Raw genomic sequence first — 72,089 nt, forward strand, 5'->3', positions numbered from 1 at the left:
ACACTTCTATCTTTGCGCCCCAAATTGAATGTTGTGTTAGTCCTGAAAAGCCTAAATGAAAAGGATAGATAAAATTTACGTATGATGTGAAAATGCATGGTTTCATATTACAGAAAGGAAAACTCACTTGTTCTCAATAGTCTACTTCACTATAATTATATTTCATTAATGAAGAAAGTGTGAGATGCTTGTGAGATGGGAGAGGGTCTTTAGTCATAATTAGTACACTGAAACCAACTTTGTCTTAAACATGTTTGTACATACATAGTTATGTAACATGCAACTTAACTTTGTTTCTTCTATGATCATCTGTTTCAGCCTTCGGTTGTAGTTTAACTTCAACAAAACATGAAAAAAAGTGTTTCATCAAGTTGTCAAATTAAGTGGGTTTTTCCTTTATTACAGCTTAACTTCAATGTTTTCATCTGCTTTCTTTTCACTACGAAACATAAAAAGGAGTTTCTGGCCATTAAAAGTATTGTTTCTGTCACAAATGTTTTTTTTTTTTTTTCTGAGATGGACATCAACAAACATTTCCATTATTCCCGAATAGTACAAAAGAATATCATTTTTTCACTTAAAATATACAAGAATGTTTTAAATTTTCATCCGAAGCATTGTGTTAAGATACTATAAGAAAATGTTTCGTTAGTAACCAATTTTAGTGATTAAAAATTGTTAGTTACTACAATGACCAATTTAGATACCAATTTACAAAGAAAAAAAATTATTGGTTACTAAAATAGTCACTATTATGAATAAAAAATTATAATTGACCTTTAAAATTATCTATCATGATTTTCGCTACCAAATAAAATTGATCATTAAAAATTAGCTACTTAGGTTCTGACTATCAAAATGACTTAGTTTCTAACTGACATCTAATTAATTAAAGACTAATTTATTAGTGACCAATTATAATTTTTATTTATAATAATTACTATTTTAGTAACCAATAATTTTTTATTTTTTAAATTGGTATCTAAATTGGTTATTATAGTGACTAACAATTTTTTGTCACTAAAATTGGTTAATAATAAAGTATTTTCTTGTAATGAGGTAGATAAAGACCATGAGTAACATCATGAACTTAAATACAAATTAAAGGGTTATAACACAAAATAAATATTCAATTTTATTTCATATTTTTTTCAACTTATTTCTTTAATATCTATTTCATCTATTTTTTTCTCTTCAAAACCAAACATGACACTAGATCTTGATATAATATGAGACTAAAACAGTAGAATTTTCTTTAATAAATTGCATCAAATAAAGCAATTTGATTCGACCATAACTCAGTTTTGTGTATGCAATTGAATATGTATATTAACTAATATAAATTTGTTCCAATTAACTAAAACTCTCAAATTTAAGTCCTGAATATTTATTTCAATTAAATATTTGGAAAAGATAGTCGTCTTATAGTAATTTTGTCTAACCTGACTAAGATTTGTTTATGTGAATGTATTGATATCTATCTTTGTACCATCACAATAAGCATTACATATATGCCTGTATTTGATTTTTATTTTAAATTAAAATGAGTTTACGGACAAGATAAAATTAATTTAAAAAAAAGACTAATTAATTTTAATTCTTTTAGATATATTTTTCTTCTTTGGCTTTTTGTTGTATATATTTAAATCTAAATCCAAACTAAAGCTATAACAAGCCTTGGACTTAGAAAATAGAATTCTACTATGACAAAGTGAATAAGAACCTGACTAAAGGATTAGAGAACATGTTTATTATTTTACATGTAGAACTTATATTAAAATTAATAAGTTAATATGGTCCGAGTATAATATATGTACATTCCTAAATGGAAGAAGGCCCAACTACACAAAAGGTGGATATCTAATAGACTTAGGCTATGTTTTCTTAAGAAGATGAATTTGAGAAAAAGGGTGTGAAGATGAATTTGTATGAATTTGAGTTGATGAATATGTGTGTTTTTTTTAATGAACTTAGAGAATAAAGTGAGTTGATTTGGAGATGAAATTTATAAAAGATTTGATGGATATAATAAAATAAAAAAAAATTGTTTTAATAGATTAAAACGTAAGATTACTTTTTTACACTTATAGTTATTATTTATTATTATTATTATTATTATTATTATTATTTATTTCTATTAAATATTTAGATATTATTGATTATTATGGAAAAAAATTGGGCACATTAATTTTTGTTGTTGACATTAATAATAGTTGTAAAGGATATGTTTTTTTTATTTCTAACAATTATTATTATTCTTAAATGTAATTAATGGTAAGAGTTGTGTAAGAAAGAAAACTAAATTGTAGTCTATGAATCTCTCACAACAATAACTACAGTTGAAGAAAAAGCAAATGCACTAGATAAAAACACAGAGTTGTACGTGATAGGTTAAACTAACGGTAATTTTGTCAAATAATTAAATTCACCTACAAATTTCTTCATAATACGTGAGATGGGTTGAAGGACATATCTTGCATTTTCACGCTCTCCATCACCTTCAATTCACTGCAAAGGAACACAACATATTGTTATAAATCTACACATTCAGTTTTGTGTAAATAGTGAATCACTCCAAACGGACACACACTTAGTCTTTGTTCAGTTGGATAGATGAATTTGGGAAAATGTGTGAAGATGAATGGATTTGAATGGATGAATATGTGTGTTTTTTTAGTGGATTTAGAGGGTAAAGTGAATGGATTTGAAGATGAATTGTATGAAAGTTAGTGAATGATTTGAGTGATGTGATAAATTAAAAAAAAAATTGTTTTAATAGATAGATTTTGAAGATTACCAAAATACTCTTAATGCTAAAAATATTTAAAATACTTTTTAGATTAGTAAAAAAATACTATTTAATAAATTTTAATAACAAAATAAAAAAAAAGATAAATTATATTAAATTATTATTATTTTTATAATAATAATAATTTATTATTATTACTTAATATTATATATATATATATATATATATATATATATATATATATATATATATATATATATATATATATATATATATATATATATATATCATATGACTTTTAATGGTACATGCACAATAATGCAAGTTCTTCACTCTCTTTCATGAAAAATTCCACCAGCCATATATTTTTAGCAATCTCACACAAGTTGTAACTAAAAAAACAAAACTAAAAAAATGGAGAACTGCACATGAAGAATGAGCATTTTAGTAGAGTGTTATGTATCTCAAATCTCCACACTGATGCGAAGATTAAAAAGATTGAGCATCTCTCATTTCCTTGCTTTCTCTCTCCATCAAATGACGCAAAACAAACACAAAAATATTTTAAAATTTGCGCTTGCTAATCCTTGAAAGCAGTAAATCAGCGGAAGAGAACACAACCTTAATCCAAAACAACTAAAAAAAAGAAAGGGGAAGCATCGTGATTTTCTCAATCTATTCCTCTCCCTCCTACACCGAAGGACACGAAAGTAGCGATAGAATAAAAGTCATTCCAATAATAACGACAAAGTTTGCTAGAATGAAAATTCCATCGATGAAGAAAGCTCAGTCGACATCTTATGCTAGAAAGCATTTAAATTATTATAGTTATTAGAGTTGTCAATTTTTCAAACAACACTTGACTTAGCCATGATCTACATGTGTTAGGGTCAAAAAAGTCTTCAAGACAAAAAAATCACTTATTAAAAACATTCACAGGAAATAAAAATGTCCATAAAAATTCTTATGAATCCAAATCATTTTTTTAAATACGAAAAAATATTAACTTTTTAAAATATTATTGGATAAATAAGCAATAATCAATATGAAAACCAAAACTTCATCTCAAACCAACCTTCGGTCCAGACTGACCTGTTTTGACTTTTGACAGGAGATAGTCCATCTAAAATTTCAGCCTGGAGCAGCTCGTCTTCACCTTTGACCCAGATTACCAGTTTCAACCTTCGACCTGAGACTACCCGTCTCAAATCTCAACTTTCTTACTGAGACTACTCATCTCTACTTTTGACCCGTAACGATCTGTCTCCGCCTTTGGATCAAGACTTCTCATCTCGACTTTAAACCCGAAATGGTTTGTCTTGACCTTCAATCTGGAAGAACCCATCTTAATTTTTAGCCTGACCAACTAGTCCCAACCTTCAACCTAATTTGGCCCATCTCAACCTTCGGCCCAAACTACTTATTACGACTTTCAGCTTGACCAACCAATTTAGCCCTTCAGGCCAGACCTTACTATCTGGAACTTTGGTCTAAATCGCCTTGTTTCGACCTTTGGTCAAGGTCGGTCAGTCTCGACCTTCGGCCCGGAACTACCAGTCTCGATCTTCGGCTCGTCCGACCAATCCTAACTTTCAGCCTAGGTCGATCCATCTCAATCTTCGACCCATCGACCTATGATTTGTGTCGGTCTATCTCAACCTTTGTCCTGAGACTGTTTGTCTCGATTTTTGACTCGACCAACTAGTCTTGACCTACAGGTTGGGCTAACCATCATGATTTTCACCCTAGGCCAACTCGTCTTAACCTCCGGTCTAGGTTATTCAATCTAAACCTTCGACTTGGGACGACCCATATTGACCTTTGGTGTGAGCTGGTCCATCTCGACCTTCAGCCTCGGTTGGTTCATCTTGGCCTTTGATCCAAATTGAAGGTGGTTTTTTAAAGAGTTAATTAAAATTTTGTAGTGAGACCAAATCCACCTTAACATTAACCCTAACCCATCTTGAAATGAAACTTTAAAGACTACGGCTTGTTCTTGCTCTCTCATTTGGTGACCTATAAGGGAACTTGTTCAAAGATGAGTTACAACTAGTTCATGCCATAACAAACAAATAGTGATTTTTTTTTTTTATGAAAGAACAAACTATCAATAATTATTATTGACTCATATATCAAATTTGGGACCATAATAATTTATTTTTGAGAAGTCAAGGTATGATACATCTTCTCAACACCAATCCTTCCTATAAATTTCTTCTTATTTTTCACTTTTAATTTTTGCAATAAATATATATTTTAGATTGGAACATCACACTACTTCCATTAAAAAAGAAATACAACATTATATATATATATATATATATATATATATATATATATATATATATATATTCAATCGGTACAAGTACTTTAAGGCGTTAATATAACTAAAATGTAAAAATTTAAGAAGTTGTCTATCAGTAAAATATTAAATACAAAAACTAATATTATTAGTATAAATATAAAATTCCTATAAAAGAATCCTAAAAACATTTTGTTCACATTTTTTAAGGTCGAAACTTGTGTTATTTTGTTTTTTTAAAAGACATTATTTCTAATTATCCTTTTTTCCTTTTCTAATTATCCTTGATTAATGATAGGTCACGCTATACATATTACTACAAATATATTATACAAAAACACGTGGTGTTGATGGAGTAAGTGAGATTTTTGAGCCATGTTGGTTGATCCCAGACTTTTAGCTAAACCAATTATATTTAAAAGCGAGATCCAATGCTAAATTTACGAGATTTTGCAGCACATTTTTTTGGATATGAAATGGGAAAGATCCGTAAGTGTAGGGAACCAAAAGGATCAATAGATAAATTTTGACACTACTTGCTTCTTCATTGGCCTAAAAAGCAAAGAAAATACCGTTGCTTCTTCATCACTTTTATGTTCTTCAAAATCTGTTACTTTTGTGTTATTCATGACTCGTAAGCCGCAAAATAGTCTTGGTCATGGATGAACAATTATTACTTAATCTTCTTCAAAATCACTTTATTCTTTACCCATTGTTGAATTAAGGACTTTTTTTTTTTTACATGGGATCACGAAATGAAGTGCTTAATAAAAAGGAAAATGGCTCATCAGATTCCAAATGCTTTACGATTATTATTTTCCACGCTACCAACCAAACGTAAGGTTTTCAAAATAATTAACTGTCCTCAACACGCCAAACATAAGCCGGGAAACATAATAATTAGGTAATGACCCAATTCAGCATAATTGTCCATGAATACTCCAATCCTAAACTCTTAGGTTAGTCTTTAAGATACATTAATATTATTGATAAATAGGATGTTTGATTTAAAAGCATTTGATATCTACCATTCTAATTGTTAACTCATGATACACAATAAAAGAAAGCAACACCTTACTATATGTTTAAGTTGGGACATTTATGAAAAAAAAATCATTGAGACTTAGAAACTCAAAAACATTAAGAGTTTGGAAACAAAGTTGAGAAGCTAAATAAAACATCATGAATTTAATAGGAGAAGAAATATTAAATACGATTTTAATGTTGGTCTTGCTCAGTGGCACAGACAAGTTGAATATTTCTAATTATTTTAGAAGTAAGCATTAAATATTTTAGGCTTTTGCTTTTTGAAACAAGTATCACTTTCAATTTTGGCAACTGTGGAATTAAGGATACAGGTTTATTCTGGATTATGCTAACAGCACAAAAGAAAACAATTCCAAGGAATATTCATGTATTAGGAATGCAAGTAAAGTGAAGAGGAAAGAACCTTATACAAGGAACTTGCTTAAATTATATCCTTTCCCAATTTTATTTTATCATACTGTCAGCATGTAAATGTACATTTAGAACTTGCGTCACTTTTTTTTTTTTTCACTCACCACAAGTAATTTAAAACTTGACCTATTTGTTAATTATTATCTTTTCTTCCACGCTTTATTTCTTTCTCTTCAAGATAAAATCAGGGTAACAATTATTTGCTACTTAAAAGATAGGAGAAATTGAATTCAGCTTGGTACCAAAGAGTAAACAAGCACGACAACTTTAATGATAGTGTAATGTTATAGGAGGTTCTAAAACAATTAATGAGGAAGCAAATGACTAAGTTTAAAGTTTGAGAGAATGGTTAAATAATGTGTTAGGAACAAAGACGATAAAAGGAGATAAAAATAAACGACACAAAAATTTAAGGTAGTTCAGCATACAATATAGATGTCTACGTCCATGACTATACTAAAGATATTTTATTTTAGTGTGTATTTCAAGCTTTATAGAGAGTTGTTTATATAGCAAAATAGAGAACATTATCTCATAATACTAAAATAACCATGTGAGACTAAATCAAGTTCCATAAATATATTGATGAGTCTTTCGACGAAGTATTTATGAGTATTTATTCTTATATGGTGTTCTATTTTACCATTTTTATTTAATGCAAAATTTAGACTCTCAATTTCCAACCAATAAAAGTCGTTGAGGCTAAAAATAGCACGAAATAGAAACAATTAGGTAGGTAGGGAGAAGCAATTGATTTGGTTAGGTTAACTAAGTGAAAAGGAAGTTATGACAGAGATTGCATACACATTCCAGACCTTTTTGTAAGGAAGTTTGTTTTGGGCATGGCATGGCCAAATGATATTATAATTTTAACTGACTTTAATGGTATTTAATTTGAGTTGTTACTATTTGTTGATCACGCGCACTGACAGGTTAAGGTTTAAAATGTAAGGAGAGTGTGTGTGTGTGTGATTTGGCTTTACACGCCAATGTCCTATTGTGAATTGCGTGGAGGAGTATCACTTTACTTTGATAAAGATATCTTCCCAAAGTTTGTCCCTATGTGTCAAACTGTAACAACTTAGTGGTGTTCTTTAATTTGAATGCCATAAGCGCAATGTCAACTTTCGTTATACTTTACATTGGGGGGAAGGTTTCGGTTCTTCTAGTAATCGCAATATATGACTACCGACTATGTGACAAATCACTTTTCGCACGCACCACATGGGGATCTATATATAGCCTCTCAGCTGTGACCCTTTATTCCTCAACATTATAAACTAATTTTCTAATAAATTTACTAAAAAAATATTTCTAATCATCGAACCTTTTTTTATTCATAATCTTTATTTATAACAAAATAAGTTTTTGTTAGGACACTTATCGTTACTACATCACGTTAATCTCCCACAGAGATTGATCCTTATATTCGCATTATATCCTTTTTTTCTATTCTCATTTTCAACTATTCTTTTCTCTCGATCTCTTTCCTTTTCAATTTTTATCAATTTTCTATTTGTTCTTTTTCTTTATCATTTTCCATTATTCTTTAGTTCATTCATAAGGTTATGATTTTGTTTTTTCTAATGCGCATATTTCGTTGTTGCCTTTTGTTTAAGGTGTGAAATCAGAAATGAAAGTCTTTTATCTTGGCTTCTTTTTCTTACTTATATTATAGTATTGTAGTACATTATTTATTTCATCTTTCGAACTTTTTTACCAACATTGTGAAGATATTTTTTAGAAGTGAGTCACCAGTGAGTAATACTACATGTTATTTTTGTCCACTTATCCTTGAGAGACAAAGAGAAGTCTTTCTTCTTCATATTATGTTTGTCCATGTTCATGCATAGAGTATCTCTTTTATATTACTGGGATTTTTCTTCTTTCTTGTCTTAAGCTAAGTTGTTCTTGCCTTTACTGTTATGAGTTATGAAAAAGAGGTAAAGGTATGTAAAGATACATTGACATTCGAGTCGATTTAGGAATAAATGAGGTAATAAATACATAATAATAAATTGTTTATACCTTCGAATTGTAATATATCTATGTTTTTTCTATCGATCTTTCATTTGTATGGGTTTTATATGGCAATCTCAATGTTAGCTAGGTCTTGGGACTAATAGTGTAATAACTAGATTATTGGCTTAAATCTTCATCAGCAAATAATTGACAAATAGACCATAATTAAGGATTAAAAATATCTCCTCGATAATCTAGGATGTATTAGGATCGTCTATATAATAATAGGACAGGTAATACAATGAAAATATTCACTTTTCTTTTCTAAAATTTGTGACAAAAATAGTTCATGTGATTTTTTAGTAATGTCATTTGATTAATTAGCTCTTAATAAAATTGTCAAAAGAGTCCCATGTGAGTCTTAAAAGTGACTTAGACCAACTCGCTATAAATTAAATGCATTGGTCCATTTAACTTTAAAAAAACTTCAAAAAATTAGGTTTGATAGAAAAATTCTAAAAAAATTAAATGCTATTTTCCACTGATTCTTAAACTTTTAAATAGTCAAAAAAAATCAAATTCTTAAACAAAATATAAGTTTAGATTTTTTTTTTCTCCATCAACATTACAAAATACTAAAAAAATACCAAAACAAATTAACCATTTCACCATATTATTAGAATTATTTGTCCGTCAAAATTAAAAATATTAAAATCTTTATAAGATAATACTACTTCCCAAATAAGCTCGTGTTAGTTATCACTGTCACGTTATAAAGATTTTAAAAAAATAAAAAAAAAAAGAAAAATATAGAAAAATCACATCAAATTCATTATAAAATTACATTTCACACATAGACAAAAAAAATCATATTATGAAAAAAGAAACTAAGTAAAAACATGAATAGATAATAGTAAACACATGATTTCCTTTATGAAAATGATGAAGGATCGTCTCGAATTTGGGGTGAAATTCATCTAGAACGAAAATGGGTATGAACCCTAGAGCGAATGGGGAAAAAATGGAAGACGTTGATTTGGGGGTTTTCGAAACGGGAGGAATTCATGTCACTTGGAGGAGGTTCCAAGATAAGTGAGGAAGATCCGTCACTCTGAATCGGAGATTCAAAGATGAGGATCGGTGGTTCTGAGGAGAACCTCGAGATTTGAGAGAAAACTCAAATTTTCATATATATCAAATCTACCTACAAATATATCTCACAAGGGCTTATATACTATGGGCTGAAACACAAAAAGGCCCAACATAACTTAAGGTCCGAAAAAAGCCCAAACAAAAACATTACAAAAAAAAGAAATATAAAAGAGTTCCTATTCTACGATCTGAAGCTAATTTGAGATCTCTTTGAAGATCCTGGACATGATTCCATCATCTGTTTTCTAATCCCTTAACGGTCCCAAACCACGCCTCCATCATTGCCTCCGGGTTAGAGAAAATTCGACCTCGAATTTTAGCGCTTCATTACTGTTATTATCAATGTGCTAAGAGATTGTCCTCCAGGATCAAAGATAAACCTGCAGAACAGGTCAAAGAGTTTAACCACAAGTATATTATTCACTGTGAAACAAAAAGGAGAACAACCCATAATAATCAGAATTGAAAACGAGTGTCCCTGAAATCCTTCAGGATTTTCATGATAGGCCAAACACACAATTAGATGATTAAAGGCAGGTTCATGTTTGGTCCATGTTGTTGCTGCCTTTTCTATCATATTTTCCTCACCCCATTGCTTATGCCATTGTTCCTTAATGTATAAGTCTTCCCTAGGCATTAAGACAAAAAGAGATGGGTTAGTAAGTGTTCCCAATGAAAATGCAATATCATGATGTGAATGGGAACAACAATTTAACGCATTATCATCCCCTTTAAGGATCTCATCTCAACCATGCATGTCAGGGGTGTGAGGAGAGACTCCTTCTCGTGTTTTTCTCTTTGTTCGTCTTCTTCCTTTTCTCTTCGCTCTTTCTCTTCTCGCTTCTTTAGCTCTTTCTCTTGTTTGGCTTTTTCCCACATTTCCTTTAGTACTCTTTTTGCATTTTCTCTCTCCCTTTGTGCTTGTTGTCCTTGTTTGACTTCGAGCTTTTTCCTAACACTCCTTTTCACCTCTTTTAAGTATACAATGTAATCTTGGAATTCCTGAAGAGTCATGTACTTGGCGTTCCAATTAGGACATTGATAATTTTCGTGTCCATAACCTTCACACTTGGTGCACCTAATAGCACTTGTTTTGTCTGTTGGCAATGATCGTCTATCTTCATGGTTCTCCCTTCTAAGATTCCCAAGTTTGCTATTCAACCTGATAATTCTAGACACAATGAAGTTGATATCTTCTATCAAGGTCGAACATGTATGGAACATTCTAGAGTGCTCAGAATTCCTAATTCTTGCAGGGAAAGAGAGAAAACAAGAACTAACACAAAACACAGTAAGTGGTTAGCAAAAGTAATGTGGATAAAATTATCAAATGGGTCTCACCACTCCTTACGTGTTTACACTCAATTCCACTCGTGTTTCACTCTCAAAGTGTATTCACTCGCTCTCAAGTTCTTGTTCAGTTCTTCAAAGAACCTCCAATCAACCCATCAAGAATTCAACATCAAAGTGAAAGATGTAACGAATCTAAGCTCAACTCAAGAGGCCAAGAAAAGGAAAACTCCAAGACAAAACTAAGGAAATTTAAAGACAAACTAAAAAGCACCAAAATCAAGAAATGGCTAAGCCAAAGGGAGGAAAATATGTGACAAAACTAGGACTGTGACAACGAGAAAAACACTTTAAAAGACAAGAGTAATATAAACAATGTATTTAGAATTACTCGTGGAAATGTGAAACAAAGTGCTCAAGCTAAAATGTGATGATCCATTCAAACTCCCACAAACAATATTTTCAACAATTTAGCTTAAGGTACACTGTCCCACAACACAAGAAACAAAGGAAAAGCAAACTCAAAGGAATATGATAGACAAAAGACTCAAGCAAAGCAAAGGTGAACAAATAATGACTCTAAATGGTAAGAACTAAGCAAAGTAGAATGCAAGAAGGCACTAGAAATTGAACCAGAAAAAGTGACAAAGCACTACAATATGCACCGAGGAAGTTGTTGCCAAATGGATAGATGAGAGTGGTTGTTGCTCGGTATAGGCCAAAACATTTGCAGCCAAGTCCATAAGTCAAAGGGTGGGTTGTTGTGATAATTAAAGGCACCACTCCAAAAGGAGGGAAGAGCAAATTGCTACTGTCCCCACTGGACCAATTAAAACCGAGATCTGTTGCTTCCAAGCACTAGTCTAGAACTTTGCACCACCTAGGGAAAACTTCAAACAACTTAAAGATTGGAATTTTCTTCTATATTTTGGTATATCATGAGTTTTCCAATTGATCATCTACTGAAACAAATTCATTGCACCGCTTCAACACTAGTCGCATCAAAACTAATCATGAAAGTTGCAGCTCACAATTTCCTAACTCCCCTTGTTCCACAACTGATTAATGCACCGCTTGGAATAAATAGGTGTTGCTGCCAAAAAATCCTGTAGCAAAATTTTAACTGCACTGAATGGACTAAGCAAGCTATTGTCTAGCATAAATCACAAAACTTTGTTGCACACTCACGGCTGGACTTGTTGTTTCACCAATTACATCAAAAACAACCGATGGAAAGATGGTTGCAGTAAGTTCCACTCAATACGCACTCCATCAGGTTCTATGTAGGGGGCCTCTGCTAGAGATAGTTAATGGACTGCAAGGTTCACAATTGATTGGCTGCCATTTGCTTAAAACACATTCAATTGCTCCAAAACGGGTCAATCTTCCCACCACATTAAAATGCTATGCCGCTTAAGCGAGGGATGGAGACTGTTGGATTGTCTCTGCTTGCACCAAAAAGAAATTTCACACCACATGTTATTCCATATTTTATGTGATAGTTAGCACCGCTTGAGAAAAAAAATTCTTGTTGTTCCAGCTGCACCGTCGTTTGGCTATCTTAAGTGGTCCCTCCTTTAACATTACTCACCAATCTGGTATGAAGTGTAGCTGTAATAATCCAAACCGCTCCAAGAATCAAGAAATAAAAGGTTGCAACCAATAAAGCCTTGCTGACTTTGCTGCCACAAAGTGGTTCTCGTTGCTGCTATTTAGATGATGGGGCCACTCACGAGACAACAAGACCATTGCACCGCTTAGATGAACTAGTTCTAGCCGCAACACATGCTTGCAACATGTTCTCAATTGCCACATCCACCTTGAATATGCACCGCTTTGTATTGAGTGAACCAACTTCTTAATTCCATGTTCTGTAACCTTCCACAAAGTGGCATAACCACCTGGCTGCAATACTAAAAATTGGTTTCAATTCCGCTTCACACAGCATTTCTAATCTTGAAGTTTTTTTACTTGTTTGGCCAACGATTAAGGCATGTGCAGCAGAATTGTGAACTAGATAAGGATGTCAACTCTGCACCGCTTAGTCTAGGAGAGTTGTTGATCTCACTTCAAAGAGGCTGTTAATACTGCATCAATAGTGCACTGCTTGAATTTTATAGTTTTGATTGCACAAAAATTTCCTGATCACGTTTTTCCTGCACACCATTAGGCACCTCTTCAAACAAAAATTGTAGGAGTGGGACAACGTTGGAAGGGACAATTGCTGGTTCAAAGAAAGTTTGTCACAATGCCAATTGCAGCACCACGTTGTTGCCACACAAAGCATTAGGTAGATGCTGCTAGAGTGTCGATGCCATGCTGCCACAACAAGACTCTTTTTTTTTCTTAAACAAACTTTAGTCGAACAATATCACAAACACCTGGTATGCATTGGTTCAAACACGAACTAACTAGACCAAATTGATCGCAAACCAACTTTAGATGAGCTACTAACATTCCTGCTTATGGAGAGACCGAACCACTTGAATCAACCTACTATAGTGGGTTGCATTTGCAATCAAAAAATTCATCGATGAATCAACACACTAACAAGTCACAGATTAGATTCCATTAAGTTCACTTTGAAGAGCACCGATTATAAGAAAGAGAACAATACAGCACACCCCAAGACGCGCAACAAATGGAATAACGAAAATCTGAAACGACGCAAATCAACCGAGCTCTGATTACCAGATGATAAAGGATCGTCTCGAATTTGAGGTGAAATTCATCTAGAACGAAAATGGGTATGAACCCTAGAGCGAATGGGGGAAAATGGAAGACGTCGATTTGGGGGTTTTCGAAACGAGAGGAATTCACGTCACTTAGAGGAGGTTCCAAGATAAGTGAGGAAGATCCGCCACTCTGAATCGAAGATTCAAAGATAAGGATCGGTGGTTCTGAGGAGAACCTCGAGACTTGAGAGAAAACTCAAATTTTCATATAACTCAAATCTGTCTACAAATGTATCTCACAAGGGCTTATATACTATGGGCCGAAACACAAAAAGGCCCAATATAACTTAAGGTCTGAAAAAAGCCCAAACAAAAACATTACAAAAAAAAGAAATATAAAAGAGTTCCTATTCTATGATCTGAAGCTAATTTGAGATCTCTTTGAAGATCCTGGTCATGATTCCATCATCTGTTTTCTAATCCCTTGACGGTCCCAAACCATGCCTCCATCAAAAAATCATTATATACTTTAAACTCCATATACCAAGAAAAGACATTTCTCAACATATTAAAAATTTTATTATTAGTCAATCCTTTCACATTTCAAAGAAAAAAAAAACTTTAATTCTTAAACATCTTTGCTTTGGAGGATTTAATATTAACTTTTTTGGCATACACCCTATCAAGTTTCCTTGTAGTTTGAACCGACTCATCATCCTCTTTAGTATTAGAATATTCCCTCCCATCAAGCATATTAAAGAACTTAGAAGCTATTTTTAATTCTTTCGCAAAATGAGTTTTCTTAGACATCAAAGAATATGATCTGCCTCTGAATTACTGAGTTGAATCTAATTGTTGTAAACCCTAGAATATATTAACAATGAGAGTGACATTCTTCAAAGAAGGCATACTAGTCAAGGAACCAGATTCCACTAACATACCACCATCTAGATTCTTGAAGAGAAAAGATCAATTGACAACACAAATATTATCATGATTAGTCATCATTGGCTTGGGTTGTGACTCAGCAATAGGTCGTACCACAATAGGTTGCACCATAAAAGAATGAACCACAAACTCCACCACAGATTCCACTACAAATTCCACCACAGGCTCCACCATAGGCTCCATCATAAACACCTTTAGAAGCACTACCATTTGAGTTAAAGAGGCCTTAGTCCCATCCTGTGCACCAACCACCTTAGGACAATAATGTTGATGTATCTTTGCACCAATTGTTTTCTCTCCACCAGAAATAACATTGGCATCTTGTTGTAACCGCCTACAATTAGATAAATCATAACCGATCATTTTACAATTTGAACAAAATAGAGGCAATTTATCATACTTCACATTAGCAATAAACACAAATTTGAGTCTTTCCACCAAACTTTGATTAGGCAAATCAAATAAAAAATCAACATCAACCAAGACACGTTCAAAGAAACCTCAAGACTTACTCTTGGTATAATCATCTAATCATAAAGGTGTGTTAATTCCACACCTTATAGAGAAAATTTCTTTCAACTGTCAATACTCCAAAGGAAGACCATGATTGCAAACTCAACATTGAGTTTTCATAATTTTCATGGAAGCCCAAAAATAATATTTTATCGAAGAATAAACACGAATAATATTAGGAGATAAAATCCAAGTTCCAATAGTCACAACCCTTAGCATTCTTCTAAAGAAGAAGAAACAAATTCATAAAACTTTTTGTCAAAGTGAAATTGTCTTCCATCGACCCAAATGTTTCCAAGCCACATCAAAGTTCTTACAAAGGTCTAAATGTGTAAGCAAATTATTCCTTTTGTTACAAAATACGTCCATGCAAATGATTTTTACACTCCTCAAGACCAACAAGATAAACTTTCTTAGAAATCCACACAAAAATCATATCTCCTTTTATATAAGAAGAAAGTAATTAGGACACAATATTATCACACACATAATTAAGGATTTAGACAATTGTATATTTTGGTGCTCACAAATTTGAAAAAAATTAAAAAAAAATGATTTTCAGATCTAGATCCTTTAAACAATCCAACAAAATATGAAATCTTAAAGAATAAGTCATACCTATACCTCGTCGAGAGACAGTCATCCCTCAAACCAGCTATCCACACTGTCAAATCTTCAACTTTAATCCAGCAAAATAAACTACACAACTCAAAGCCGCCACTAAATAATCAAGTACTACTTCATCACTTCTTAGTATCTACTTTATCTTCCTATGTAATAGAATGAATTATAAAACAGTTAACTAACAACAAAAATTTAAAACTAATTGTTTAATTGTTTATGGTAAGGACTAAATGCTCAATTGTGTTGTGACCACTACAATATTTGAAGAAAAAATGTAACAAAAGACAAAAGCTCATAAAAAACTGGACTCTGCATAGGAACCAAATCAACTTGTAAGTTTTGATCCACTTTGAGAATTCTGGTTCTCATACTAAGATTTTATATATAATTATCTTTAATATATACTAAAATTTAAGATTTTAGTATAATAAGAACTTTTTTTTTTTCAGTAAACTCCATCACATCTCTTTATTATCATGGTTAAACTCATATACATTTTATTTCCTCAACTAGACTTATATGCATTTCATTTCCTCAACTAGACCTTTTATATATTGATACATTTTAGTTTTCTGATTTATGAAAAAAAATTATATTTGAAAAAAATATAAAATAATATTTAAAATTATAGAAATATAGATTTTTTTTAGAAAAAAATATAAAATATAAAAATTATCAAATTTTTTAATTGAAATTTTTAAAATTTAAATAGAAAAAGTATTAATATTTATTAAATACTTAGAAAAAATTTAAAAATATAGAAAACATAGAACTTTTAATTGAAATTCATTAAATTTTGAAAATAGAAAAAGTATCGAAATTTATTAAAGAAATTTTATTTTAGAAGAAATATAAAATAGAAATTTAAAGATATTGCAATTTAAGATATTTAAAATAAATTTGATTATTTTTATTATATTTAAATATGTAAATGTAAAGAAGTATTTTAAGGAATTAGTGTTTTATATTTAATTATTTAAATGTGAAGATGTTTTTTCTTTGAATTTTTTTTTAACCGGAGTTTTTTCCTAACGTACAACATTATGCAAAGTATTTTTTTTTTTCAAGGGATAACATTACTTTGTTTCTATGTCAGAATTTTTCTTTGAAGCAAAATTCTTACCTTTAATATGGTCATTCATTTTAAAAAGAAAAAAAAGAAAAAAAAACTATTCAAAATTTGATTTTCATGGAACTAAATTCTGAATTGAATTTTTAAATATTTTTTTGTTATTCAAATTATTTATAAAAAAAGGTAAAACAAATTTTACAATATTCAAACTTCTTAAAATTAAAAAAAAAAATAAGAATTACATACAAAAGCTCCAACTTCTATTTTTAATTTTTTTTTAAATAAAATTTTTTTAATAAATTTTAATAAAAATTGATATTTTGTTATATTTTTAAATTTCTATTTTTTTCTAATTAAATTTTCTTCTAAACAAAATTTCTATAATTTTAACTTTTTAATATTCATTTTAATATTTTTTAGAATTAAAAAAATACAAAAAATTGTGTCAACAATAAAAAAAAAGTCTACTTAAGAAAATAAAATGCATGAATCTAGTAGTAATAATAAATATGTGAAAGAGTCTACTAAAAAAACATCTTTTTTTTTTCTTAACCAGACTCCACATAAACCATAAGGAACCAAATCATCATGTAAGTTTTGATCCACTTTGAGAATTCTAGTTCTCATACTAAGATTTTATATATAATTACCTTTAAATTTGTTGAAAAGTGTGAGAAAATATTGAAAAGAAATGAGTTAGGAAAATTGAAAGAATCTATGGAAGTTCACAAATCAAATTTGAAAATACTTAATCAATTATGATATATCTTGAACGAACAGCAATGATCATTTTGGCAATTACTTAGTATGGTTAAGAAATGGATCTTTGGTATGTATTTTGTTTCAAGGTGCGGTATTTTTTTTTTTTTTTCTATTCAAGCAAGTGTACATTAGTGAAGAATTTCTCAAAAATATTTTTTTTGTACTTTTTATAAAATACAGTTGTTTATAAATAATATTTTAATTTGGAGAACAATTAAGTGCAGATAATCAGATTTTAAAAAGTTGAATTGCTTCGTTTGTTTACTATTGAAAAGAAATTATATATAAATTATTTAAATAGTATGGAATATTTTAGCACCACTTAAATTATAATATACGATAAGATATTCAAATCTTACTACTATCACTTTAGCTTTAGCGAATTTAATGATGAAGATTGTAGATTAAAAAAAATGACAGTGAGACATTGGTTATAATGTGCTATCAAGAAGGTTAACAACACATCATAACAAAAGAAATTATATTAGAATATTACGTTAAATTTGTAAGTTAGGCATGAATGTTAATAGGGAAATAATTACTCATTATTACATTCATTTTCTACAATTAGTACTTATGCCCACACCAATAATACCACTTGTGGAAAATAGGTATTTACTAAGGAGTTGTTTTATAAATATTTTCTTATCACGAGAAATATTACAATATGTGATTTTTTTTTCACAATTTGAACTATTTTATATTATAATTTGATCTTTATTAAGAAACATTAACATCAGGAAAAGTATTTTCTTTCCGACTAACTTTTTATTTTTAAACAGTAAATGTTAACATTTTGAAGAACGGCATTATTTTGTTTTTCTAATCTGTATATCTTCCCGGAAGATTATATGCTCAATAAATTAAATTTTAAATTTTAATTTTCGGTTCATTATAACAAATAAAAATTATGCTTTTGACAAAGATAAAATCAAATGCGGTAATTAATGAAAAAGGTAAAGTCAAATTGAAAAGACAAACTTATTATAAGACAAATTTATCATTTGATAAAAGTCCCCACTTCAATTAATTTACAAAAATGAAATCAGAAGTCAATGAACTTTCAAATTATGCATGTTGTTTAATGTCTAAAAGGTTACATAAATATTTCCAAAGAGAAACTTTGTATTACAAGTTCAAGTGTTCAATTGATGAAAACCCAATCAAAACCAAATACTTTCGTTCTACATTAATGACTGTTAAAAGCTAACCTCTGCAAAACATATATTCATTATATGCTACCTACAACTACTCGTATTAGTCCATCCTTGGAGTTAAATAATAATATATAAAAGGTTAAATATGATTTTAATTTTTCAATTTTATTGTAAAATTAAAATTTATTTTTATCTTGATATATTTTAGTCCCAAATTTTAAAAATAAATAAATATAATTTTTTAACTCAATTACGTTAAATTTTTTTTAGGTGTCAAACACGTTTTCCAACTGATATTAAAGAAAGAACGTGTTAAACAATATAAATAACTCAAATCTAATGTATATTTTCTTATATCTAAGCTAATCTATAAATCCGGATATTAAATCTATATTCACTATCTAACAACCCATGTTTTTAAATATTCTATAGCCACGACCCCTCAAACATTTTTTTTTAAATTATATGTATTTTGAAAATTTACAATTATATGTATCTTTTTAAATTAGGTATAGTATATTGAAAATTAATGAAAATTAAATTAAGTATTTTTTATTTCTTTTATAAAGTACAATATTTAATGTTAATAAATAATAGAATATAAAATCAACTATAATAAAAAAATTATTAAGATTTTTTTATTTTCTCTTCCATTGTCTTTTTTAGTTTCTCACATATTGTACTATTCTTTCATGCTTACTTGTTTTCTTTTATTATTGAAGAAAAAAAAAAAGTTAGACACACGCGCATTATTTATGCTCTCATTTTTCATATCTTCTTTTCATTCTTAAAGGAAAAAAAAAAGTAACTTCTCTTATTTCCATTAATAAGAAAATATTTATTTAATATTTAGCACTATTTTTTATCTCACGACCCTTTTGTATATTCATTTTTTTATAAATATAGAATAAAAAGTAATGCATTATATGATTTTTCATATCTAACTTTTAATTGCGACTTGATTATCATAGTTTTGTCTTAGTATTATGTCTCTCGAGTTTTGATCATGATAAATTATTTTTTAATCTAAATCTTCTTTTTTAAATACGTATATTAATGAAAAACGAAAGAATAAATTAATTTTTTTAAAGTAATAAAAGAGAAACTATTAGTGAAAATAAAAATAATACAATATGGTTTCTCATTCTATAACAATGAAATGAAAGCTTGTGAAGACTTTTGAATCAATTTATGCACATTAATAAAATGAAAGACGGATATTTTATAGATAATATGGTTATTTACATTGAAAAAAAAATTCAAAAATTTAGTTATGATTCAATTATTGATGACTTCAAAAATATGAAAAAAATGATGAACAATCCCTTATATATGTGTAATTTTTTTTATACTTCTAGTTATACTAAATTATGTATTTATTTTTATTGAATTAGTGACAATAATTAAATATATAAATTTTTACTTTCTTATTCTGACTTTCCAAAAAAATTGGTCAAGATCTGTCACTACTAATAATAATTTTAAATAATATTATAACGTCTTACTAACATCATTAATAATAATTAAACTGAATTTTATTACAGTTCTTAAACTAGGGAACATTTTATCTTAAAATATGATCAACATAACTCATAATACTCCAAAATATGAGCTAAGATCTTAATATTAAGGCTAAAACATATCACAAAACATATTCTTATACTACTCCTTTAATGATCAATTTCAACTCCAATGCTACTATTATCATCATCATCTCCTATCTCCTCTACCGTATTTAAAATATGAGCATCGCAACAAAAGAAAGAAATAAAAGACACACAAAAATTACATGGGTAAGCTAATTATCATAACATAAACTACAATTTGAAGATTCTATAATTTTCACAAAAGTTGTCAAAACAACTCCTTGAGATGTATTAAATAAAAATCAGTTAGCTAGGTCAAACCATTAAGCTAAAGAGTAAAATCTAAACTCAATCTCTCAGAAAACTGGTGTATTGAATAGACTCGTGAAGTCTCTTTCGACTCTCACCACCTAGTTTTCTTCTGTGTGAGTTGGACACTAGTAGAATTAGGATAGTCTCATGTAAAAAATCTTATTCAATACACTTTTAATCATCTTAGATTAACATTTTTTCTTGGAAATAACTAATTTGACTACATTATAACACTAATTTTCACAAACATTCATACATTAACCAACATCACTCAATATAAACATCATTTCACTTGGTGATATAAAAAGAAGAACTATATAATAATTTATAAATCATATCTAGAAATAAATTATTTCACAAAACTATCGTTCAATGCCGCTTACCCACCACCCAATGCCATATTGCAATGTCTGACGATGCTTATAGGACACTCATAGGTAATGCAACAAGAAATGAATTTATTGTACTTTAAGTGTTTTTAACTAATTTTTGATATTTCTCACCTTCTCCTAACCCTTACAAAAGTTCTACATAATTCATAATACAACATTTTTCATCAATCAAATAAATTCAATAAACTAGCCAAACTATACTTGAATTTTCTTCTATGTTCATAACCTCTTTAAACTATAACCTTCAAGAAATAAAATGGTTATAATCATAAGTACAAAGGCACCAATTTAACCAAATACAAGGTAATCACATTCACACTAACTTCAGAAAATTATCAGCATCAATCACAATTTAAGTTATCTATTCAAACAATTTCAACCACAGTTCAAAGCTTCATCGCCCATACCAAAATTTACTTTCCCACAAAATTTCTTAACTTCCTTTGTACTAAAAATAATACAACTATCAACATCAATTCACACATCTCGTAAGAAACTCTCATATCTCTTCAAACATCCAACTAAAATTTCAATCACAGTTTTCATCTTCAATCAGAATACGTTAAATTTATAAGAAGATTAGTTTTCCTTACCTTAAGGTAGATTCCTAATACTGCTATTTTTCTATACAACTTCAAAGTTAATATATATATATATATATGTATATATATGTATATGTATATATATATATATATGTACATGTATGTGTATATATATATATATATGTACATATATATACACATACATGTATATATATATATATATATACACACACCTGTGATGCTCCGACACGGTGCTTGGATGAAGCTTCCCACTCCCGAAGCGGACACAGACACGGAGGCGGCGGACACTTGCACGACGCGGTATCGGGAGCTTTTCCACGGATCAGACGCGGCCAACTCTGCAACATGTGCGAGAGGACACCTCCATCTTTTTGGACACGCAATTGTGATACAAAATTTAGAGGATTTGTCGTGTATCCGAGCGAGAGCAAAAATGCGTCTATTCACGTTTTGGCAATCTCTTTCTCAAATATTGGATTTGATTGGAATTATTGGTATTTTTGCTTACTATTTTTTAGAGAATAAAGGGAAACCTAAAAAATTTAAAATAAAAAAAAAGAAATAAAAGAATAAAAAATATCTTGAAGTCTCAAGTCTCTTCTTCGTTCTTAAGTCTCAACTATTTTTACAAACTTTCAAAATTGTTTATTTTAAGATTAATCATTAATAAAAATAATTAAAAAAATATTGGTCTTATAAACTCGATAGTAAGTCTTTTTTTTTCTGAATAGGGATGTCAACGGGGCGGGTATGGTACGGGTAGTAGCTCTTCCGTACCCTACCCGCTGGATAAATATTCGTCTCTTACCCGTACCCATATCTGTCGAGTATCTGTTATGCGGGTACCCGCCTATTTTTTTCATATCCGTGGGTATCCACGGGTACCCACGGTTATTTAGAAAAATATTTAAAAAAACAAATATTTAACCATAATTAATGTTTGGATCAACAAGCTCACTTTCTCCGATTGATTCCTGAAAAACAAATAAATAAAAAAGCACTAACAATTTATATTATAATTTATTTTTGAATGAAATATTAAAGAAATTACTAACTTCATCAATGTCCACATCTTGCAACATTGTATAAAGTTTCATGTTGTCCAATTTTAATCTAGAAGAGCCTGAAAACATAAGAAGTTTATTAAAAAAAAATTAACAATCACCTAATTAAAGTATCTAAGTAAAAGTGTTAATTTCATTACCTTCCATGTTGTTCCATAACTAGTCTTTGTGGGATAAGAATCTGACCACCATTACTGAATAAAGACTCATAATGTTTTTTACTAATATATATATATATATATATATATATATATATATATATATATATATCTTAATCTATTATCCACCAAAAGACTAAACCATAATCTAATTAATAGTTTTGTAAAAAAAATCAGTTTTTCCTCAAGATATATGCAAAAAAAAAAAAAAAAACTCTCAAAACTCGTAAATCTAAAAGTACCTAAAAACAAAACTAGGCAAAAGAAACACATATCTAATTCTAGTACAAATCCAAAATAGAATAAAATAAAAATAACACAAATAGAAAGAAAAAACATACTAACCAGAAATAAGGATGAAAAAATTGGTATACACGGACAACATGAGATTCAAGAGATTTAAAGTATGTAATATGCCAAAATCCTAGAAAAAGAACTATTAGAAGAAGATAAAATAATGAGTGGTAAGAGAAATCATAGAAAGATAAAAGAAGAAAATAGAATCCAGATTGATTATAAGAGAATAAAAATCGCTAATCATTATCTTTCATGTAAACAAAATTATAATTTACTAAAAAAATATTTTAACTCATTAATTATCACTTTTAATTATAATAAAAATTAACATACACTAATAATAATTCAATTAAATTTTCTTTTCAAACATAAATTTATAGTTAATTTAATAGAGTCATACTAGTAATAAAATATTTTTGAGGCTTTTTTTATCTTAAACATAATTTTATAATTAGTTTAATAGAAATATATTAATTAGTACTTAAAATAATTTGAGACTTTTTTTTCTTAAACATAATTTTATAATTAATTTAATATAGATATATTAGTAGTAAAATTTTTTTTTTAAGATCTTTTTATCCTTCCTAAAATAAGTATTTTATTCACTTTATCCTTGAGTTAACCATTCTATAAAGTACTAAAACTTTATATTTTGTAAACTCTTGTAGATGGACTATAAAATTACACTCCATAATTTTGATTGTGTATGTTTTTGACACCTTTATAATTAAATTTGTATAATATTCTCTAATTTAATAATACTATAAATAGATAAACTCCACTTTTAGAATTGTTACAGCTAATGTATAAAAATATTCAGAAATTAATTTTTTTAAAAATAGTTGACAAGGATGGGGAGAACCTTTTCGAAAAGGAAAAATAAAAATACGATAAAATTAGTTTACTTATAAACTAAAACCAACCCAAAAATAAGTTGAAATAGATATTAGAAAAGTTAATAAAAATTAACTTGTTTAATCTAAACTCATGTAATACGTGTAATGGTGATTTTATTGATCATTTAACTTAAATTTCAAAATTTTCTAAATTATCACATTAGCAGAATAACTTAAAAATGTTATTACATTCTAAAAGATAAAATAAAGTAAACCTGTGTATTAGAGAATGTGACAGTAAATTTGTAACCATTAAAAAAAAAGATCGAGAGAACCGTAAATTTGTGATTGCAGCATTTGAATTTGACCCGTAAGCATGGGGAGACTAGAAGGAGGAGTGAAGAGCATCGAAGTTAACACAGAAGACAATAAATAAGAAAACATATGCCTTGGCAATGGTGAAAAAGTAACATAAAAAGATGGAATGGTCTAGTCAAATATCTGCGTATTTGTCAGATATCAGAGAGATGAACGGTTCAGATTGGTTCTGTTTCCCAAAAATTGGTGAGCTTCAGTCTAGAGAAACAGCATATGAGATGAGACATGTTGAAGTTGAAGAAGAAGACCTTAGCTTCGCCCATTCATTAATATTCTTCAACCTACGTCTCATGCCACGTGTTCTTCCTTCGTTTATCTTCAATTTTTTTATTTTAAAATATATAACAATATTTGTTTTATGAAAAATCACTATATATATATATATATATATATATTTGCACCAAAATTTGTTTTACTACATTCTCGATTATAGTTATCAGCAAAACGGTTATAGAGTAGTGAATAGTAAGTAAGCAATAAATTGAATGAATTTTGTTAAAATAAATACTGAAATTTCACTATGTAAAATAATAAAATTTAAGTTTAATTTAACCATATAAAAGTAATTTAATAAGATAAGATTTACATTAGTGAGTATATTATATTTAACTTTGTCTAAGAACTTCAACTTTAATTATACAGAGGAAGCAACGAAGAAAAGAAAAATTAGGCAATAAATGGAGAAGAAAATTTGAAATTCACTGGTCCGTTTGTTATAGAAAAGAGTGTAGAGGTGTGGGCACCCACAATAAAATTTGAAAAAGAAAATCAGATTGCAATCGAAGACTATTGAAGAAAGGAAGAAAAGGCGTAACCAACTGCACATGCAGCTGCTACCTTAGCAGCGTGAAAGGACTCACAAATCGCTATCACTCTGACAAATGCCACATACCTTGATTCGCGTATGTATTCTTTGTTTGGTACAACTGCTATATATTTTTACCTCTAAAACATTATCATTGCTTTGAATTTCTGTCTCAAAACCTAATTTTTCTTTCCCATACCAAGTCATTCTTAATTATAGGTGGGGCTATGTTCACATTTTGTTTCTTCATCTATTTTTCTTTTTTAAATAATTTATAATTTTTAAAGTTTTGTGCACATTACAATTCGGATTTGGGAGGCACGTAACTGTATTCTTTAATTCGTTTTTGTTCTCTATTTTATAACCATTCCTTTAGGGTTTTTTTTCTATTTTTCATTTTTCTTATAATGAATCTTTGTAGCAACGCCGACATACTCTTACCAATGCAAGAAAGAGTATTAGGGCTAGGTTTCTTATTTTACCTCTACATTTTTGTGTGTATGAAAGTAGAAGATGATGGCGAGGGAAACAAAAATAAGAGAGATGTAGAATGACAAAAGAAAATCTAAGGGGATGATAGCGAGGAATGAGAGAAAGAGAACAAGAGTGAATGACATAATGTAATCACGCACCCTCCCAATAACGAATTTCAGTGTGCGCAAAATTGTCATCATCGACAATTAAAAGAAAATTATAAATTGCATTTCATAGATCACCTTAGTTTCTTAGAAAATGGTATTTTAGAAGTGATAGTGGTTTAAAAATAGTGAAACTCGATTATTTTAATATTAAAAAGTTTTAGTATAAATAGAATTGTTATAAATGAGTTTCATTATTTTAAAACACACAATCCTTCTAGAAACCACTTTTTTAGAGCTCTCTAATTTCTCTATAAGAGTTTTGTCTTTCTAGTCGTCTGATTGAAGAACCGAAATTGTAGGATTGATCCTCTTGGTGAGCTCTTCAATTTGGATCGATCAATTTCTCTATTCGCATAAGTTAAGTTTATGTTGTCTTTTTTGTCTTTTTTGTTTTTTATTTTTTGTTGCATATAAGTCCTCTTCTGCTTGCATGCGTCGTTTTATTTATCAGTATGAGTCTCTGGTGATCAGTGATCATAATGGTATGTCCTGATCGTTCTTGTGATGTTTCTATATGTCGATAGAGCATCTTGTGGAGTTAGAGACGTCTGGCGTTTATAAAGTTGTTTAAGCAGGATATTAGGTAAGAGAAGCTAATTTCTCTATCTTAATTCATAAACCTGTTAAGAATGCATATTGTCTGTTTAATTTGTGAGGGATTTATGTATATGAGATGTGAGATTGCTTGTGATGTTGAAAACTATGAAGATGTGTGTTTTTCTTGTTAATTGAGAATAACTGGTGGTTTAGATGTGTTTTGTATTCAATTGGTATAAATAATTAGATAAAATTGATGTTTGATAATTGAATGATCACTGCACTGGTTTTCGAGTGGTATGGGCTGGTTGAAGATGCATAAAACGGGTTAGATCAGTTTTTGTATAATTATGCAGAGTTGCACACTTGCTAGGCGAGTGGTGCTCGTTGGGCGAGTGAGCTTATCTGCAGAATTATGTAGAACATTGATCTACAAAATTATGCAGATTCGCAAACTTGATGGGTGAGTGCTACTCGCTAGGCGAGCATGGGCCGGTGGCTGGGCAAGTGCTACTCGCTGGACGAAATTCCAAGTCAAGAACTTCCAGACCTAAACCAGTGCCTAGGCGAGTGGTACTAGCTGGGCGAGCATGGGCCAGTGGCTAGGCGAGTGCTACTCGTTGGGCGAGTAAGTCAGAACCTGAAACTTGTATTTTTGAGTTAAATTGGGTGGTATTTTAATTATCATAGAAGCTTTGTAACTATTATGAATGATGAGTATATGATATGAGATTATTTATATGAGACTGAGTTGAGATTGGTTGATGCTAACCCAAGGAGGATTAGTAGTGATTGTGGTAGTGTATGCATTGAGATAAGGATTGTCTTGGCAGTTATCTTGACGCTCTAATAACCATTCAAATTCTCAAGTATAGAGGAATGATGTATGTGGTGAGAGGAGCAGGAGATCCTAGCCCAGGGGTTTTTCCTTGACCATAGGTGTTAACGGACTTACCTTGTATGTGGTAGAGTTTTCACTCTTAATTTGTCGCTCTGCAGAGCATGAGATGCCACTACAAGTGTAGAACTGACTATATCCGACCTCAATGCATGATCCGGATTAATTGAGTTGTAGTTTATAAATACATGTAAGTGAATATATGCTTGTTTGTAGTTGTCATATATATATATATATATATATATATATATATATATATATATATATATATAATATGATTTAAGAAAGTTCTTTAAAAGTTATTAGCTTATCCTTCTTTTGTGTTTCTGTCTTGTGTTGTATGTTTTCCTTTTGCGATGATCACCTATTCCGTGTGAGCAGTGGTGGTTACAATTTGAGAGGCACCTCTAGAGGTTGATGAGCCATCTTTTAGGTCGGAAGGAAGTCTTAGTGGGAAGCTGTTGTAAATGATTAACTTGTGTTTAGAGTTAGAAATGTTTGGTATTTATAATCGATATATTTATATAGTCCGATCATTTGTAAGACTGTATTAATATACTTTATACATTTGTTTATCTGTTTTGAACACTAGGGTGGAACATCCAAATTTATTAGTTTTAAACTGCTAAAATTTAGGATGTTACATCAGTTGGTGTCAAAAGTGAGTGAAAATTTGGTGTTAGAATATCATTTTCAATTTCTTTTCTGTATTCCCTTATTTTATTTTTTTCATTATAATTATTTCACTTACTTAGAAAAATAGTTTTAATATTATTAAAATTTAAAAAGTAGGTAGCATTCAAACAAATATCATCAATATGACTATGACTTACATTTTAACTTCTTTATCAAGAACATAAGATTAGAGGTGGCAAAATAGACCAATCTGACATGTTTTAGTCATGTCGTGGCTTTCCGTCAAAGTCGTGTTGTGGTGGTTGGGTTGCCTTCGCCACCATCAAGGTCTTGCAGTGGACATAGGAGAAACATAAAGGAGAAGTTTAAGATGCGAGAATGATGAAGTTTCAAAAAATGTTTTGTGAATGTTGTAGAGAGAAAAGTGTTTTTTCTTTCGCGAGAGTGTTTTCTGAGTTTTTGTTCTTGATACCTTCAGTGAACAACACTCATTAGTCATCACCACAACATGCTGAACATTCTTCTTAATTTTGTGCGGACCACAGGTTGGCATGTTTTGACCCACAGAGTGGCCTGTCAGGCTAGCGGGCTTGGCGGGTCAGATTGGTGCTGGTTGGCAGGTTGTGTTCTCTATCCCAACTCACTTTTTTTTGGTGCACCAATGGGTTGACCCTTCTTACCATCCTTACATAAGATAAACTATACAAAATAACTAGTGACATGGAAAAAAACTTATACTAACTTTGACATAAATAGAAAATAATATAACTATAATAGAAAAATAGATGAGACTACAAATTAAAAAAAAAATTAAGAATCGTACATTAAAATTGTACAAAACATGTTATTTAACTAAAAATAAATAAAATTTAGCTACATATCTCTTTATTAATAGCTTAAATCAGTAAGCTTATGTATCAAAAATACTAAAATAAACAAAGGATATTATATCTCAAATTTTAACAATTAAATTGTAAAATTTAATCAAATGTCATTAAATTAAAAAAGTTTAATATTTCTTTTGTTCCAAAAATTTCAACAATTATTAGTTAGTTTCTTTATTTATTTTTTTTACTAATGTGATCTCAAGAATTATTAAAAAAAGTTAAAGTGGTATGTTTCATTAGATTAGTGTTAACATTATTAAAAAGTGATGATTTAATCGAGTAATATTGAACTTCTCCTTTTGATAAAAATAAAAAAGTATAAAATTGAAATATTTAGGATTTAGAAATGGTTTCTTTATGCCCTAGTATGCTATTGGTAACAACAACGACAACACAATCGGTGTAGGTAAGCTTGTATTGCTCTCCTTGTCTATGTAGAGGTACCTGACACCGAACTCACCCTAACCGTTGTGGCTGAGCGCATAACATGCCTCATTGGAGACTTCAAAGCAGTGAGCTTGGAGACATTGACATTGTTGTTGTTATTAAACCTATAATCAATAGTGAATGAGCTTTCCTTTTTTCTTGTTTTGCCCTTTGTGTTCCATGTTTCCTCCTTGAACGACTTTGAGCAACAAATACTCATCTTTGAGAGCCACTAAGTTCCTCAAATATAATTATCAAACCTTTTTCCCAAACAAGAAAAACATGGAGTCTTAGGAAAAAGGAGAAATGGCTAAAAAAATAAAAAAGAGTGATGAGATGAAATGGAATTAGGGTAATTTATGAGAAGATTAACCATGTCATGTGTCCATATATATATATATATATATATATATATATATATATATATATATATATATATATATATATATATATATATATATATATATATATATATATATATATATATCACATGTCCATATCATTCTACCAAGTTATCATCATCTAGCGAAACTGACAACATTGACTCTTTTTAATAAATATTAGGATCACATTGAGTGAAAAAATGAATAGTTAATATAAATACTATATGTATTTTTTTTGTGGCAAATTAACAATTTAGTTTTGGAGAGATAAAGGAAATTTATTTCATTGTTGTGTAGGAAAAACTAGTGGATTTTCAAAATTTTGGTTGTTCATGCCCATAAGATTGTTATATTCATGAGTAATACAGTTAGGTTAACTACATAATTTGCACAGTCATGGTCGTTGGTTTGTCATGCTTTAGATGCACAAAGTTATGGTCGTTGATTGGTTATCTATTTTATTTTCCAAGTGTTGGTGCTTCGAAACATTTACCTTTGAACTTCAAAAAATGTTCATCATTATTAGTTGATTGGTTGTCATAGTTTTAGTCAAAATTCTTGTTAGGGTTGGGGTTTTGTACAAAGGTGCCTTTCCACTTGTTGAATCAATCATACTCCTACTCATAATGGTAAGACATTAATAAAAAAATGGAGAAAAATTTGCTCATTAATTTGATGACAAGGGAAACATGTACATAATTATTAGTGAAAAACGGCAAGTGCATCGATCACACGTAGCAAGTAATAAATATCGTTCTCTCCACAGGGACTTGTGCAACACATGACAAATCTCACAGTTCACAACTCAAATAAACAATAAAGCTTACAAAACAGAAAGAAACTCATTTTGGTATTTTTATCAAACAATTGGTGAGCAACAAGAAATTTAACATAGAGTATTTACAACTGTCAAGAGTAGATTTCATTCACTTCATTCTCATGCGTTGACAAACATCTCTTTTCTATATTCAAGTCAAAATCAACTCATAAAAATAGTCAAATATTATTCCTAGTGACTTTAAGCCTATAATAACTCATAAAGTTCCAATTCCTTTAATCTTCAACAAGAAATCATGCATTAAGTTCAAGTAATCATGTTCTATCTCTAGATGCAAGCTCCATTAGGTATTCAATTTTAGTTTTAGATTCAAAAGACATTTTCCAACACCTCAAGAACCATAAATCATGCATGGATGTCCAAACCAAAGCAAGCATTAAGCATGGAAGTCAAATACTAACATTGAAATGGAAAAGTATATGTATTAATAACAAAAATTACACAAGAATTCAGTTCATTACATCGAATCTCAACAGATAGGGTTAGCTTTCCATGGTGGAGAACCTAGGGTTTACAAATAGAAGAGACAAGGAAGACATGAAAACCAAAGAGAAGATGCAAACAATTTCCCAAGATTCTTGACAATCACTCTATGCTCCAATTGTGCCTCCCATTCGCGTCTCCATCTCCCAATAGCAACCCATCTTCCTCTCCAACCCCAAAAGGGGGAAAACAACCATGAATGGAGGAGAAGACCCAAGGAGGAATGGGAGAGCTTCCCAACACCCCTAGCATCCTCCAAGAGGCTCTCCAAACACTAAAAAATGTTTCTCTATCGTGAAAAAAAAAAAGGAATGTCCAAAACCTCGTGAGAAGAAAGATTAAATACTCATTTTTTGACTTGTCAGCGACGCCACTGCTCAACCTTGTCTCAACGCCAATTGAATGGTGCTCAACCTCACTTTTACATTGCTCAGCCTTGTACAGTTTAACAACATTCTGTATTTGAAGCACTAGGCATGGTTTTAGTGGCACCCGACACGAGTATTTGCTTCAAATTGAATTTTTCTTGTCCAAAACATGCTCCCTTGAGTTCTTGCTTGTTTTCAACCACCAAAATTGCTTCCTATTAACTTATTTTACACACTCATAATAGAGATTAGAAGTAAATAAAACATAAAACAACTAAAATATAAAACAATGCAAAAATAACATAAACTTTAGGATTAAACAAGATAAAAGCTATGAAGAAGTTGATTTTCTGCACAAAACATAACACCAATAAAGGGTAGAAAATAACGTTATCAATAATCTATTGAATATTTCCTAATACTCACACAAACACTTTCTATATAGTTGTTGAATGCCACAAAATTTTTACCTTATGATGAAGTTAACTTTTGAAATTAGAAATTTTTTCTCCACAAACAATCTCTTTAAGCTTTCCTAACTAGCAATTGAACTTGGTGACAAAGAGTACATACAATTTTGGCTCCCTTATGCAATGAAAATGGAAATTTTTCAAGAGCTTAATGTGATCCTCCAATAGTCCTTGAGGTATCATAGTTGAATGAATCAATGGAAGTTTCCTAAGTCTTAAAATACTTCTTGAAAGACTTAGAATAAAAAAAATTAATGTTTCCCAAGTCTCTTAAAAGAACTTGGAAGTTTTAGGTTCCTCTTCCAAGGAAGGTTCCTAGGAAAAGATCCGAATTGTAGAATATTCCTATTTTTAAAACTTTGAAATAATAAAAAAGTTATCAAAATAACATATAAACATCATTCAATTTAAAAATTCTTCTACAAGATGCAAAGACTCTATAAATAGATGCCTAGCTCCATTGCACTCTTTGCTACAAAAGATGTGGGATTAAGAATGAATATAGGGTTGCAAAAGGTAGGGAGCTTGGTGCCTAAAGGGGAAAAGGAGCTAGTGCCCCGATTTGGTCTAAATTGACCATGATGTGGGACTCCTAGTACACTGCCTTGTGTGTAGCCATCTTTTGACCTAATTTGACTAGATTTGGCCCTCCAACTGAGGCCCAAATGAAGCACAAGGAAAGCTACTTATCCTATACATTTATGTACAAAATGTTGGAAATATTTTAATATAATTTAAAAAATAAATAATTAAAATAAAAATTCTACTATTACTTATAATTTTATGGATTAATGCTATTTATGATTAATTTCTATATTTTCTATTTCAATTTACTCTTGTGTCTCCCTTTTTTACCTATAAATACCACCTAATGCATGGGGAAATACAACAAAAAATATAACAAAAACTAATGTTTTCTCAAAAAAGTATTCTTCTTTTCTTCTCTATACTATCTTTTAAGATAGTGGTGTTCATAAGGTTTAGAGATCCTTCAATGCACTCGATCGATTGGACAAATTGTTGTATCTTAGGAGAGAAGTGCATATGATTTGGTTTTGCCCTGTACAGTAGGGGCGTTTTGTCTCTAAGGATAGCGCTATGCGTGCCTCAACCCAAGATATTTCTAACACAAAAGTACAAGGAAAAATGATCCCATACATTTATCTAGAAGACTAAGAGTATTAGAAGAAATTTCAATAATATACTCTTTAAAGAGGTCTTATTATAAGATGCTTCTTCTTCCACAATCCTTCTAGCCATGGATCTTATCATAGACCCAATGTGTGCTCTCTCAAATGGTCTCCCATCATATATTGTATGCAACGTTTTTTATATGGTTAAATATGTTTTTGGTTCCTTAAGTCTTAGAAACTTTGGGTATCATAGTTGATGAACAGAAAAGCATTCAAAAGACGTAAAGCGTAAAACATCATGAAGGGAAAAAGAAACTGTGAGGTGAAAGAGACGTGTATCATATTATGGAAAAGGGTTTTTCTACATTATATGAAAAAAGAGATGAAAGGAAAATGGGTACATATATAGAGGGGGGTATCTACAAGAGATGCAACAAAAACATGTATTATGTCTAAGCATGCAACCTTATGCTCACGTGCAGATTACACCGTGCCACTATATCACATTTGTTGAAGCAATGACTTTGTTTTGATTACTCTAAGATTAAGTTCCAGTAAAAATTGGATATAGTCTCTCTTCAATACTTTTGACCAATTTAGTCCCTTAGAAATACATGGTATTAGTCTTTTTAACAAAATTTTAATAAGTTTATTTGACGTTTCAAGCCTATTTCATTATAGTCTTTGAGTTTATTTTACACATTTTGACACATTTTTGCTTCAATGTTAACTCAAATAATATCATGAAACGCTTTTGAAATATCAAATAAATTTGACAAAATTTAGCTCAAGTGAAGATAGTCAGAATTCTACCTTGCTCTATGTTCGAGTTGTCGCTCAAGCGACAACTTCCACCAGTGCAGAAAGAGTATTTGGCCGCGATTATTTTTTCTATTTTGCCCCGGTTTTGGAACCGGGACATATAAGACCGAGGCCAAAAAGGGTTAGCTTTTGGCCTCAGGTGTTACCCGAGGCAGAAAACTCATTTCATGCCTCGGTTTTACTGAGAACCGAGGCCTAAGACGTTCACAATTTTTTTAAAAAAAATAAAAAATGATACAATTGAACGGGGTTCTGGGAATTCTCTTCATTCCTCTGTCATCCCCAACAACGCCACGACCCAACTCCTTCTTCCCACTCCATTTTTGACTTGTAGAGGATTAATCTTTCCACCAATCAATCTCAATCACCTGCACAAAAACTACTTCGCCAAACACACCATTGCAGGTTCCACACAACTGCAAATGAAGACAGAAAAAAACAAATAAGACATAAACTCTTAACCTAAAAAAATTTCAGGGATCTCCCATCACTCACTTGCCACTGAGGAAGAAGCCATTGAGGAAGAAAAACTTATTCCCCCAAACCTTTCATTGACGACCACTGCACCGCAGCTGTAGGACCACATCCTCCACCCCTTTCACGATTCATGACCATCGCGGCGAAGAAGCACCTCTCCTTTACCCCTTTCATGCGATTGACGACCACTGGGACGCATAAGTGCCTGAATCATCGTTGTCGAACCCATCTCGAACTGCAAAACGAACAAGAGAAAGGAGGAGCGGAGTGAAAACATAAACCTACGAGTGGAAGTGGGCTGACGGTGGAAGTGGAGTTGGGGAGTGACGCCCACCTGTAAAGGTAGTTGCTTGCGGTGAAGACGAAGGAGAGGACGGTGGGGGAGACGTTCTCGCATGGAAGGATGAAGAAGAAGCTTGGTGGGGGAGACGTTGGTCTGCGACGCGACTTTAGGGTTTCCTGCAAAGGATTGAAGAAAAGAATTTGGGCCTGGCCATTTTACCCAGTTGTACTGCCTCGGGTTCAAACAACCGAGGCATATAAGCCTTATTGCCTCAGGTCCGTATCAAACGGTGCATAAAGCTTTTATTTTAAATTGAAAAATCCAAGTGGCGGGAAGGGAGAAATTTTTGAGAGGTTTTAGGCCTCGGGTCTCTCAAAACCGAGGCATAAAACTAGTTTCTGCTTCGGGTCAATTAATAACCGGGACATAAAAGTTGCATAAATTACAAAATTGCCACCGCATGTTTATATGCCTCGTTTCCACTATAACCGAGGCATAAAGTCCGAGTTAAAAAGCGTAAAATGCACTAGTGTTCTCACTCAAGCGACAAAACATATCACTCAAGTGACAGACTTCTTGCTTAAGCGAGAAAGCCACTAAAACTCTTTTTTTTGTTTAATTTTAGCTTAGGCGAGAATTATGTCACCCAGGCAAGAATCTCTTGCCCAAGCGAGAATGCTCTAGAGTTTTATTCTAGTTTTTGTATAAAATGTTGCTCAGGTGACAGGATCTCGCTCAAGCGAAACTTTAGGCTGTTTTAATTTCTTAATTTATGTTGTGATTGACTAAGTTAATTATAAAAATAGGATGTATGAAACTATGCATGGATGATGTTGGTATGTTGAGACTTGACTTGATGTGTTTTGCATGATATATGAGATTGATTTTGGGATAACATGTGGAAGAAAAGGGAATTTCATGGAGAAATTCTTTTGGTTGTAATATAGTGTATGTATTGATTTGTGGATTCAAATACGGTTACATCGTGACACTCTAATGATCATTCAAACTCCTATAGAGTAGAATGGTCCATGTGGTGAGAGTTGTATATGGTCCTAGTCTAAGGCAATATAATGACCTTAAATGATCATGGATTAACCTTGTGTGTGGTAGAGGGAAACTCATTGACAATGGCTCTGCCGATTTTATTACATGTATCTGGATAATTGAGTTAGAGTGTCCTTTATGCTTGGTAATACATGTGACTTGTGTTGAGATGACTTGATTGTTATTTGCTTTAATTCATTAGCTTACCCTTCTTTTTATGTCTTTGTTTCTTGCTTGTCTTTTCTTTTGTTATGATCACCATAACTTGGTGTGAGCAGACGATGAGACTCTTGTTGATCTTGATTACGTGGAGTAAGATGCTGCAATTGAGATTAGATATTATAGATATTTTTTTTTCACATTTTTTGAAAAAAATCTAGTGTCTATGATCATATTTTGTTCTTTACATTGTTTTGTGTCATAAGACATTATGTATAATTAAATTTTTGATAACTGTAATAGTTAATTTATAACTTTTTTTCTTGCTTGCTCTTTATTCAACATGTGATATTTTATTTAATAGTATTTTGGATGTTACAATAAACACTTATGTAAAGACTTATACGATACTTATAAAGTTTTGTTATTATTATTTTATTTAATATTACACTAGTGGTGTGAGTCGTCGTAATTTCGTAGACACAATAATTCTTATTTCTTAGGTTGTAAAGAGGATTAATTTAAGTAACACTAGGGCCCGAGAATCGCGGTTTATATATATGGTTTTCACAAAATTCGTAATTAACATATCGTTTTCCATGCAGATCTTATCTACGAAGATTCATGATATACTTCCAAGATAATCAAATTCCAGCTGGCCAAAGATACATCAAGATTGAAAAACACATCCATCAACAAAGACACACTTGGACATAAAATTAAATGTATTTGAAGATCTTTTATTCTACTGAATTTGCTTATCTTATTTAAATTTTCAATGCGGAAAATAATAAATTAATGGATGAACAAATAATAAGAATAATTAAAAAGAAAGAAATTTGATCCAATTGATGAGCTTTCTCCAACTGAACCCATTTGTCATAAACCATGTGCTGCTGGGTAGCTTCGTTGCATTAATTTCTCTCATGTGTAATCAATGTACTTTCTGTAAGAGTCGCCAACAGTAACAAAACATGTTCAGATTCATATCAAAATAACACCTACCACAACTATTTATTATGCATGGTTAAATTGGGTACTACTGTTACTCTATTATTACTTTTTACAGTAGTAATAACTAATTTTTGACCCATTCTTTAAACTAAAACTAATTCACTTTTATTTTACTCTCCACAGCTTCAAATCAACATTTTCCACATATGTGTTGGATTATTATTCTTTAATGCTTCCTCTGAATGCACGTGGAAAGTGCATTATTGTTTAATAAAGAGAGAGAAAATAACAAAGGAGGTAATTTTATTTAATAAAATAGTAGTAAGTTTATTAGTAAATATGATTCATGAGATTGAATTAATTAGATTATATTTTTTTCTATAAAAATCACCCATTATCACAAAGATAGATCATCACTAACAAATTAATTTTTTAAATGGTAAATTATCTCAACGAATCAATATGCACGCATGCTTCTTTCTCCATAAAATATGTTTTTCATAGAAAAACAAATCAACTTTTTTTTAAATGATTACTCAACGGCATGCTTAATTATAGAAAAAAAAAGAGTCTAAATTTTAAGATTCTAAAAAAGTAAAAGAATTAAAGTGATTTTATTTTGAGACTGCACAAGAATTTGGCAGTGGAGAGATAAAAATGAATATAAAAAGTACTATTGTTCTAAACAAATAATTCTTACATTAAATTGACCAACCTTGAGAGTTCTGACAAATTTACTTACGAACTGAATTGTGCTTCTGTCTTTGTCTGTTGTAAAAAGCTTGAGAGAGAAAACCACAAGAGCAGTAAACAGTGAAATGAAGTAGTTTTGTTAAAGAATAAAGGTTTTTTTTTTTTTTGTTAAAGGGTAAAGAAATAACTGTACACACTCCCTCTCAATTTAAAATAAGTGTTATTTGAAAGTTCTGTATAAAGGTCAAAATCATTCCATATTTATTTATAAGGCATACATTTGTTTAGTTATATTTTTTTAATTAAAAATTTCAAAGGCGTGAAATTTATTACTGTTTTGAAGCATAGAGAAGTGAAGTGGAAAAGAAGAAAGGGTATTTCGGGGAAACGGTTGATGCTTGCATTGCATTGCATGTGACTGTGGAAGCCTGATAACCATCAAAGCCAAAACAGCTATGTCCCACATGGATTCTGGAGATTTTCCCTCTTCAAACAACACCGTTTCAAGCCACAAAAACACCCTTTGCAGCATCAAAAGTGGACCTCGGGTAACTTGTACGGTTAGTTTTTTTGTTTCTAACAAATTTATACAAAACCAATTCTACCCTTTAAGAAGCCATCGTAAAACCGATTATGCCCTTAGCGGTTTTTTTGTTCTAAACAATTCAAAAACAGTTAGTTGAACTTGTGACTGTGGCCTAGTTTCCCCAACTACTCTCTGGCAGGGTCTATAAATTAGGTCGCACCCCACTCATTTTCTTCACAACACTCCTTCTCTCCGCACTCCCTGCTGCACCTTCCTTTGTCCCCTCACCATCGAAGTAATTGCCCTTTTCGTTTGTACCTAAATTTGTTGTTCCATCTTTGGAGGCTGAAGAAGCACTTCTTCGGCTAGACAGATGATGTTTTAATGAGTTGTCTGATTGTTTTCTTTTGTTGTCTGTCCAGGAAAATGGCTCTTGTTATCTTGATGGGTATTCTCGCAATGTTCTCCTCTGTTCATGCTTATGATGGAGGGTGGACTAGTGCTCATGCCACTTTCTATGGAGGGAGTGATGCATCAGGGACAATGGGTATGGTCTATGCAGCAATTTAAAGCACTGTTTCTTTTTTTCTCATAAAGATTCCTTTTTTACCTTGAATATGCTGGTCTTGAAGCGTTTTGGAGCTACCCAGTGGACTAATTTGTGGGTTTGTGCAGGTGGGGCTTGTGGGTATGGGAACCTCTACAGCCAAGGCTATGGAACAAACACTGCTGCTTTGAGCACTGCACTGTTCAACAATGGGTTAAGTTGTGGCTCTTGCTTTGAGATCAGGTGTGCCAATGACCACAAGTGGTGCCTTCCTGGCTCCATTTTGGTCACTGCCACCAATTTCTGTCCACCAAACAATGCCTTACCAAACAATGCTGGTGGCTGGTGTAACCCTCCTCTTCAGCACTTTGATCTCGCTCAACCCGTCTTCCTACGCATTGCTCAATACCGCGCTGGAATTGTGCCTGTATCTTACAGGAGGTAGGTTGCTAGGTTATCTCGGAATTTCGTTTTATTGCTTGCCAAAGTTCAATCCTTTTTTAGTTCCAAGTAATTTAAAGGATAATAGCAACATTGGTTCCTCATCAGTTTTCTTCCCTAAGATTTCTTCTGGAGTTTAGAATATTGAGTTTTAAAGTAGTATTTCACTTTTCTTTACTTTTGGGTCAGAATAAAGGTGGTATTGTTATTCGTAACAACTAAGCTTTGTGAGATTTGTGCTTTTTGTAGGGTGCCCTGCAGGAGAAAGGGAGGGATCAGGTTCACCATCAATGGGCATTCTTACTTCAACCTAGTCCTCATCACAAACGTTGGTGGTGCCGGAGATGTGCATGGTGTGGCCGTGAAAGGTTCAAGAACTGGTTGGATGGCAATGTCAAGGAACTGGGGTCAGAACTGGCAGAGCAACAACTATCTGAATGGTCAAAGCCTGTCCTTCAAGGTTACCACAAGCGATGGCCGAACTGTGGTGTCCAACAACGTTGCACCGGCCGGTTGGTCCTTCGGACAAACCTACACCGGTGCTCAATTCCGCTAGATCTACCTTGTCCAAGTTGAAGTCACACGAATACAATTACTATATAGTATATATATAGTATGGTCTAAGAGTATGGCTCTTTAGTATACTAAGGTATTAGATAGTATGCTACTAAGTAAGGGGTCAGTTTTTGGAATTTTAAGTCCAGGCAGGGGAAGAAGGGCATGTTTTAAATTGCTCCTTCATTTTAATTTCTGTGTCTGCAGGTGGGGACCTGTTTTTTTGGCTCCTCTTTATTACTTGGGTGGTTCTCTTTTTCACTTTTTCTAAAGGTTTTTGAAGCCTCTGTGGCTCAATAGAAGCTAGGGGAGGTGGACTTTTAATTTTGTAGTGTATGGGTGAACTACTTAATTGGAAGAGGTGGATCTCTTACCACCCGCCAATTACTGTTGAAACACTGTCTTTTTCATCTTCTTGGGTGGGACTGTTTATTACTCATCCTTTTGTAACCATCCTTGGTTGTGTTTCAGACTTAAAAAACCAAGTTTCAGTAATTTCCATTGCTATGTTTCTATTTCTTTACTTTCATTTCATTTCATAGTTGCAAATTGCTATACCATGATGTTTTTTAAAGGAAAAACCGAAGATAAGAATATTATCGTTGTTGAAAAGATCGAATAGCATTAAACTCTTGGAAGGGTCAACTTGGGCCACGTGAAGTTGGAAACAATTTTGGGCTCATATTTTGGATCTGTTGGAAGGATCGAGACAGCATCTTGAAATTTGAAAACAGTAGAAGCCTCCCTGAACTAACGCCGAATTGGTTAACTCATGAAATTTATTGCACTTATGGTTGGAGGAATCTGATAGACATCAAGAATTTATTGATCATCTAACTCAGTACTACGTTTTAACTTTGAAGTAATGTTTGATATTTTTCATCGGTGTGCCTCAAACAGTTTCTCTCAAAAGGGAAAACAACCATAATTGATTGTCAACAAAAAAAATTCACGTGCTCATTTATTAGCTTATATTAATAGTTAGAAGCAAAGCAATAACGTGATAATTCTTAAGTTGATCTAGAGAATTTGTTTCTTAATTTTTTTAAAGATATTTATGGGCTGTCATTTATTTTAATTTTACTTTTTTATAATATTTTAATCCGTTAAATTATGTTCCGAATTTACGGGCCTGGTGGGCTCAATCGTCAAACCCAAATAAATTTAAATAAAGGAAGTCCCAAAGCTTTGTTTCGCATCTGAAACCAAAGTGTAAATGGTTGGTCCCTCGAAGCCGGAGCCACAGGTATAACTGTAAAAATGTAATTGGTTATAGACTGGTCCAAAAAATTTTGGAAAACGGGTTAACCTTGACTAAAATTTTCAACTTTTGTTTCATTTTCAATGTTCCGTTTTTAATTTAATATATAAAATAATTTAATATTGTATAGGTTATTTAAAATATAAACCAGAACAATTAATACTAAATTTATTAGGTGATTTATGATATTGAAGTGACTACCTATTCTGCTACTTTTAACCACATATTTTATCACATCACATTAGTAACCGAAAACTAATAACGTATTAAATAAATTTTAAATTTAATTATATAGCATTATTTTAGTCCTCAAATATATGTTAATATTGTTATTTTAGTCGTACATTTATTTGATTTCTTTACTAATTTGATTATAATTTACGTTGTTAATTTCTTTCAGTCGTATGGATTATGATTTCGTCCTACAAACAACGGTTTACTCAAAACAAAACTTCAACGTGCACTGTTCAACGTAAGCTGTTTTTTTTCTTTTTTTTTTTGTTTTTTGTTTTTTGTAATTTTAAGCAATTTACTCTAATAACTTACCTTCATCTTTTACCTTGTGTTTAAAAGGAATCATTTCAATATTTTTACACAATTAAAATGCATTGTATTTAAATTTTTTATAATTGAATTTTTTTCATTTTCTAAATAATTTGTTTGGATACAATTTTTGAAATATCTTACATTTCAATTTCATCTTTGAATTAAATAATTGAATTTCTCTTATGAGATAAAATTTTATTTTAACAATATTTATTTTAATATATAAAAATTTCAAATTAAAATTAAAAAAATATATTAGTAAACTTAAAATATTTAAATTCAATCAAATTCTAATGGGGTTGATTCGACCGAATTTGGTCATATTTCTGTTGACATAAACTTAGTCTAATTTGGCCAAATTTAGGTCGGGGTCAACCTGACCAAAATTTGGACAAATCTGACTCGATTGAATTTGACCAAATTTTGACGACAGCGAAATCCACTGCATTTGGACAATTTTGGCTAGGGACGACATGGCCAAATTCAAATTCGACCAAATTCGACTGAATTACCCTGGTCAAATTTCAGCCAAGTTGGCCTCAACCGAATTAGGTCAAGTTGGCCCCAACCAAAATTTGGCCATACTCAACCAAGAAGGCTTTAGTTGAATTCAATCGAGTTATTCTCTGATCAAATTTTGATTGAATCAGCTTTGGCCGAATTCTGTCGAGTTAGCCCTAGCCAAATATTTGCTTGGACTCGGTTGATTGGGCCTAAATCCAAATTGAGCTAAATCCGGCCGAATCAGTTTGAAACAAATTCGACCGAGTCAGTCATGGTCGATTGTCGGTCAAGTCGACCTGACCTTTACATATAAATGTTTTTTTTTAGATTTTACCTTTTCTATTCTTTATTTTAGTTAATCAGGTTATGCTTGAATAATTATCTGAAAACTAATAAATTACCAATAATTAGAAGTTAGTAAAAGTTATCCAGATAATTTATTACCTCATACATGATGGGTAAAATTATTTATTAAATTAACCAAAATGTAAAAAAATAATAATAAATAGACATATTAAAAAATATATTTTTAAATCAAGGGTTAAATATGTTTTTGGTCCGTTAACTTTTAGTGAATTTTTGAATTAGTCCATTTTAAAATTTTTGACCAATTTCATTCTTCATCTTTCGAAATACGTGAATTTAGTCTTTTTAATCAAATTTTATAAAATTTGTTTGACATTTCAAGCGTATTTCATACTAGTAGTTGACTTAACATTAAAACATAAATGTGTCAAACAGTATAAACAACTAAAATACAATCCTGAAATGCATACGGAACATCAAATAAACCTAACAAAATTTGATTAAAATGATTAAATTCACGTATTTCAAAAGATTGAAGACTAAATTAGTCCAAAGTTTCGAAATAGACTAATTCCAAAATTCACTTAAAGTTAAGGGATCAAAAACATATTTAACCTTTAAATCAAATTTCATTCAACTTTCTTGGTAAAAATATATTTTGGCTATTTGTAATTTAGTTTCTTTAATTTCTTTACTATGTTTTTTTTAATTTCTTTTAATAATTATTTACTACTTCTAGTTATATAGGTTCACAATTTTATATTTTTAAATGTTAGAATATTGTTCAATAATATTTGAATAGTTTGAATGTTTAATTAATTTGATTGTCAAGTTATATACATTGATACTTTTATTTTTAACTATCATCTTTATAGTAAATTACTCAAACAACCGTCTTATAAACAAATTTTTCTAAATTAGCATGACAAAAATATGTAATTTTTTTATTAATATTTTATTGAATAGCATGACAAAAAATGTGTAATATTAGCCATGTTTTCTTGGACTAAATGGACACTTTCTTGGAAACAATTCATCATATATTGGTGGTGAACATGATGAAAACATTGGTTCTTGATTTTATTATGATTGTCATCTTATGAATTGTTTAAAAAATTATTTAAATATTTGAATACTTAAAAATAAATACATAAATAATTTTTTTTATGTGGGTTGGTGAGCCAACCCACTTAACCTATCAACCCGTGGTGGGTTGAGCCGAGTTACAAAATTTCTAGCTCACCATAAAGTGAGCCGAGTTGGGTTCACTCATTTTCAACCCGGCTCGTGGTGAGCCGGATAGACTAACTTTGACATTTTATGAACATTTTTAAATAAAGGTCAAGATTCATTTAATATTAAAGTTAACTATACACTTTTATAAAATTCAAGATATATTAATTATCCTTAATCATTTGGGCACATGTTAACAATACCCTTATCTGAAAAAAAAAAAAATACACCAATAACCAGAAGTTACTAAAAATTATTTACCTAAATTATTACATTATACATGTTGGGTAAAATTATTTATTAAAATAACCTATAGGTATAAAAAAACTTAAATAGAAACATTGAAGGTTATATTTTTTAATCAAATTTAATTAAACTTTATTGGTAAAAATACATTTTGGTATTTGTAATTTAGTTTCTTTAAATAAATTCAAAATCTTGTGATTTAGTTAATTATTTTAATTTGTATATTTTTGGTATAATTTATTTTACTATTACTTTATATGATATCTTAAATATTTCCAGTCAAGTAAATAATAAAAATAACACATTTAAATAAATACTATTTATATTATGTTAATTGTTTAACGGTCAAAATAGAATAAAAACCTGCCTATATAGCGTAACACACAAATTTAATAATATTATTGCAAGAATAAAAACTAAATATAATATTTTAAATCAATAAAAAATGCTATAAATAAACCACAATCGTAGATGGACATATGTGGTAGCATCTTTATATTCCTTAACCTAAGAAAAATTAGTTACCATGTCCTAATGACTATATTTTTACTGTAATGATATCTTTTAAGTTGTAAATCTATACCTTGACACCCTGATTTATAAATTCAACGGTAATTCTGTGTGCAAGTTCCATTATTTATATAGTTAATTTTACAGAGTATTTTCTTTTAGAAAAAATTTATGAGCATGTGCAGTAAAATTTAGATTGGGAAGGTGGGTTTTGAAAGTAATAATACATTAGAGCGATTTGATTGAGAGAAATTGACAATGACAGTAAAATTGTTGGTTTTATGCTTAGTAAAAAAGTGAAAAAGGTCCATTGCTGGTGACATTATGCAAACTAAAGAGAGAGTTATTTACAAGAAGCAGATACAAAACTGAGTTTTGAAGAAAAAAATGCAAAGAATGTGAAGTGAGTCTGAAATAGTGTTTTTGGTGTATGTTATCTTATATACATCTTTAGCCATGTAAGAAAAAGAAAGGAGGGTTGCTTTAGTGCATTGGCAACCTTGATAAGGTGGAAGCAGAAATAACCAAACAGAGCCTATATTATTGGTAATTATTTAGATCTAATATAGCATTCCAGTGCCATCTCCTTGATTCATCTCAATCACTGAATGATTGGCATATATAAAATTGGCTGGTTACTTCCTATATTTGCATAAAACTCATCATCTGAGATCAATTTCTCTGAGGATGTCAAGTTTCTCAAATGTGACTCAACTTCTCAAGCAACTTCAATCACAGTGAATCAGTTTGGTTGCTGCACTCACAAAATTCAAGTTTATCATAAGTCACCACATTCAGACATCAAAAACAGAAAGTTAATTATTTTAGCAGTAGAGCTTGCCTGGGCATACAACTGGTCATCAAACATTGTAACACCACAAGGGCCTGATGTGGAAGCCCAAGCATGGTGATTGGAATCAAAACCAGATCTTGGTGCTTCTAAGCTTCCATTCACATGATAATCTACAGGATTTTCATGTGGATTCATCTCTGCAGTTGGTTGAAACTTCAAATTATTCAGCAAATTAAAATTGTATGGCAGGTATGGAAACTGTCCATTCAATTGTAGTCTCATATTTGCAGTGCTGCTCAGGTCACTAAGAACCCCATTTTCTTGTGCCGAGTTTGACATCTCATTCTTCATACTTGAACCAAGATAACTCGCATAACTCCCAAAAGATGAACTTGCAGATCCCTCTACATCTCTGTCCATAATTTTCATGAAAACATTGTTCAAATCACTTTTCTACCATAACATATTCTTCAGTAATGCTTACGGAACACCGAAGAATGTCCAAGAACAAGCATTGAGAAAAATAACTCACTTGTGGAGAAACATGGTTGAGTCCTCAGGTAAAACTATATTTTGGCTGTCACCATTTGCAATCCATGAAAGAGGTTGGAGATGCTGTTCTGCACTCATTCTAAAGGGAATATTCATTTCGTTGAACTGGAACATAAAAGTAGTTTAGTCATAGTGAAACACATTCTGCAAAACAAAATTAATTATCACAAACAATATTTTTTACCTGATTATTGCATTGCAGCGACACAAGTTGCTGCTTTTTTATATTTTCCTGTCATGATGCAGAAGGAAAATTAACGATAATCTTAGAACCATATGATGATAAACTTAGCTTGAAGATTATGGTTTGAAGGAAGAACAATTTATAGGATAGAGCAATGTATACCTTACGGGTTCGAATTTGATTGAGGGACTCCTTGAGTGAATTTTCCATCTGTCCTAGTTGTTCCACATTGGTTATTTTATCAAACTCAGTCCAATAACTGCATAATCAAATAATAAACATAGAGTTGAACATTAGTGTAAAAAGTTTTACATTATAAACTAATAAAAAGTACATTTTAGTGTGATTTTTAAAGGTAGTTACTATTAACATCAATTAATTTGAAATCATCTTCTCAATACTACAAAAATATTACATTTACATAAAATTAGTTGGAGCTAAAGCAAGGTGAATAATTTATGGAAACCTAGCTGAAAAGAAGAAAAGACCCACCTTAATCTCTTATGAGTTTCAGAAATTTGGGCCTGTAATAACCTGGCTTGATTACTCAAATCCTGCCCAATGTCGGTGTTAGTGATTTATAACAACAACCAAAAATGGAGGAAACTAACAAATAATTTAATTGTGTGGGTACCTCAATAGTTTGACTACTGTGACAAGGAAACAAGAAGAAGAAAAGAATGTTTCAGTGTGAGAACTTGTATAAATGATCAAATCTTTTAAAAGAATAGTTATTAAGTTAGTCTGAGAGTGACATACCTTGTGCCCAGAAATTCTTGTATATTTACATCATGGTCTAACTTCTTAAACGTTTTCTTCAGTGCCTAAATTTTCAAATGTGGAGACATGCCATTAAAAAGAATCATTATAATTATAACTATATGAGTCCTTTCAAAAAGAGAGAAAACGAAACATGTTTATCTGGGTATGGATTTTAAACTGAGTTGTTAGAAAAGCTTACCTCAAGAGTCTCCAACTTCCTGTAGCAATAAATTGAAAAAACCTTTTGTTAAATTATTGTATTACTTTCTATTACTTGGAACAAATACATTATATCATGTTTCTGTGAACTGCACCTTTTTGCCCTTTCCTGAGGAGTTAGTTGAGCAAACTTCGCAATAACTTCCTCTAAGTTACTAAATCCACCAAGAGGGGAGTAAAAATAATCAGGAAAATGGTAATACAACTTATAATTTTTCCAATAATTACTAGTAAATTAAGAAGTAACAGAAAATTAATACCCATCAATATACATACACACACATAAGATGATGCAGTGTAGCATGGCATACTTAATATACAACATTACTGGTTCAAAGCATGATAACTTTGATTTCTGGTCTGTGTCAAAGACAACCTCAGTTCTCTGGCTTACGTATACTCTAGATGTTTCTTGTACTCCCTTAATTAACATCCAACACAACAATACTTATTCCACCATTGACATGCAGAAGTTAGAATGGAACACTGAAATTATAATTTTTGTTTTTCTTGTCATAAAAATGGAATAGAAATTAAGAAGCACGATCCAAAGTCAAACTAACATGAATACAGAGGTAGCTATAAATGTATATGTTATGATATGATGAGAGAATTTGAGTGTAATTAGGGTTTACCTGCGTCTCCCCCTACATACTGAAGGCTTTCCATTTGGTGCAAACATGAGAAGTATGATATCTATATCACACAATATAGATAATTCAGCCGCTTTTTTCATAATTCCATTTTTCCTTTTTGCATATGTTGCTTGGCGGCCATTGGTGTTCTCCAACCTCTTTATCTTTAGTTTTACCCTGCCCATCCTGTACATTATTGTGTACATATATATATATATATATATACGTAGTTAAAAACCACAATAACCTTAATTATACACATTATGCTGTATATATACCTTACTATTCACAGAAAAAGATTCCAAATATATATAGATCCTAGCTCCCAAAAGCACTTGCATTGCATTTTCTAGATACAAATTTCAACACATCCCATCTTGCAAAATTATATTCATTTCGACACCAACGCACATGCTCTTGCCCATCAAGATTCACATACCAAAACCATTGAAGAACTTCAATTAAAAAGAAACAACATGACCAACAATAACAACATGTGCTTGCGTGATTCGTATGTGTACCCTTTATCAACGTTTTCGAATGTTGACAAGGAGAAAGACAGAATGTGAACAATATAGAAAGAGCTTAGCAAGAAAAAATAGAGAGAAAGAAGAATATAGAAACTCACGCAAACGATGAAGTTGAATATAATAATAATAGTAATAATAATAATAATAATAAATTGTAAGTAAAATTTAAGGTTCAGAAGCTGAGGGTGTAGAATGTGAGAGGGAGAGGTTGGTTGTGAATGACAATGGCGATGGCAGATTCAAAGAGAGAGAGAAAGAGGGAGAAGAGAGAGAAAGAAGGAGAAGAGAGAGAAAGAGCTTACGTTAACTTGTCCGGGGGACCGGGAAATTCGGTCATTGAGTTATGCAAGAGAATCGGAAGCTGAATAGCGTTACAGATTTCGTTCCATTTTTTCTCACCAACAATAACGAAACAAAATCACAACACAACCATGTCATCATCGTTTACAACTTCACATCTTACCATTCGAAAACATGGACCTAATATAAATCAATCAAATAAATAAAGGCTCAGTTTGTGTTTTTCATCCTTAATCTTACAAGATTCACAATTTTTTTCCTAACCTCTTTTCTACCGTTTTAGTTTTTTAATTTTTAATTATTTATAACTTTAGTTCTCAAATGTCTTTTATCAAAAGAGAAAAAGATGAACTATTTCATTTTTAATTATACATAAATTTGTTTAATTTTCAATTTAAAAACATATTAACTTACTTTTAGTAACAAATTTCAGATACTACACTATTACTATTATGTAAAAACGTCGAAAAACATGTGATTTTCAGTAGTTTTATTATGGCACGTTAAAAGTAACAAAAATTTAAAAGAAAAAACTAAACGAAAAATTAAAATTATGTAAAAGAAAAATTTTGGTACAAAAACAACGTGCAAATAATTTTTTAAAAAAAGTATAGATGTTGAGATATTGTAGCTTAGAAAATATTAGAGAATAATTATAAAAATATTCCTTTCAAGTTGAAGCATGGCGATAATATATATATATATATATATATATATATATATATATATTAAAAAAAGTTATAATTTATTAAGAGATTTAGTCAAATATTTGTTTACATGTTAATACGAATATGAGACGTAAAATCATTCCATCATTACAAAAAATAATGGAATTGTTGATGGAATTTTACCAATAGTTATGTTTTAATCAGTAAATTTGAATTATTGATGAATTTTCATATATTAATTATCGACGGAAAAATTCGTCGGTAACGCAAATTTCATTTATCGACGGATAAATCTATCGATAAAATTTGTCAATAATTTAAATTTTTTTATCGGCGGATAAATCCATCAGTAAAAGGAGCAGAAAGAAGAAAGGAGGAGAAGAAGAAGGAGAAGAAGAAAGAAAAGGAGAAGGAGAAGAAGAAGAAGGAGGAGGAGGGGGAGAAGGAAGAAGAAGAGGAAGACGACGACGATGGCGACGACAACTACAAAGACAGCGAAGAAGGAGAAGATGAAAAAAAAATGAAAGAGGGAAGAAGAAGAATATGAACAGTGTGCGTTATTTATCGACGAATTTTTTGGTAATCATCGATGGATTTTCGATCAGTAATTACCGACGAATTTACTAACAAATTTTTCCGTCAGTAATTATCGACAGATTTTATCGACAAATTTTTTCGTCAATAATTACCAACGGAACATGATTTCTGTTAGTAAAATTTTACCAACAAGAGTTCTACCGATAGATTTTTGACCATCGAGAATTTGTCGGTAATTCTGGTTTAGTGACGGATTTTGTCCATCGATAATATCAGTTTTCTTGTAGTGCATCTTTTAGGCCTTACAAATAAAATAATAATCAATTTTAACATGTTTTGTACGTTCATAAAATATTAGATTAACTTTTGCAAACATTACTAGAATTTTCATTATTTCGTGGAAAATTTCTTGTAAAGTTTTTACAAAAAATTGCAGGAAAAGTGTTTCCTGCCAATTTCATTATGAATTTTGATTGGTAAGTAATACCTTCGTGGGTAATTAGTTATTCAGGAATTTCAAAATTCGCAAGAAATTTCTTGCAAATTTTTTTATGAAAAATATTCGCAGCAAATTTTCTTACGAAAAAAAATTTACAGCAAATTTTTCTACAAAAAAATCAATTGAAAAAATCACAAGTACTTTTTCATGTAAATTTACATTTCGCAAATAATTTTCTTGTATATTTAAAATTTGCAGGTAACTTTTCATGCGAAAATAAATTTGTAAGTATAACCACAAGTACTTTTTCCTACAAAATTTACATTTTACAAATAACTTTCTTGTATATTTTAAATTTGCAGGTAATTTCTTGCAAAAAAAATCACAGGTAAATTTTCCCGCGAAAATGAATTTGCAAGTATATCTTTTTTACTAATAATGTTGTAAGAAATTTCGCAAAAAGAATTATAATAAATTTTAAAATCTATATAATTTTTATTTTCATATTATTTTAAATAAAAAAATAATTTGTAAGCGGTTATTTATTTTATTATTATCAATACCATATATTGATTAAATAAAAAAGACAAAACACTTTCTACGTCTATTTAGCTTTTATACCGAATAAATGATCCTGAATAACATACACTACTAGAAAAATGCTCTATACCTGCATATTTTTTATAAACTTTTTTGGTAGGAAATTGATGTGTATTTTGTTTAGAAAATTTTTTGGCAGAAAATTCATTTGACTTTTCATACAAAATATAATTTGTAGGAAAATATTTGCAGATTTTGTGACACAATTTTTTCACATGAAATAGATACAAATTTTCTTATGAAAATTATCCGCAAGTAATTACTTGCCAATTTACATACGTGTATGCTTATGATATAATTTTTCTTACAAAAAAATTTTGCAGCAACATTATTGATAGAAAACTTTGTATTTCCTGCCACTTTTTTAGGAGTTTTTTAAAAAAATACTTCCTGCCACTTTTTTTAAGATTAAAAAAAAATACTTGCAAATTTATTTGTAAATATTAATTTGTAAGAAATTTTTGTCAATTTTTTTACCAATTTTTTTAAGCATAAAATTCCTGCTAAATTTACCACAATTTTATTGATTATTTGTAAATTTATTTGTGAATCATAATTTGTAAAAAAAAATTTCAATATTTTTACCAATTGTTTTGGCATGAAGTTCTTTCCAATTTTAATATAATATTATTTTTTATTCGATTTTTTTATTCTTTATAAATTATGTAAATATTCTTATAAAAATAATCAACAAATGTTTTTTAATAAATTATTTTGAAAATGTTGTCGAATTAAAAAAAAAAGCAGTTATAATAGTTAACGTTTTCTTAGACACTAAAACCATTTAAATGTGAGTAATAAAATTTCTCGTACCAACAGAACCCATTCAAACGTTTTCTATTTGTAATATTTAATTAGGATATTGTTCTTCCTCTCAATTTCTCGCACTGCCATTTTCGCGGTTCACAATTTCACAATCTCCTCTGGCTTGACCACCGCACAACAGTCATTGTCGTTTCCCTATCACAACATCTTCAACAACATCGTCTCCAACTGCCAATTTTCCACCTTCATCGCCAGATATGCCTCTAGCATCGTGGTAGCGACGACCTCCCTGTCTTGTTTAGGTTAGGGTTTTATAAACTTCTAATTTCAGTTTCCCTCTCCCGGTGGAGTGGCCGGTTTACATTTTTGGTTATCATTTATACGCCTCTCGGACACAATCCTTTCCATTTTCATTTTCATTTGAAATATTTCTAACCTAAATCTCTCACTGGATGGTCCAACACTCGATGTTCCGCCTCGAGGACGAGTTTCACACGCTCATGGAGTGCGACGACAAGTCGTTTGGGCTCACTAGGAGTTATCACTACGGCGAGTCATCGGAGAACACGCCTTTTGAGTCATAAACTGAAATTGAAATTGAAAGATGTGAACAATAGGTGAAACTGAAATAATCTAATAATATTTAAACTATGTATTATAAGGTGCAAAAATTAAGTTATAACGAGTGTCATTTTTGTTTTCCTTAGCTACTTTATTAGACACTTGTTAATATTTACTCTTGTCCTGATTTTAGTTTAGTAATTATCATCTCAGTTGTTTCTTCCAAATTGATCTTGCTAATTAAACTCTATAGCTATCAATTTTTTTTCTTTCTTTCTTGTCATTTGACATTTTGACTTGCAGCTTCTTTGATTCCTATTTATTGAATTGCACCGAATTTGGCAACTCTGCTGCTGTCGAAGAGTTTTAGGTCAACATTCACCCTGAGAAGTTGTTCAGTCAAGTCCCTGAAACCTTACTTGTTGTCCCTTATATGGTTCAGAAATACAATTCATATTTCAAAAATTCCAAAGGGAAACGGGCATCACATTATCTGTCTTGATGAAATTTGGCAAATCCACCTCGCAACCTATATCTTTCATTCAAATCTTCATTTCCCAAATCAGATTCAACAAATAATAAGTTCAAGTAGTATTAACAGACATAGACAAATTACGAGCAAAAACACACCTTGTTTGAATATTAGTTCACCAAATATCCTATTACAACACATTCCTATTGACACTTACTCTAAATTGTAACATGAATGATTAAAATCATGTCTTACAATATGTGGAATGAAAACATTCTTTTAACATGACTAGTCTAGTTTTGGATTATGAAAGGGTCATCTTATTTGCTAACTTTTACATGAGAGTGATCAACTTGGTGTCCATTAGTAAGTTCTTTGTTTGTCCAAAGTGGGAGTTATTTCTAAAGTTGTGTTGGGGTTCATATTTGGGCACTTTGTGCATTGTTTGGGGTCTGGAAGGAGTAGTCCAATGGATGCATTTGCAAGTTATGCAATGTGTCTTGGTTTGATTTGTGTGTGCTTTTCATGTATGTATTATGAAATTTTTTTCATTCCATTTCAACCTTCGTGTTGTAGTTGCTTCGTCTAAGGCGGCCTTTTGTTGCACAGATAACTGACGGCTTGGGGGATGAGCTCTTTAGGGTAAGGAACATATATTTTTAAAGTTGGTTTTGTTTTATGCACATGGAAATTTTATTTTTATTCACCTTAGCGAAATAAATCAAAAAACTATCATGGTTAGGTTCGAAGACCCTTTTGGTGGATAACAAGCTCAATTTATGCAGAAGTTGATGATCAGGTATGCCAAATGTTGTACATTGTTTTATATGAGTAAGTTGTTTTTCATGACTTTAGTTGTTAATTGTGTTAAGTCCTCTCTTCAGGAAGTTTGAGTAGTTCACAGGCGATGGCATCTCTGGAGGAGAATCTACGATTTGTACCTGAGGTAATATAAACATATTACATTTTTACTTGTTATAATTAATTATCAAAATCATAATATCTGTACATCTCTTTTTACATATGAACATGACTACATATTATTATTTAGGATGAAAAATATCTGTGTCTACTAGTATCCGCGTTATATTATTTTATGTGTCTTTTTTAGTTTATCAGCGAGATTGAAAAAATATATACATTTTAAATTGATTATTTTATCTTTCTAAAGTTATTAGTTGAGATCCCCATAGCTTATATACATGCATGACTTTATATGCATTACATAACATAACAAGTTTAAAGTTAATACAACGCATCTAATTCTACGAAAAAAAAGAATTTAAATTTTTTTCTATTTTCAAATTTGTCTTTTCCTCTTTGTAAGATTTTATTAGTTTGATTTTAGTTGGAGTGTCATCAAAATCTAGATATTATCAAGACGACTACTTCTCAGTTGATGTCAATAAGAGTATTCTTTTATTGTTGTTATATATTGTTATATAGGAGTTTTTTTTTTTGTGATTTAAATTGTTAGCATTTTTTGTCTGTATATTAATATTGTTTTTTTTTTCATCGATATTAGTTAGAGTTTTATTAACTAATGTTAGAGACTATTTTTCTGCATTTGTGAATTAGAATTTTTTCAACATATGATTGTTGTTATAAGTTTTTCTTATCGTCTATAATAACTTTTTTTTATCATCAACAATTATTTTTTATCAATAGTTTACTAGGATTAATTTTTTAATTAACTTTAACAATGTTAGTTAAATAATTGTAACGAAATTGAAAAAATCTCGGTTAAAGTCAATTAACAAAATATATATATATATATATATATATATATATATATATATATATATATATATATATATATATCTTAATAACATTTGATAAAAATAACATTAATTAAAATTGAATATACAAGATATTAATATTTATTTTTAAATTTTTGATAATGATTTAATATTTAAATAATTACTTAAATTTAGTATAGCAATTAAAACATGTTTATATCAATAAAAGAAACTAAAATTTACTAAATTGGAATTATTTTATTTAAAAATAAATAAAATTCAATATATTTAAATACGTTGTAGATTTTAAAAATATATATTATACACCTACTAAGCTCACTCGTAAGTTTTAAATTTCATTATGAGAATTGAAAGAAACAGTTTTGTTTTCAACTTTGACAATAAGTTTTGCTTAGATTGTTAACAACTATCGAGAAATTATGGTCTAAACTAGATGATACCAATAATCTTATCAACTTGTAGTTATTCAAATAAATTATGTTAAACAGGAGATTTGCACCATGTATAATGATCTGCACCATCAGATCATTATTATTAGGCTTAAATATACATTTGGTCCCTATTTTTGTCAAAATTATTCAATTTGGTTCCTATTTTCGTTTTTTGTTCAATTTGGTCCTCATTTTTGTAAAATCACATTCAATCGAGTCCTTTTGGCAAACGGTGTTAAAATGTTAACGAAATAGTGACATGGTGGAACTGTTTGGGTTACGTGTCAAATCTTTGGCAGTGACATTGGCACAGTGAAATTTTATGGCCGTTGTAGGTTTAAAAGTTAGTGAAATTGATTTGGGGAAGAAATTAGGGTTTCAAGCAAAACTGTGGCTAGCAAGAAACTTGTGTACAATCCAGTTGGTGATTTGGAATTCCTGTTTGAGAAGTATGTCTCGCCACCACAAACGAAAAGCCAGAACAGAAATAAACCAAAAAAGTACAACTTTTTAAACACTAACCTGAACCTAGTTGACGCTCCAATCTCGAATGGCAACCTCCAAGCGCAATCTCGAAGTGCAATCTCCAAGCTTCAATCGCAAATCACTCTCCAAGCGCAATTTCCCCTCTTCGCGAACTCTAATTGATGAACAAGAACCTCCACCACCCAAGAACCCTAATTTTTCCCTATCTCTCGACCACTCCAATACCCAATTTCAGTTTTTCACTCGAGGATAACTCTCGCTGCAGTAAACCCTCAATTCAAACTTTTTAATTTTTTTTCACTTAACCATGTTTTATCTTTTTACTTAATTCAAACTTTTTTCCCCAATTTCTTTTTAACTAAACATTGTGCCAACGTGTGCCATCATATATTCAAAAATTTGACACGTAACCCAAACAGTTCCACTATGTCACTGTGCCGTTAATAATTTTAACACCGTTTGCCAAAAGGACTCGATTGAATGCGATTTTACAAAAATGAGGACCAAATTGAACAAACAACGAAAATAGGGACCAAATTGAATAATTTTGACAAAAATAGGGACCAAATGTATATTTAAGCCTTATTATTATTTTGTCTTTGGCTACATATTATTGGATTCTCCTTGATACAAGTTTGATTTTTTGCAGTTTTATTGTTGTGTGTTGTGTTCATCAATAATGATGCTCTATTTGAGAATAAAATTTTATTGGCTCCTTGATACAAAGGTCTCTATTTCTCTGAATTGTATGTTTAGTTTATAGTACTTTAGGGTTATTTTCTATCTATTTTTCTCTTCTTCGATATAGTTAAAGTTGCTTGACACTGTGACTTTTGCTTGTATTTGTTGATGTTCAGGGTTTACAGTAGGATTTGGGCGTCAAACAACAGTGGTAGAATATATAAATATTGGCAGTTAAAGCTTGGCTGGAAACCTCTTGGAATTCTCATAGGTTGGTTGTTTTCTTCGAATATTATTGTAAGTCTACCATGTCCCACTCTACTGCAGTGCAGACACTTAAATGTTCTAATCCACTATTACATAAGTTAAAATAAAGCTTCTAATGATTTAAGTAGTGATGCTAATTCAGCAGTTTGTTGATGAAAATAACAACATATTGTTTTTCTTGCTAGTTATATGAGTTTTTCTTTCTTAAAATTTATTAACTTGTCAAACGTCTTGTCAAATCTATTAATTTTATATTTAACTGCTCCTTGGATGTGCTTTCAAATATCTTGTTACATTTGATGTTAGGTTGTAGTTCTCAGTTTCATATTTTTTCTTTAGACATGTTTGGGCTTTATACACTACTAAAAAATCACTCATCACATAGTTTGTTGAATCATGTTATATAGGCTTTTGTCAAGCTAAGCATGGAAATGTCTACACATCGAGAATGGATGTATAATAGGCTTCTTCCTGGTCGAGAGGCATACACAAATGAGTTTTTAAGTGGCCTTGAAGAGTTTATGGCTTTTGCTTGTCGACAACCAAATTTGAGTGAAGGAAAAATACGATGTCCATGCAAGGAATGTAAAAATGAGATATTTTTTTAATTCCAGATAAAGTAAATGTTCACATTCTTCGAAAAGGATTTATACCTGGATATTGGTGTTGGACATGCCATGGAGAGAGAATCCAACATACTAATGTTGATATGCATTCCATGTTAGGTAGTAGTCAACAATGGGGTCCTCAAGATGTTAATAGACATCAAGACATGGTGTTTGATGCTGCTAGTCTTAATCGAGAGCAATGTTTTATACAAAATGAAGAGGAACTTCCAAATATGGAAGCTGCCAAATTTTATGAAATGTTAAATTCAGCTCAACAACCATTGTGGCCAGGATGTAAGAATACTTCAGAGTTGTCTGCTGCTATTACGATGTTGAATATAAAATCCAAACATAATATGTCACAAGCTTGCTTCAATGATGTGATGAAATTTATGAAAGAGTCAAACCACCCTGATAATGTCGTTCCTTATAATTTTAGGGAAACAAAGAAAATTGTAGCGGGGCTTGGTTTATCAAGAATAAAAATAGATTGTTGCATGAATGGGTGTATGTTGTATTACAAAGAGGATAATACTTTGAAAGAATGCAAGTTTTGTAGAAAGCCTCGATATAAAGCACACAACGAATGTAAGAAAAAATATAAAGATGTTCTGTATAAGAGATTGCATTACTTGCCCCTCATTCGTAGACTACAAAGATTATATGCTTCTACAACATCTACATAGCATATGAGGTGGCATTATGAAAATCGTAGGCTAGGTGTGTTGTGTCATCCTTCAGATGGAGAAGCTTGGAAATAATTTGATCAATTGTATCCTGAATTTGCCTCAAAACCCCGAAATGTTAGACTTGGCTTGTGTGCTGATGGATTCACTCCATTTAGCCAATTAGCAATACCATATTCTTGTTGGCCAGTAATTGTCACACCATATAATCTCCCCCCGGAACTATGTATGATGACTCCTTATATGTTCTTGACTTTGATCATTCTAGGCCCATACAATCGAAAAGCTAAAATTGATGTGTATTTGCAACCGTTGGTTGATGAATTGTTACAATTATGGAATGATGGTGTCATAACATATGATGCATCTAAAAAGCAAAATTTTCGATTAAGAGCTGCATTGATGTGGACAATAAATGATTTTCCTACCTATGGAATGTTGTTTGGATGGAGTACTGCTGGAAAATTTGCATGTCCAATATGTATGAATAAATCAAAAGCTTTTTCACTCAAGAATGGGAGAAAAGTGACCTGGTTTGATTGTCATCGTCAATTTCTACCTTGTAATCATGTTTTTAGGAGAAATAAGGAAGCCTTTTACAAAAAATAGAATTGAGAATGATTATCCTCCTCAAAGGTTAAGTGGTGAACAAGTATATGAGATGGTTTCTAGCATTCCTAAGTCAACTGAAGTGAGGAAATGCAATGTTATTGGCCATGGACATTCCCATAATTGGACAAAGAGAAGCATATTTTGGGATTTGCCATATTGGAAAAACAATCATTTGAGACACAATTTAGATGTTATGCATATAGAAAAGAATGTATTTGAAAATGTGATCCACACTATTTTGGACAACAAAGAGAAAACTAAAGATAATGAAAATGCACGATTGGACTTGGTAATGTATTGTCATAGGAAAGAGTTATTGTTGAAAACAAATCCTAATGGAAAATGTATGAAGCCTAAAGCCAAATTTTGCTTATCAAATGAACAAAAGAATGATGTGTTTGAATGGGTGAAGGGGTTGAAGATGCCGGGTGGTTATGCTTCAAATATTTCTAGATGTGTTGATTCAAAATGTGCAAAATTGTATGGGATGAAAAGTCACGATTGTCATATTTTTATGGAATGTCTTCTCCCAATAGCTTTGAGAGCTCTTCCTGAGCCCATATGGAAACCCTTAACCGAGCTTAGTCAATTTTTCAGAGATTTGTGTTCATCTGTGCTACATGAAGATCATTTATTGCAAATGGAACAAAACATTCCTGTAATATTGTGTAAGTTAGAACGTATATTTCCACCTGCATTCTTTGACTCGATGGAGCACCTACCAATTCGTTTGCCTTCTGAAGCTAGGATGGGTGGACCGGTTCAATATCGTTGGATGTATCCATTTGAAAGGTAATAATAGTTTATACCATTTAATATGATGAATATTACTATACAACTTACTAAATTATTTTGTATCACATTTTTTGTACTTCTAAATAAGATTAAGAAAATAGTGAAGAACAAAAGAAATGTGGAATGGTCTATTTGTGAAGCATATTTAATTCAAGAGATATCATATTTCAGTTCTCATTATTTTGTGTCCCTAATTTGTGTGGATGAGGGAATTCATCAAGATCGTATTCAACCAACTTTGTCTATCTTTAAACCATTTGGACAAGCAACATGTAAATGTAAGGAAAGGTGGCTCAATGATAGAGAACGATCAGTTGCTCAATTGCATGTCCTCTTGAATTATAATGAGGTCAAACCATTTATTGAGTAAGTATCAAACACTACAATATGTTAGTTATAATTCTTTTAACAATAGTTATATATAATTTTAATATTATTTTTTGTAGCACATATGTACAATCTTTGAAAGATGTGTATGAGAATCTCAACAATGATATCATTGATAGACAAATAGAAGCTGATTTCCCACGGTGGTTTCAAAAATTTGTAAGCATTCAATTAAACAAAAAATAATTTATGTCACCTTCATTATTATATACTTTATCTATAATTTTTATTTGAATAGGTCAAACAGAATCACCAACTTAGGTTGTAGAGTCCTAACCTCTATGACTTGGCAAAAGGACCTTTAAGACTAGCAAAGTCGTGGCTAATTTATTTTGTCAATGGATACAAATTTCATACAACTACATGGGGTAAAGGCAAAACAACATATAATAGTGGGGTATGCGTAAATGGAATTGGACATGGTGATATTTTGAGTGATTATTATGGTATTCTTACAGATATTTTAGAATTGGAATGGCCAAGTGAATCAGAAAAAAAAATAGTTTTATTTTACTGTGATTGGTTTGATCCTTCAATTCATGGGATGAGAACACACAAGCAATATAAGATTGTAGAAGTTAGAAAAACGAGAAAATATGAAAAATTTGATCCTTTTATTTTTCCAAAAATGGCATCCCAAGTTTACTACTCATCTTATCCTGGGCGACAAAAGGATAAGGTTGATTGGTTGGTAGTTATCAAGACAAAGCCAAGGGGAGTTGTTGATGATAGACATACTTTAGAAGTTGCTTATCAAGTGAATGAATCCCAAGTTAATGGAACAATTAAAGATGACCTAGTTGATCACCTACAAGATGATGGGATTGATGGTGAAGAGGTTGACTTGGATATAATGCATGCAAATTATTTAATGGACAATGACTATGAAGAGGAAGAAGAAGAAAATGAAGATGGAGATGAAGATGAAGAATGAGAGGAAAAAGAAGATGAAGAGGAGGAAGAAGAAGAAGATTCCATGCAAGAGGAAGAGGAAGATTAAGACATAATTTTTTTTTAATTTTTTTTAAATGTGATTAGAATTATAATAGTCTTTTATGGTATGTTTACATGAATGGTATTATTTTAGTATTACATTTATGATACTTACTTATAATTTCATGTTTGTAGTTGATATCCATTGTTGATATCATGGTGTTAGTAATGTAGAATTGCAGTTTTGTTTTTTAAAAAGATGACAGATTCCAAGAGACCAATGCAATCAATTGGAAAGTTGAGAGGAAAAAAAACTACACAAATTCATATACCATATATCATACCATCAACTAGCTTGGAAGCTTATTCCAACCAAGTATCTCGACCTCCATTACCATTTAGATCTCCATTCCGACCTCCACCTTTTTCTCCTCCACCACCTCCTTCTCTTCCACCACCTCCACCTAAATATGACCCTCCACCACCTCCACCTAAATATGGCCCTCCACCTCCTTCACCTATATCTCGACCTCGTCTTCCATCTTTATCTTAACCTCCACCACCTCCACCTACGTATGGCTCTTCACCTCATCCACCTATATCTCGACCTCCTCCTTTCTCTTTGTCTCAACCTTTACCTCCTTCACCTACGTATGGCCCTCCACCTCTTCCATCTTTATCTCCACCTCCACCTCCTCCACCACCTCCACCTAGATATGGCCCTCCACCTCTTCCATCTTCATCTCGACCTCCACCTCCTCCACCACCTCCACCTAGATATGGCCCTCCACCTCTTCCATCTTTATCTAAACCTCCACCTCCTCCACCTAAATATGGCCCTCAACCACCTCCATCTATATCTCGGCCTCCATCTATTCATATTCAAGTCCATCAAATGCACGATTTTCCAATGGTTAATAAAGATCCATCTTCTTCATCTAGCCACATTAGTGGAGACAATAACAAAAATAAAGTCTTAATACCCCAGAGGTGGATGGGTGAGTAATTTAATTTCTTAGCATATACATTTTTGTTGTTTGGGTTTGTGATTTTGTTTCAATTTTTTTGGTTTTACATAGGTTTGATAAACATAAGTTGGTACTTAGTTCAATTGCTTCAATCATGCGCACTAACTTGGAGGAGGGAAAACCATCATGGAAAAAGCTATCCAAAGAGCAAAGGGAGTCTTGGTTTGATATGTTCAAAGTAATTAAATTTCAAACTTTGAATAAAAGGGTTCTATATATTTGTTGGAAATGTGTCTAATAATTGGTTTTCATTTGTTATAATTTAGTCAAAATTTTCATGGCCACCTCAATATAATGACATGGTGCGACGTAACTTTGAAAAAAGAGGTGCATCTAAAATGTCTCAATTAATGCAAGAAGCACGGAAGGATCTAGAGAAGAAGCCAATATGGATGGGAGAGGATGTGTGGGCACAACTAAAGGCATATTGGAAGTCCTCAAGCTTTAAAAGTAAGTCTGAAACAAATAAAAGAAATCGTGTAGCTATGGATGGTGCATCTCTTCACACTGGTGGATCAATTCCTCATCGTTTGCATTGGAAGAGAATGGTAATATTATTTTATTGTCATTTTTATAATTTAGATTCCAAAATTAATTATATTAAAGAAATTTCTTTATCAATTATAGAAGGAGGAGAAAGGAGCAAATCCATCCTTAACTGAGTTTTATTTTCGTACGCATCGAAGAAAAAAGGACCAAAGTTGGGTTGGTCTTCATGCAAAATTGGCCTTTGTAAGTTTTTAATTGTTTACTTTGTTTTTATTGAGTTCTTAATTTCTTTGTTTTCATTAAGTACTTTTCATTTGCAGGACAAATTTGAACAAAGGAAAAGTGAGTTAACATATCAAAGCCATATGGAGAATGCTAATGATGATGAACAATCCATTCATGAATATCCATCTAATTGGGATATATGGATTGACTAGTTGGTAAGAAAAAGGGAAGGATATTTGGTCTTTGATCTATGGGTAGAATGTTTATTTCAACCTCAAGTCAACAATTACATTTTGAGGAAGTTGATGCTTTAAGAAGTTAGATTCAAGCATTAAATGAATCATTATAAAGACAAGAAGAAGAAAAGATAAAATAGAAATGAGAAAAGAGTTGGCTGAGACAAAAAATCAAGTAATAGCTTTAATGCAACATTTAGGATATGTGGCATCCTCTTCTCATCAATCTTTATCATCTCCACATACTAATGAGAATGAGGATGACGACGATAGTGATCATACAGAAGATAGTGATAATTATTATTTTATTTTGTACTTAGTATATTAAGTTGATTTTTTTATTTATTTGTATTACTTATTATATTTCATTTGAATTTGCAGAGATGACAAGTTTTTTATTACAGGTACAAATTTGATGCAATTGGTAGTACAAGAAAGTTTTAAAAGTCATTTGATAGATGTATTCATTTAATTGTTATTATTATTATGCAAATTATTAAATTTTATGACATTTGAATTTGTTTATGACTATTGCAAGTTATTGAAATATTGGAGGCAAATTTGGAGTATTGATATTATTGCAGGTTACAAAAATAGTAGTTTCAATTTACTTGGATATTCATTTCAAATTTCTTTGAATAGTAATGGGAGCTTATTTGATTTGCTTGACTACTGTTTATATTCAAAATTTATTTTCATATTATTCCTGTCTTGTCTTTAGCTTGCTGTAAATCTATATGTATAGAACAAAATAAAATGTTAATAACCAATTTTACTGAGAGAGATTATGAAAAGGAGATATAGTATTTAGAACATAATACAATTTTAATAAACAATGTGTAAGAATTATTTCTCTTTGTATGTTAAGGTTGTTGAATGTTTAAGACTTCTGGACATTAACCAACATTTCATGCTCCAATAAGAACTTTAAACATCTGCAGGACATGGTTGGACTTATCAATAAAATAAACAGATCCTACATTTCTCCACTTCCAACTGTTTATTCTTCTACATTGTAAGTAACTACATCCTTAAACCATTCCCAGTTGCATTGTGTTGTTATAGTTGTAGTTGAAAAAATAAAAAATTTGAAATTGGAATTTGGGAGACTCAATTACAGGATGAGTTAGAAGTCTCAATTATTTAATTATGTAGAGTGGGTTTTGATTTATTTGATTTTGATTATTGCGTATATGATCTGTCCTTTTGACCATTTTTTGTGTTTCTGGGTGTGTATTAGCAACACTGATTTAGAGAAGGAAAAAGTAACCATTTGTCACTCATTTTTCATATCATCTTCCAAATTTGTTTACCTTAATCATTCAATAGCTTTGTTTTTATGCTCATTTCAATATTTCTTTTCATTTACTTATATCTTTTATGTTTATACCATGACTGATTAATGATGAACTGTTATAATATTGGATTCATAATATGGTGAAGTCTTATGTGACTATGTCCATCACTTACAATCTTCTCTTTTGTTTATGATGCTACATTGTAGAAGGTTAAATTAAATGTTGTTTGAGTTTTTTTTTAGTGTGAAAGAAGAAAAATTGAAAATAGGTGACGCATGAGAGCAAATGCAAAATTAAAAAGGAAGAATTGATGCGACATGAAGCATCACAAGTCTAAGTTTATAGCAAGCTACTAGATGGGCCACATGCATAACTTAGGCTTTTCGTAGCATCTAATGTTGATTATGATTTTTCCAAAAGCTACTTTCCTTGACCTCATGTCGTAATGAGTAATGTTTTGATGTTGATTTTAGAACATTTGTACATAACTACTTTAGATATGTACCTGACTTTTACTCATACATTTATTGTTTTGTATCTAGAAGGTGCATGTAGCTATTTTTTAAGACATGTTTGGGCTTTGTAGACCATTTAGAGAACCTTACAATTTAGCTTTTGATTTAATTTAATTATACTCTTGTGTAACTATTGTTGTGAATGAAACTAATTTGTCAGAATGATAGGCATGGATTCTTCTCTCCGAGATTTGCATGGTCTGATGCAGATGGCAAGGACCAATTTGGTGATTCAAGGCAAATATCATAACTGGCTCTCAAAAGATTAAAGTATTATATGTTACTTCTTGGAAAAGTTCCTTTAAACAAAGATATTAGGACCTTTTGAGAGGCTTACTTTTATTTTATGGTTTTAATTTCTAAAGCTCAAATTAATAAAAGTGTTTTCTGCATTATTTTGTCTACATTGTTGACCATTGCATAGTTGAGCTTAATCTTTTGTATTCGTGGATGCTCATAGGTAATTTTGCAGGGATAAAGTTATAGTGTCCTTTTTGAAATTATTGTGATTTGTTTGATATATTTTGAAGAATATTTCAAATATTTGAAATAACTTATGTCAAAATTTATTAACTTCTCATGAATTATCACTACTAGAATTTTCTCTATTTCATGGAAAATTTCTTGCAGTTTTTTTACAAAAATTTGCAGGAAAAGTGTTTCCTGCCAATTTTGTTATAAATTTTGATTGGTAAGTAATATCTTCGTGGGTAATTAGTTATTAGGGAGTTTCAAAATTCGCAGGAAATTTCTTGCAAATTTTTTTATGAAAAATATTCACAACAATTTTTCCTGCAAAAAAATCAATCTAAAAAATCGCAAGTACTCTTTCTTGCAAATTTACATTTCGCAAGTAATTTTTTTGCGTATTTTAAATTCGCAGGTAATTTATTACTAAAAAAATTGCAGGTAAATTTTTTTTGCGAAAATGAATTTGTGTGTATATTTTTTTCTACCAATAATTTTGTAAGAAAATTCGCAAGAAACTTTTTATAAATTTTAAAAAATATATAATTTTTGTTTTCATATTATTTTAAATGACAAAATAATTTGTAAAAAAATTATTTATTTTATTATTATCAATACCATATATTAATTAAATAAAAAAACAAAATCACTTTCTACGTCTATTTAGCTTTTTTACCAAATAAATGATCCTGAATAACATAATTCATGAAAAGTTGATAAATTTTTACATAAGCTATTTCAAATCTTTAAAATATTCTTCAAAATATATCAAATAAATTACAATAATTTCAAAAATGACATTATAACTTTATCCCTACAAAATTATCTACGAGCATCACAAATATACAAAAGATTAAGCTCAAATGATCAACAATGTAGACAAAATAATGCAGAAAACAATTTTATTAATTTGAGCTTTAGAAATTAAAAACATAAAATAAAAGTAAGACTCTCAAAAGGTCATAATATCTTTGTTTAAAAGAACTTTTCCAAGAAGCAACATATAATACTTTAATCTTTTCCAAGAAGCAACAAATTGGTCCTTGTCATCTGCATCAGACTGTGCAAATCTTGGAGAGAAGAATCCATGCCTATCATTCTGACAAATTAGTTTCATTCACAACAATATTTAGACAAGAGTATAATTAAATTAAATCAAAAGCTAAATTGTAAGGTTCTCTAAATGGTCTACAAAGCCCAAGCATGTCTAAAGAAAAAAAACAGCTAAATGCACCTTCTAGATACAAAACAATAAATATACAAGTAAAAGTCAAATGCATATACAAAGTAGTTATGTGCAAATATTCTAAAATCAGCATCAAAACATTACTCATTATGACATGGGGTCAAGGAAAGTAGCTTTTGGAAAAATCATAATCAACATTAGATGCTACGAAAATATTATAATAGTTCATCATTAATCATTCGTGGTATAAACATAAAAGATATAAGTAAATGAAAAGAAATATTGAAATGAGCATAAAAACAAAGCTATTGAATGATTAAGGTAAACAAATTTGGAAGATGATATGAAAAATGAGTGACAAATGGTTACTTTTTCCTTCTCTCAATCATTGTGTCTAATACACGCCCAGAAACACAAAAAATAGTCAAAAGAACAGATCATACACGCAATAATCAAAATCAAATAAATCAAGACTAGTAATCAAGACCAGTAATCAAGGAAAGCATTTCATACAGGAAACGTAGTTTTTTAAGGTTGCCTAATTCTTCTGGAATGAGACCAGTAATTTTGTTCGAGTAAAGATCCAAGCTCACCAAGTTTGTCAAACTCCCAAGCTCAATTGGGATTTTCCCAGTTATATTATTACTATAAAGTTCCCTGTCAAAAGAAAGGTATTCAGATTTGGGCAGAGAAAGATACGGTGAATAACTAAAAGTTGCATGAATCATCTGAATCAATGCTATGACGGGTTAGAATATATAATAAAATTTAATATGATAAAAATTTGTGTGCTATGCAAACACATAAATCATCTTAAAGTCAAATAGTATCCTTTCACATCATCTATAGATGAAAGATGTTCTACTTTAACTGTAGATAATACAATAACATTTGATTGATGTATAACTTTCTAACTGATAGCACAACTACAAAGAATAAAGATATCCAAGAAAGAGATCTTTAATCAAAATGAACACCATAATCTAAATCAGTGCACACCAACCTTCTTAGCTCTATCTTTAGTCTTATATATCTTTACTCCATGCAACAGAAGCTAAATTAGGTTTAGTACATTCCATAACATACTTAAGGTTGTCGACTACTCTAGTATAAGGAATATGATTCACACTTCTTCACTCCCATCCTTTGTAGGAAAGGTCTGAAGCTAATAATGTGCAAGAAAAAGTGTAGAAATATTTACTCTCAAGAAAATTTTCAGCATATTGCTTTTTTGATAAGAATACTCTTCATGCTTGACTGACTCTGTGTGTCTTCAAACCAAGAATTTTCAAAGTTGAACCTAGTTCTTTCATTTCAAAACATATAATTAACATAAAGAAAAGACGGGAATAATATGAAAATAAACTTTGAATATATACAGTAGTCAAGCAAATCAAATAAGTCCCCACTATTATTCAAGGAAATTTGAAATGAATATCCAAGTAAATTGAAACTACTATTTGAGTAACCTGCAATAATACCAATACTCCAAATTTGCCTCCAATATTTCAATAACTTGCAATAGTCATAAACAAATTCAAATGTCATAAAATTTAATAATTTTCATAATAATAATAACAATTAAATGAATACATCTATCAAATGACTTTTAAAACTTTCTTGTACTACCAATTGCATCAAATTTGTACCTGTAATAAAAAACTTGTCATCTCTGCAAATTCAAATGAAATATAATAAGTAATACAATAAATAAAAAAATCAACTTAATATACTAAGTACAAAATAAAATAATAATTATCACTATCTTCTGTATGATCACTATCGTCGTCATCCTCATTCTCATTAGTATGTGGAGATGATAAAGATTGATGAGAAGAGGATGCCACATATCCTAAATGTTGCATTAAAGATATTACTTGATTTTTTGTCTCAGCCAACTCTTTTCTCATTTCTATTTTATCTTTTCTTCTTCTAGTCTTTGTAATGATTCATTTAATGCTTGAATCTAACTTCTTAAAGCATCAACTTCCTCAAAATGTAATTGTTGACTTGAGGTTGAAATAAACATTCTACCCATAGATCAAATACCAAATATCCTTCCCTTTTTCTTACCAACTGAGTCAATCCATATATCCCAATCATATGGATATTCATGAATGGATTGTTCACCATCACTAGCATTCTCCATATGGCTTTGAGATGTTAACTCACTTTTCCTTTGTTCAAATTTGTCCTGCAAATGAAAAGTACTTAATGAAAACAAAGAAATTAAGAACTCAATAACAACAAAGTAAACAATTAAAAACTTACAAAGGCCAATTTTGCATGAAGACCAACCCAACTTTAGTCCTTTTTTCTTCGATGCGTACGAAAATAAAACTCAGTTAAGGATGGATTTGCTCCTTTCTCCTCCTTCTATAATTGATAAAGAAATTTCTTTAATATAATTAATTTTGGAATCTAAATTATAAAAATGACAATAAAATAATATTACCATTCTCTTCCAATGCAAACGATGAGGAATTGATCCACCAGTGTGAAGAGATGCACCATCCATAGCTACACAATTTCTTTTATTTGTTTCAGACTTACTTTTAAAGCTTGAGGACTTCCAATATGCCTTTAGTTGTGCCCACACATCCTCTCTCATCCATATTGGCTTCTTTTCTAGATCTTTCCGTGCTTCTTGCATTAATTGAGACATTTTAGATGCACCTCTAATGAAGGATTGACCCTAACCAAGGATGGAGGCACATGCTTAAGAAGACTAAGCATGTTTAGAAAGGAAGTTCACTAATCCTTCATCCCTTTCATTTGTGTTTGTTAGTTTTGATTCCCTAGGTTGACTTAGTTGAATCAACTTTAGTTGACTTGTTGACCTTTCACTAGGTTTGTTTTGTTGACTATAGTTGACTTGACTTAAGCCAACATGCTAATCTATGTTTATTTGCTTTGTGGGTTAATTAGGAGTAAGAAAGCAATGCTAGGTGGCGCATGATGATTGGGGAGCATAAATGATGTGGAGGAAAGAGTAAAGCAAAGGCATAAAGCATAAAGAAAAAGGCATAAAGCAAGTGTACCTATGTACCTTTGGTCTCCTTTGTTTTTAGCACACTTTGGCCACTTTTTGGAGACATATGAGACACATTCTTTGTCTCCTTTTGTGCTAGAACGAAATTAGCCTTGCACACACCATAGTTAGGTCTTTTGTCTCTCATTTTTGTAACCTTATTTGACCTAGTTTCTAGAAGCTAGGGTTAGGTTTTTGTAGAGACATCCTTAGGTATCTTTTATTTGCTTAAAGGCCCCGAAACTCTTCTATATAAGGGGTGCTCCTAGACATGTAAAAGGGATGAACATTTTGAAGTAAAACACTCTTGTGTCTCAACCATTTGTGAGAGTTTCCTCCCTAGGGAGTGAATACTTTTAAGCCTTATCTTGCATAGCAAGTAGCGGCACACATCCACTCATCTTCAAGGTTGTCATGGCTTCTAGCCTAGCATTGTAGTGGCGTGCTTCTCACATTTTTTACCATTTCTTTTCTTTCCATTTTATGTTTTCTTCTTCCTTTAATTGTTCTTGGTTTTCTATGATTTATGTGCTTTCCATTTCCTTTTCATTTTGAATCAATCCATCATCTTCTTCTCTTGAGCTTTGTGAAAGGAACATTCACATCTAGATAGCTTGTTGTCTTAATGTCTAGTGGGGATTTCACTTAGCTTTCTTAATCAACTCACACCATATTCAATAATCTTAAAAAGGAACAAGATAATCCTTCATCATTTGGTATCTAGAGCCTAGGTTATCTTGAATGTGGTGTTTTTCATGTGCTAACCTTGTCTTGTTGTAGCTATCTTGGTATGGTTCAAATCCACTTCCATGACACACAAAAACAGTGCTGACAAAAAACTTGAATATTTTAAAACATTAAACTGCACCAGCTCAGCGGTCCAAAAATTACGTTTTTGGTGTTAAAAGAAAGCTCTTTGAGTCTAGTTTCCAGAAAAAAAAGAACCAACGCTTTTGGAGTTCTGTGGAGAAAGTTATGATCAAATTACTGAGCAAAGGTCAGATTTGCCAAGAATACGTGAATCAGTGTTTTCAGGTTTTGTTGTGGCAGTTTGGCTACAGTTTTTGCACCTCTTTAAGCTCCTAAATGTGGTTGGATAACATGTCTTTGGATGCTTAGTCTTTGAGCCTCAAATCCATGAGTTTAAATGCATGATAGCTACATGTTTGTGTCTTTGTGTATGTCATGTTGAGTCTTTAAATGTGCCTAATTTTTGCTTGAGTCATATGTCATATGTTAACTTGAAGTTTTCTTATTCTTGTTTTTCCAAGTATTTGAATCTTGCTTTCACTTTATGTCTTGCTTGATGTATGCTCTATGAAATTGATTTTGGCCTAAAACTTGAGGAACTAAGTGTCCAAGCCACCTAAAACTCTTTCTCACCATTTTATGAAACTAGTTGTGAAAGAAGAAAATTTTGCACCAATTTTTGCCTAAAAACCGAGAGCAACCTTGCTCCTTGGTGAACTAAAAGTGTGCTTTTCACTAGGTGTTATGCTACTAGTTTTCATACTTGAGAATTAGGTGATATTGGCTAATTAGTTCCATATTTTATCTTGGTTACGATCTTTCTTGGTGTATGCATGATTTAAGACTTGAAGATGCTTGTCAAGTACTTTCCATAAAGTCTTTAAAATATGTTTTTCTTGTTTTACTCTTGTTAAAAGTTTTGTCTCAAACTTTTCTTCTTTAGAGTTTAGCTTTCCTTGTTTTTGTGCTTTTCTTGCTTGTCACTAGGTGTTCTTTGTTTTATCTTACTAGTTTTCTTTTCTTCAAACTTTTAGGATGTTGTGGCCGAATCACTTGTATTGCATTTGAAAGGTTTTGAACAAGTTTTTAAAAGTGTTTGCTTCACTCCTTTGGTGAATTTTGAGTGCTAGTCTTGCCTTGTTACTTTGGGAGAGTGATCTAAACACTTGGGTTACATTTTGGGTTGGATTTGGTCTCGGTTTTCATGTTGTCTAACCTTTAATCCATTTATTTTGTCTCGGATTTGAGTGTTTTTGTTGTAGGAATCATGGCAAGTTCATCAAATGCATCTACACCAAACAAAAACAATACATTGATGAGATTGCTTCGGGATTTGGAGTTGTCTAGAAAGGAGGCCTTTGAACAATTGAGAAAAGAAAAGGAGCAAAGTGACCTAAGAATCCAAGAGCACATTCAAAGACTTGAAGCTAAAGAGCAAGAAAGAGAGACTAGGAAAAGAGGGCATTCTAGGTGCAACCCATCACAAGAGAAGCAAACTCCAAATATTCCTATGGTGGAAGTGATCCCAAAATCTTCCTTGATTGGGAAGCTAAAGTTGATCAAATTTTCAATGAAAATCATGTAAAGGATCAAGCACAAGTTGATCTAGTAGTTTTAGGATTTTTGGAGTATGCCAATACTTGGTGGCATAAAGTTTGTAAGAATTATGACCAAGGGCCACCCGCGGCTTCTTGGATTTACATTAAAACTCTTATGCGCGCTAGATTTGTTCCTCCCTCTTATAAGAAGGAACTTCTTTTGAAGCTCTAAAGGCTTCACCAAGGTTCTATGAGTGTGAGTGAGTACTTTAAGGAATTAGAGTCTCAAATGCGTAGGGTTGAAATAAAAGAAACTAACAAAGAGAAAATAAAAAGATTTGTGAGTGGTCTTAGGAGAGACATACAAGACCAAGTAGAGTTGTATGAGTACTCCACTCTTGAAAATGTTTTCACACTTGCCCTTGGGATTGAAATTCAATTGAAAAGAAAAAGAATGGCAAAGAAGAGTTACTCACCCAACCACTACTTTAGTCACTCATGGAAGGGAAAGGATAAAAAGAAACATGATAAGTTCCCTTCTAACTCTCATCAAGAACCACCAAGTAAAAGCAAGTCACCAAGTGATCACATTCACCATTCCACTTCTCAAAGATCAAGTTCTATTAAAATGTTTTAAATGTTTGGGTTATAATCACATTACTTTAAATTGCCCAACCAAAAGGACCATGATCTTAAAGAGAGTAATGATGTTGAAAGTGAACACTCATCTCCCCATTCTCTTTCAAAAGAATCTTCTTCCTCTAGTAAAACTAAAATTTTTGAGAAAGACCCTATGTTATTAAGGCGCATGATATGTCAAGATCAAAGTGAGCTTTCTCAAAGAGAAAACATTTTTCAATCTAGATGCAAAATTAACAAATGGGTTTGCTCTCTAATTATTGATAGAGGAAGTAGTACCAATGTAGCTAGCACAAGGTTGGTGGAAAAGCTTAGCTTAGAGACCATTCCTCATGCTAAGCCCTACAAGCTTGCTTGGATAAGTAAAGAGGGAGAAATATATGTCAATAATTAGAGACCATTCCTCTAGGAAGTTACAAAGATGAGGTGCTATGTGATGTTGTTCCCATGGAAGTCACACATATCTTACTAGGTAGGCCATGGAAATTTGATAAACAAACTTTACATGATGGCAATATCAACCAATACATTTTCTTCATAATAAGGATAGAAATATAATAAAAAAAGATAAAGAAGAAAAACAAAAGAGGCAAGCTTTCACCAAGGTGTTACTTGCCTACAAAAAAATTCTTTCAAAGCAAGATGTGCATCACCCTTCCTTCTCTTCCCAAGCCAAAAAGGAAGGCCCAAAGCACAAACAAGAAAGGAAGAGTAGTCTAGAAAATAAAGATGGCCTAACCAAAGCTAGAGGTAATACCCGTAGAAAGGATGGAACAAGAGCTCATAAAAGGGAGGCGCAAATCCTCCCCCAAATCAAGTCACGCTCCATCTACAAAGGCTTAAAGAATTTGTGGTCAAATTCTCTCCAAGGAGAGGAGGATGATGAAGGATTGACCCCAACCAAGGATGGAGGCACATGCTTAAGAAGACTAAGCATGTTTAGAAAGGAAGTTCACTAATCCTTCATCCCTTTCATTTGTGTTTGTTATTTTTGATTCCCTAAGTTGACTTAGTTGAATCAACTTTAGTTGACTTGTTGACCTTTGACTAGGTTTGTTTTGTTGACTATAGTTGACTTGACTTAAGCCAACATGCTAATTTATGTTTATTTGCTTTGTGGGTTAATTAGGAGTAAGAAAGCAATGTTAGGTGGCGCAT

At 31.1% G+C, this 72,089-nt stretch overlaps 2 protein-coding genes and 1 long non-coding RNA gene across 4 annotated transcripts; 2 read left to right on the plus strand and 1 right to left on the minus strand.

Moving 5' to 3' along the window:
• Positions 1-37,894: 37,894 nt before the first annotated feature.
• LOC114175687 (expansin-A10) lies at positions 37,895-39,754 on the plus strand. Its single transcript, XM_028060469.1, has 4 exons — positions 37,895-38,011; positions 38,139-38,263; positions 38,392-38,704; positions 38,954-39,754. Exons 2-4 carry the CDS (start codon positions 38,143-38,145, stop codon positions 39,258-39,260), a joined length of 741 nt encoding a protein of 246 aa, XP_027916270.1. The 5' UTR covers positions 37,895-38,011; positions 38,139-38,142; the 3' UTR covers positions 39,261-39,754.
• Positions 39,755-44,643: 4,889 nt separating this feature from the next.
• LOC114175350 (agamous-like MADS-box protein AGL30) lies at positions 44,644-47,195 on the minus strand. Its single transcript, XM_028060127.1, has 10 exons — positions 47,011-47,195; positions 46,471-46,530; positions 46,356-46,374; positions 46,154-46,218; positions 46,029-46,044; positions 45,887-45,948; positions 45,557-45,653; positions 45,395-45,442; positions 45,191-45,315; positions 44,644-45,070 (listed from the first exon to the last, which is right to left on the minus strand). The coding sequence occupies exons 1-10, from the start codon at positions 47,193-47,195 to the stop codon at positions 44,644-44,646; spliced, it is 1,104 nt and encodes a 367-aa protein (XP_027915928.1).
• Positions 47,196-50,905: 3,710 nt separating this feature from the next.
• On the plus strand, positions 50,906-56,431 carry LOC114175315. Of its 2 annotated transcripts, none has more exons than XR_003602815.1 (6): positions 50,906-51,151; positions 52,459-52,524; positions 52,625-52,681; positions 52,767-52,828; positions 55,417-55,537; positions 55,915-56,431. It is a non-coding gene; the product is annotated as an uncharacterized LOC114175315 (long non-coding RNA). The 2 variants fall into 2 exon arrangements; XR_003602816.1 differs by having other exon boundaries at positions 55,417-55,511.
• The last annotated feature ends 15,658 nt before the right edge of the window (positions 56,432-72,089 follow it).

This window comes from Vigna unguiculata, chromosome 3 (assembly GCF_004118075.2).
Source record: "Vigna unguiculata cultivar IT97K-499-35 chromosome 3, ASM411807v1, whole genome shotgun sequence".
NCBI lineage: Eukaryota > Viridiplantae > Streptophyta > Magnoliopsida > Fabales > Fabaceae > Vigna > Vigna unguiculata.

Bases quoted from the DNA above. Each gene is read 5' to 3' on its own strand.
- LOC114175350 (XM_028060127.1), bottom strand. From the start codon at position 47,195: ATGGGCAGGGTAAAACTAAAGATAAAGAGGTTGGAGAACACCAATGGC. The intron at 46,531-47,010 runs GTAAACCCTAAT...TGGTGGATTTAG, and splicing joins GTATGTAGGGGGAGACGCAG to TAACTTAGAGGAAGTTATTG. The intron at 45,654-45,886 runs GTGGGTCTTTTC...TTGATTATGCAG, and splicing joins GAAACTCATAAGAGATTAAG to TTATTGGACTGAGTTTGATA.
- LOC114175687 (XM_028060469.1), top strand. From the start codon at position 38,143: ATGGCTCTTGTTATCTTGATGGGTATTCTCGCAATGTTCTCCTCTGTT. The intron at 38,264-38,391 runs GTATGGTCTATG...GGGTTTGTGCAG, and splicing joins TGATGCATCAGGGACAATGG to GTGGGGCTTGTGGGTATGGG. The intron at 38,705-38,953 runs GTAGGTTGCTAG...TGCTTTTTGTAG, and splicing joins GTGCCTGTATCTTACAGGAG to GGTGCCCTGCAGGAGAAAGG.